Here is a 62,434-nt window from a genome sequence, read left to right on the forward strand (position 1 = left end):
ACACGCATAAAACTTGGTAAAAGGTGGACAAACACACACACATGCAAAGCCGTAATACTGTCACACACACACCAAGACACACAGTCACACACATGGTCACTAATGGAGTTCTGGTTTTTATGGGGTTTTTTGTGTCAGTGTGTGTGTGTGTGTGTGTGTGTGTGTGTGTGCGTGTGTGTGTGTGTGTGTGTGTGTGTGTGTGTGTGTGTGTGTGTGTGTGTGCAAAACACTGTTAGAGCTGTGTGTGACATGATGAGAACTAATGGGCTGACTGATCGGGTCACACACAGTAGGGGGTTGAGTGTTTGGATTGGGATTAACATGGAGGACACCAGGAACAAGTCCAGGACTAATAAATTAGAGTTGACCTGGTGCTGAAATGCTTTTACTGCAATAAAGACAACTTGGAATATCTCGAAAGTAATACGCAAAATGATCACAACTCATTTACAGTATGTTCTGTCTCAACTATTAAGGAAAACCAGGTGTGCTCCTTCAGCTGTTGCATGCTGGTAGCAATACAAAGTCTTTGTGTTTTTCTTAAATAATTGAACTCTAATTTGGACATTTAAGGAAACCACAAAGACAATTTGTGTAACAAATGTGTGAATGCTGAAAATGTGACTAGAAACTGAAATGCTTTATGGAAAATGTGGAATTAGGTGTAAAGTCGGAATTTTTGGAATGTAGGCAATGTGTCCATGTGTTGAGAAATGTAAAAAAGGAAATAGCAATTTTTGTGCGGGTAAATGTAGAATGTACAAAATACAAAACCCAAATCCAGTAAAGTAGGCACGTTGTGTAAATGGTAAATAAAAACACAATACAATGATTTGCAAATCCTTTTCAACCTATATTCAATTGAATAGACTGCAAAGACAAGATATTCAATGTTCGAACTGGTAAACTTTGTTATTTTTTGCGAATATTAGCTCGTTTGGAATTTGATGCCTGCAACATGTTTCAAAAAAGCTGGCACAAGTGGCAAAAAAGACTGACGAAGTTGAGGAATGCTCATTAAACACTTATTTGGAACATCCCACAGGTGAACAGGCTAATTGGGAACAGGTGGGTGCCATGATTGGGTATAAAAGCAGCTTCCATGAAATGCTCAGTCATTCACAAACAAGGATGGGGCGAGGTTCACCACTTTGTGAACAAATGCGTGAGCAAATTGTCCAACAGCATTTCTCAACGAGCTATTGCAAGGAATTTAAGGATTTCACCATCTAAGGTCCGTAATATCATCAAAAGGTTCAGAGAATCTGGAGAAATCACTGCGTGTGTAAAGGACATCACCACATGGGCTCAAGCAAACTTCAGAAAACACTGCCGGCTTCGCTGGACCCGAGCTCATCTAAGATGGACTGATGCAAAGTGGAAAAGTGTTCTGTGGTCTGACAAGTTCACATTTCAAATTGTTTTTGGAAACTGTGGATGTCGTATCCTGCGGATCAAAGGGGAAAAGAACCATCCGGACTGTTCAAGGTGCAAAGTTCAAAAGCCAGCATCTGTGATGGTATGGGGGTGTATTAGTGCCCAAGGCATGGGTAACTTACACATCTGTGAAGGCACCATTAATGCTGAAAGGTACATACAGGTTTTGGAGCAACATATGTTGCCATCCAAGCAACGTCTTTTTTCATGGACACCCCTGCTTATTTCAGCAAGACAATGCAAAGCCACATTCTGCACGTGTTACAACAGCGTGGCTTCATAGTAAAAGACTGCAGGTACTAGACTGGCCTGCCTGTAGTCCAGACCTGTCTCCCATTGAAAATGTGTGGTACATTATGAAGCCTAAAATACCACAACGGACACCCCGGACTGTTGAACAACTTAAGCTGTACATCAAGCAAGAATGGGAAAGGATTCCACCTGAAAAGCTTCAAAAATTGCTCTCCTCAGTTCTCAAACGTTTACTGAGTGTTGTTAAAAGGAAAGGCCATGTAACACAGTGGTAAAAATGCCCCTGTGCCAACTTTTTTTGCAATGTGTTGCTGCCATTAAATTCTAAGTTAATGATTATTTGCAACAACAAAAAAAAAGTTTCTCAGTACGAGCATTAAATATCTTGTCTTTGTAGTTTATTCAATTGAATATAAGTTGAAAAGGATTTGCAAATCATTGTATTCTGTTTGTATTTACGATTTACACAACGCGCCAACTTCACTGGTTTTGGGTTTTGTATAATGATGTATTATATTCGTAACAGTATTATGTTGCCTAATGGAAGCAACAACATCATGTTAAGTTCCCATAGTGTGTCTTCGCAAGAGAGAAAAAGAGCCAATTTTGCTTTTAAAAACTCATCCATTGTATATGTTGCCATATTTACTGACTTAACAGAAAAGATAACATATAACAAAACATGGGGTGTCCCCCAAGTTTTGACACATAATTTATACAAATATGCATACATTATGTATGCATATAATAATAATAAAATAAGTTTAATTTAATTAATTGATTAACAATTAAGCAAAAAATAAATGTTGACTTATTTAAAAAAAATACTATTGTAATAAAAATAAAATATACACATACGGTTATGGTTATAGTATTGGTTTATTTAAAGCATGCATATTAACCCCTCCAAGGTTTCTCATTGTATCCCATTGGGTTGAGTTTTTCCTTGCCCTGATGTGAGATCTGAGCTGAGGATGTCATTTTGGCTTGTGCAGCCCTTTGAAACATTTGTGATTTAGGGCTATATAAATAAACTTTGATTGATTGATTGACTGATTACAATGTCAAACGTCATATATTTATATAGTAATATAAACACAATACCAAAAAAATAATACATTAAATTAAAAAGGGAAAAAAATAATTCATTATATATAAAACATTTAAATTCTTGATTTTTTTTTCAAAGGGGGTCTAACTTGAATGTCCAACTTTTTAGACTTATTCTTTTCATTAAATTACATTTATACATAAATTATACATTATGCACACACTGTATATATGTATATACACTATATTGCCAAAAGTATTTGGCCACCCATCCAAATGATCAGAATCAGGTGTCCTAATCACTTGGTGTATAAAATCAAGCACTTAGGCATGGAGACTGTTTCTACAAACATTTGTGAAAGAATGGGCCGCGCTCAGTGAGCTCAGTGATTTCCAGTGTGGAACTGTCATAGGATGCCACCTGTGCAACAAATCCAGTCGTTAAATGTCCTCGCTCCTAAATATTCCGAAGTCAACTGTCGGCTTTATTATAAGAAAAGTGAAGAGTTTGGGAACAACAGCAACTCAGCCACCAAGTGGTAGGCCACGTAAACTGACAGAGAGGGGTCAGCGGATGCTGAAGTGCATAGTGCAAAGATTTTCTGCACAGTCAGTTGCTACAGAGCTCCAAACTTCATGTGACTTTCCAATTAGCCCACGTACAGTATGCAGAGAGCTTCAGGGAATGGGTTTCCATTGCTGAGCAGCTGCATCTAAGCCATACATTACCAAGTCCAATGCAAAGCGTGGGATGCAGTGGTGTAAAGTACGTCGCCTCTGGACTCTAGAGCTGTGGAGACGCCTTCTCTAGAGTGATGAATCACGCTTTTCCATCTGATGGACGAGTCTGGGTTTGGAGGTTGCCAGGAGAACGGTACATTTTGGACTGCATTGTGCCGAGTGTGAAATTTGGTGGAGCAGAAATTATGGTGTGGGGTTGTTTTTCAGGACTTGGGCTTGGCCCCTCAGTTTCAGTGAAAGGAACTTTGAATGCTCCAGTAGACCAAAACATTTTGGACAATTACATACTCCCAACATTGTGAGAACAGTTTGGAGCGGGCCCCTTCCTCTTCCAACATGACTGTCCACCAGTGCACAAAGCAAGGTCCATAGAGACATGGATGACAGAGTCTAGTGAGGATGAACTTGACTGGCCTGCACAGAGTCCTGACCTGAACCCGATAGAACACCTTTGGGATGAATTAGAACGGAGACTAAGAGCCAGGCCTTCTCAACCAGTGTGATCTCACCAATGCGCTTTTGGAAGAATGGTGGAAAATTCGTATGAACACACTCCGCAACCTTGTGGACAGCCTTCCCAGAAGAGTTGAAGCTGTAATAGTTGCAAAAGGTGGACCAACATCATATTGAACCCTATGGGTTAGGAATGGGATGGCACTTCAAGTTCATATATGAGTCAAGACAGGTGGCCAAATACTTTTGGCAATATAGTGTATTATTACAGTATTTAATTATTAGTATTATTTTTATTTATTATTATATATATATATATATATATATATATATATATATATATATATATATATATATATATATATATATATATATATATGTAAAAATTATCATTACTATACATATAATTATTATTAGTATTATTGTTGTTATTATCATCATTATTATTATTATTATTTGGCCGTGCGCGACCCGAGGGTCCCTGGTTCAATCCCCACCTAGTACCAACCTTGTCATGTCCGTTGTGTCCTGAGCAAGACACTTCACCCTTGCTCCTGATGGGTGCTGGTTAGCGCCTTGCATGGCAGCTCCCTCCATCAGTGTGTGAATGTGTGTGTGAATGGGTAAATGTGGAAGTAGTGTCAAAGCGCTTTGAGTACCTTGAAGGTAGAAAAGCGCTATACAAGTACAACCCATTTATCATTTATCATTTATGTTTGTTTCGGGGGAAGTGACGACACTCCGTGCCATGGAGTGGTGCACATGCGCAGAAACGGTGGCTTGCGACATGCATATTATTACAATGTCAAACATCTTATATTTGTATAATAATACAAACACAAAACCAAAAAAAATAATACGTTAAATTTTAAATAAAATAAAATATTTCATTTTACATAAAACATTTAAATTGTTGATTTTTTTTCCAAATGGGGTCTGACTGGAATGTCCAAATTTTTGGACTTATTAATTTCATTAAATTGCATTTATACATAAATTATACATACACTGTATAGATGTATATATTATTACAGTACATCATTATTAGTATTATATTTATGTATTATTATTTTTATATTTGTATAAAATTATCATTACTATACATATAATAATTATTAGTATTATTATTGTTTTTATCATCATTATCATTTTTGTTACGTTTGTTTCGGGGGAAGTGACTACACTCCGCGCCATGAAGTGGCGCACATGCGCAAAAAAGATGGCTTGCCAACCGCCATTAACAGGCGAAGAAGACAAGGAAGACGGAAAGAGAAGAAGAATACAATAAACGACATGGCAGAAAGCTAAGACAGCGACATCTCAATTGGTCTAAAATGGGGGTAAATATATTAACGATATCTTTATTCGCTTGAAGTTGTGTTTGGTATACAAGTATCTAAACTGTGACATCTATTGCATGGTGTATTGCGTGATAAACCACTTTCTTGATGTTATGTCTGAACTAACTCATTTTCATCACACTGCTTGTTCATTGAAACCCTTTGTTTTTTATCAATACAAACACTTTTTCTTTATATAGATCAACACCTTCGCTTTCTAACCATGTACACAAATAGTCTATTTTGTTTATTATTTATTAGAACTTGTCATACTCGTAATGGATGGTATCAAATAGTAAATGATCGCCGTACACCACACTGACTGAAATATATCCTACTTTAATTTATTCATCAAATCAAATATTCGTTCGTCAACATTGTGCCGTTTATTCAGTGAGAAATAAGTTCAGTTCAGTTTCAGTTTATTTGGAACATGCATACGATAAAATGCAATGCATCACATATTTCCAGTTGTTTCATTACGGCACGTCCGAAAAGGAGAAGGAAGAAGCAGAGCTTTTTTAATCCTACCCCTTTTCATACCATAGCAATTTTATCCCACTTTCTTGTTCTCTGTGACAGAACAGTGAATAAATAAATAATATACCCTAGTAAATAAACAAATATTAAATACATAAATAATCCATTTTCTCCATTTTCTACCGCTTATTCCCTTTGGGGTCGCGGGGGGCGCTGGAGCCTATCTCAGCTACAATCGGGCGGAAGGCGGGGTACACCCTGGACAAGTCGCCACCTCATCGCAGGGCCAACACAGATAGACGGACAACATTCACACTCACATTCACACACTAGGGCCAATTTAGTGTTGCCAATCAACTTATCCCCAGGTGCATGTCTTTGGAAGTGGGAGGAAGCCGGAGTACCCGGAGGGAACCCACGCAGTCACGGGGAGAACATGCAAACTCCACACAGAAAGATCCCGAGCCCGGGATTGAACCCAAGACTACTCAGGACCTTCGTATTGTGAGGCAGATGCACTAACCCCTCTGCCACCGTGAAGCACATAAATAATCATTATCTAAAAAAAACTAATCATACTCGTTCTTCTTTGTACTTTGTGAACAGTTGTAGTTTGAACAGTCTCTTAAAGGCCTACTGAAACCCACTACTACCGACCACACAGTCTGATAGTTTATATATCAATGATGAAATCTTAACATTGCAACACATGCCAATACGGCCGGGTTAGCTTACTAAAGTCCATCCATCCATCCATTTCCTACCGCTTATTCCCTTCGGGGTCACGGGGGGGGGTGCTGGAGCCTATCTCAGCTACAATCGGGCGGAAGGCGGGTACACCCTGGACAAGTCGCCACCTCATCACAGGGCCAACACAGATAGACAGACAACATTCACACTCACATTCACACACTAGGGCCAATTTAGTGTTGCCAATCAGCCTATTCCCAGGTGCATATTTTTGGAGGTGGGAGGAAGCCGGAGTACCCGGAGGGAACCCACGGGGAGAACATGCAAACTCCACACAGAAAGATCCCGATCCCGGGATTGAACCCAGGACTACTCAGGACCTTCGTATTGTGAGGCAGACGCACTAACCCCTCTTCCACCGTGCTGCCCGCTTACTAAAGTGCAATTTTATATTTCGCGCGAAATATCCTGCTGAAAATGTCTCGGTATGATGACGTCAGCACGTGACGTCACGGATTGTGGAGGACATTTTGGGACAGCATGGTGGCCAGCTATCAAGTCGTCTGTTTTCATCGCAAAATTCCACAGTATTCTGGACATCTGTGTTGATGAATCTTTTGCAATTTGTTCAATGAACAATGGAGACAGCAAAGTAGAAAGTTGTAGGTGGGAAGCGGTGTATTGCGGGCGGCTGCAGCAACACAAACACGGCCGGTGTTTCATTGTTTACATTCCCGGAAGATGACAGTCAAGCTTTACTATTGGCCTGTGAAGAACTGGGACAACAGAGACTTTTAACCGGAGGACTTTTAGTTGGATGCGCAGACACGGTACCGTGAGTACTCATGCAGCTGCGGCTTCCAAACATTTGATCGCTTGCCCGTACGTGCGTGCCGCTATGTGCATGTCACGTACGTAACTTTGGGCACTTTGGGGAAATATATGTGCTGTATGAACTTTGGAGAGGTGAACGGTACTTTGGGCTGTGGGATTGAGTGTGTTGTGCAGGTGTTTGAGTTGTATTGGCGGGTTATATGGACGGGAGGGAGGAGGTGTTTGTTATGCGGGATTAATTTGTGGCATATTAAATATAAGCCTGGTTGTGTTGTGGCTAATAGAGTATATATATGTCTTGTGTTTATTTACTGTTTTAGTCATTCCCAGCTGAATATCAGGTCCCACCCGCCTCTCACAGCATCTTCCCTATCTGAATCGCTCCCACTGCCCTCTAGTCCTTCACTCTCACTTTCCTCATACACAAATCTTTCATCCTCGCTCAAATTAATGGGGTAATCGTCACTTTCTCGGTCCCAATCGCTCTCGCTGCTGGTGTAAACAATGGGGAAATGTGAGGAGACTTTCAACTTGTGATGTCACGCTACTTCCGGTAGAGGCAAGGCTTTTTTATCAGCGACCAAAAGTTGCGAACTTTATCATCGATGTTCTCTACTAAATCCTTTCAGCAAAAATATGGCAATATCGCGAAATGATCAAGTATGACACATAGAATGGACCTGCTATCCCCGTTTAAATAAGAAAATCGCATTTCAGTAGGCCTTTAAACTGGATCATATTGGTGCTTTGTTTGATGTCTTTGGTTAATCCATTCCATAATTTAATTCCACTTACTGATATGCTAGTTTTAAGTGTTGTACGAGCATACAAATGTTTTCAATTAGATTTTCCTCTAAGGTTATATTTCTCCTCTTTTGTTGAGAAGAATTGTTGTACATTCTTGGGTAGCAAGTTATAGTTTGCTTTGTACATAATTTTAGTGTTTTTGAACCTTTTTTGAGCCAAGGTAAATTTTTTTCACTGTAAAAATCCGGAGGCACACCACCAGCAGAAAACATAAAAAAATAAATGAAACTCAGCAGTTGATATTGACGGTAAAAAAGTAGTTCTCGTTAGTGCTGGATATAAATTTAAACCATAGCCAATAGGGGTGTAACGGTGCACAAAAATTTCGGTTCGGTACGTACCTCGGTTTGGAGGTCACAGTTCAGTTCATTTTCGGTACAGTAAAAAAACAACAAAATATAAATTTTGGGGTTATTTATCTACCAAATTTGCAAAAATATTTTTCTTACTGGAATATTTTATGTGAAGTAATGGGAACCTTGGATAGGTCAATAATTCATAATAACATTGATTTTGATTCAATATTATGTTTTGAGCAATGACAGTTTGAAAGAAAAAAAAAACAGCTGTTTTATTAGTCAACATTGCAACTTTTTCTAAATTACATTTCACCTTTAAGCTTTTTTATTTCACTTTTGTTATGTTTTTGTTTATTTTAATAGTATTTTTAGAATGTGCCGTGGGCCTTTAAAACATTAGCTGTGGGCCGCAAATGGCCTCCGGGGCACACTTTTGACACCCCTGCTATAGTTAATAAAAAATTTAATCTGATAAATCTATGGATTAAAAAGCAGAGCCTGGCGACGCATGCGCGTTTATCATAACTCTCTCGCTCTCTCTGTCTCTGCCCCTCCCTCGCCTGCAACATCAACGTTCAATAAAATCAATGGGATGAAAGTCATTGTTGCTATATTTTATAATTTTCCATTATTTCACCTTTCAAGGCTTTCTTAAATCTTAACAAAGAACTACATGTCTTCAACTCATCACTGAGCTTGTTCCACCATTTAACTCCTGAAACTGAAATACATTTGTATTTTATATTCGTTCTTACTTTACATATTTCAAAAATCAATACCCCCCGTAAATTATAGTTTTCTCCTCTTAATTTAAATAACCTAAGAATACAAACTGGAAGGCTGTTGTTCTTTACCCGAAACACAATTTCCATTGTTTTTAAAAATACAATATCTGAACATTTTAACACACTAGAACTTATGAATAATGGATTGGTAGGTTCATAGTAGCATGCTTTGTGTATTATTCTAATTACCCTCTTTTGAAGTTTAATTATTGGGTCTATGTTTGTTTTATAAACATTTCCCCAAACTTCAACACAATATGTTAGATATGGAAAAATAAAAGAATAATATAACATATGCAGTAATTTCTTATTCAGCATGTGTCTTACTTTATAAATAATAGCAATGGATTTGGATATTTTTCCCTTTACATATTCAATCTGCGGTTTCCAACATAATTTATGATCAATTATTATTCCCAAGAATTTAGTTTCATATACTCTATCAATTTCCACTTGATTTAATTTTAATGTTGCTTCACAATTTGTCCTTGCACCACTAAACACAATAGATTTAGTTTTCTTATCATTTAATGATAACTTAACATCAAACCATTTTTTTAGCTGAAGCTCAACCTCAACACTTCCTTCAAGTCTTCTCCTGAACAATATACATTTATATCATCTGCAAACATAATACATTTCAATTTATTAGATACTGAACATAAATAATTTAAATAAAATATGAATAACTTAGGTCCCAATACCAAAAGTAATATATTGTATGAATGGATATACAGTCTATAGACTATTATTTATCCACTATTGGACGTAAGTAGTTTCAAAAACATCCTGAATATCATAAAAACGTTCCTCTATGCTTTATTTAAAAAAAACATGCATCTAAATCGCCTGTCAGTATAAGCGCCACAGCTGGTCGCTCACCTAATCTGCCCTAGAACTGTGTTGGCACTCAGCAAAATTATAGTCAGCAGAAAATGTTCAAGAGAGATTTCGCAAGTTAATTCATACATGTATTGTTCAAGCATATGAAAACTACCATAATTTTTTTATTTTGCTAGCAACAATAATGCCCACACGCCTCCCACATTCCTAAACTATACACGATAAGTTTATTGGAGACTCTAAATAGCAGAGGTGTGGACTCGAGTCACATGACTTGGACTCGAGTCACATGACTTGGACTCGAGTCAGACTCGAGTCATGAATTTGATGACTTTAGACTCGACTTGACAAAATGTAAAAAGACTTGCAACTCGACTTAGACTTTAACATCAATGACTTGTGACTTCACTTGGACTTGAGCCTATTGAATTGACATGACTTGACATGACTTGCTACTTTCGCCAAAACTCAAAGATGAAAAAGTTATTCGGGAGCGCTCCGTATTTTTCATTGTGTATTTGTCTATCAACGTTGCGTGTGTCAGCTCGTGTGCTCTCAGTACAATACAGCCAATCAAATTAGATCTACTTTGTTTTCATCACACAGCATTCATCCAATCAAATTGCAGGACAACCAACAAAGAAGACATGTCCAAACCACATGCCAGTGAACAAAAAATGATACCTAAAATAATTTCGTTTGGGTATAAAAATTACGAGGTGGTCAACACAAAACGGTTTGCAGTATGCAACACATGCGGTTCGAAAATTACTGATGGAGAGGCAACAACTTCCAACTTCGTCCGGCATTTGAAGTTGCACAAAGAACGGTAAGTTTTGAATGTAAGATAACGTTTATTGGCTAAGTAACGTGACTTTTATTTGCTGTGTAGTTAAATCAGTGAGGCTGTGAACTCACTGCTAACGTTATAACGTTATTGCAAACACGGGAATCTGTTGCAGTTCACTACCATATTCATACTTTTTGTTCAGTGATTTTTTTAAGCAGGGTTACGTTAGTCAATATATCACACTTAACGTTAGACGGCGGTCAGCAGCACCGCGTATTTTAGCCACCTAAAAAAAGACAAAAATAGTAAAATAAAGGTCAGTTAAAATGTATACTATATTATGAATATGTGTACCGTTTTAGCTAGCTTTCTGACATACTGTTGGTTGTTTACCTCAGTGGTCCCCAACCACCGGGCCACGGCCCGGTACTGGTCCGTGGATCGATTGGTATCGGGCCGCACAAGAAATATTTTTTTTTATTTTATTTTATTTTTTTAATTAAATCAACATAAAAAACACAAGATACACTTACAAGTAGTGCACCAACCCAAAACAACTCTCTCCCCCCTTTTGTTCTGGGCATTGAACATGAAGACTCTTCCTTCACTGTTCCAAGTGGCCATGAGAGTCTTGGCAGTGCCTGCCTCCAGTGCTCCAGTGGAGCGAGTTTTCAGCCATGGTGGCATCATACTACGTCCCCATCGTGCACAAATGACTGACAGACTCTTGGCTAATTTGGTCTTTTGCAAATGCAATGCAGCATAGGGCCCTGACATATAAAAAGTACAACTTTTTTGTTATGTTCACGTATATGTCATGTTTTTTCAATGTTAACACTTTTGTACAAATAAGTACATTTGCACTTTATTTTTCAATGTGTTTGTTCTGTAAAGGAATGAGTTAATGTTTAAAATGACTGGTTAATAGTGCTATTGTAAAGTGCAATGTCAGCACAATTTTCTTTCCTGCAATTTAAAATGCACTTGTTTTAATAAATAAATACAGCGTTTGAAAAGCATACACAATCTGTGTTAATATATTAGTCTGTGGTTAAAAGGACTTGAAAGGACTCAAAACTCAAAATGCAGGACTTAGGACTTGACTTGAGACTTTCCAGTCTTGACTTTGGACTTGACTCGGGGCTTGCCTGTCTTGACTCGGGACTTGACTCGGACTTGAGGGCAAAGACTTGAGACTTACTTGTGACTTGCAAAACAATGACTTGGTCCCACCTCTGCTAAATAGTTCTGCAGGTATGAATGTGAGTGTAAAACATTGTTTTGTCTATTTATGTGCCCTGCGATTGGCCTTGCTAATTTTCATTAGCTTGTCAATGAGCTTCTTCATTATACGTTAGCATTAAGCTAGCAGCATTAGAGCCAACCTTCATCCTGTATAATTGTATTGCTTTTTTCCGTGTATTCCAAACTGTATTATTAATTTAACATGATTCCTACATGTGTGTGCACTTCATGTGTTTATTGATGTACTTGCCTTAGTGTGCTTAGTTTTACAGTGACTTCATTGTGGAGAATATCAATAAACTACCTCAAGTTGTTTTCCATCTCTAATTCAAAGGACTATCTACACATTTGTCAAACTAAATTCCAACATTCAAGGAGGGCAGAGTATAGTGTAGCCTGTGTTACATTTGACAACAAGCTGCAACAATTGAAAAATGGAGCAAAACGATATAAGAGAAAATAACACAGATCTTAATAAAACAGATTTATTTTTAAATATATGTAAAATATTTGTTTAATAATTTTAAAGAAAATCGAGTAAATTAATCATGATGTCATAAATATGATGATGTCCTATTGACCATGCCCCCACCACACCCTAGCCCCGCCCCAAACGCCACATGTATACAGGCAATCTGGGGGAAACCTTTGTAGAGAGGTGATCAAATGGCAGTTGGTTGTTTTTAACAAAGACTTCCTTTGACTTTTCCAGCGGTCCAGTACTCGGAGGCGTTATCATGAGGATGGCATCTCAGATGAGGAGATTGATGGCAAGAGAATGTTTGATCTGGAGGAAAAGGTCAACAGCCAAAGATTCCCCTCTGATCGGATCATTCGCATGCAAGGAAAAGGTAGAAAAGTACATTTATTGACACGTGCATCTGCTAATTATTAAGAATTCAGTAATGGTCAATATGGTTTGGCTCATCTCTTTTTGCCAAGCTCCCATTCTAGAGCCTTTTGGGATAATTATTTCTTTGGCCAAACTACACTATATTGCCAAAAGTATTTGGCCACCTGCCTTGACTCACATGTAAACTTGAAGTGCCATCCCATTCCTAACCCATAGGGTACAATATGATGTGGGTCCACCTTTTGCAGCTATTACAGCATACCTGCCAACTACTGCGGTTTTCCCGTAATTAGTACGGTTTTCATCAACCTATTCCGGGTTACGGTTGCAGTGATAAAAAATACGGTTTTTCATTAATTAAAAAAAAAAATTTTTTTTTAAGTTTTATTCACGAAATCGCGTAACAACAATGACAATCGACACTGCTTCCCATCGAGCCATTCCGAATGCCATGCGCAAGGCTATTTATAGCACAGCTGCCAAGCACGAGGCACCATGCAGTTGCCATTGTTTCCAAACGAGCGAACGATCATGGAATCAGCCGGAGAAAAATCGCAAACAAGTCTTAAACCGAAAAGAAAACTGCAGTCATTCCGTGAAGAATATTCAAAAGCCTATCCGGGAATAATTACCCGTTCCAAAAAGGGTGAAAACTACGCGAATTGCACCTTGTTTTCGATATTTCGATGACGACATTGGAAAAGTATTGTCAGTACTTCTGTCTTTGAGGGAATGCAATACGGCTTCCACAGGCGAAAACATTTACAAAATACTCGCGGAAGAAATAGACTCAAACGAAATTCCTTGGCAGAATTTGGTTTGCTTTGCTGCCGATAATGCTGCAGTGATGATGGGATCTAAAAATGGTGTTGCAGCTTTCATTACGGAAATGTCTCCTTCGGTTTACATCGCCGGTAAGTACAGTTCGTAGCATAAAAAAACTCACAAAACATAACATTTTAAGTAAATCTTTTATTACATAAACAATAAATCAAATCAAAAATTATTTCTGTGTACAGTATATTTTTTTAATTTGTGATAACGATAGCATGTTCAAAACAAGTACGGTAACATATAACTATCATTCTATTCTATTACTTCTTAATTCTATGATGCTATTGAATTACATTTTAATGAAGTAAACTTATCATAAAGTTACCATATCATTTTTGCAGTATGATCAATCTGATAGAATAAATTTGGATTTTAGCCACAAAAAGGTAATGACACCAATGTTATCTATTGGAATTGTTTAATACTGTTATGCTGTTAAAAGTGTTTATACTATTTATGCTTTCAAGTCCAAGTTGAAGAAATCTTGTTAAATGTTGACAGCATAACTACCAAAATACAGAAGTATGTCCTTAATATTTTTGCAGTGCTATTTCTGTTGAAAAGTTAAAATGATTACATTAGAGATGTGATGTGCCACTTTTCAAGTGTCTGATGGCTTAAATTAATTTTCATTAATTTTTCATATTTTGAATTCTTTTGAAAGGCTTATAAAAAAACTACATTTGAATTGTAATTCCATGCTATTGACAGGACTATTAATTTTAATGAAGTTAGCTTACCATGTTTACAGTATGATAATTGTGATAGAAATGTGAATTTTAGGCACAGAATATTTTTTACAATTGAACAAGGCAGTAGATTATACAAGCTTGGACAGAAAGTTAATAATGACACCAATTCTTTTTTTAATGGAATTGTTTAGTACTGTTTTACCATTTGTTTACTGTAAAAAGTGTTTATACTGTTTATACTTTCAATTAACAAATTGAAGTCTTGTGAAAGGTTGACAGGATAACTGGCAATAACTGTCAAAATAATTTCAAACTATTGAAGTTAGCTTACAGAATAAACATGTCAATCAACCCATATGATTTTTGCTTTAATATTTTTGTTTTGAAAAGTCACTGTGACTGATAGAAAAGTGATGGTTTTAGCAACATTTTAACCTGTCTGAATGCTAATAATCATTTTGCGTCGGGGGGCAAAGCCTAAACCCCCCACCAGGACTTTGTCCTGGACCTACCGGGGCCTGCGGCCCCTGGACCCTGGCTACTAGGTTTTTCTGATTTCAAAAGTTGGCAGGTATGTTACAGCTTCAACTCTTCTGGGAAGGCTGTCCACAAGGTTGCAGAGTGTGTTTATGGGAATTTTCGACCATTCTTCCAAAACGAATTGTCCAAAATGTTTTGGTATCCTGGAGCATTCAAAGTTCCTGTCACTGGAACTAAGGGGCCAAGCTCAACTCCTGAAAAATAACCCCACACCATAATTCCTCCTCCACCAAATTTGGAGTACGAAATGTACCGTTCTTCTGGCAACCTCCAAAACCCAGACTCGTCCATCCGATTGCCAGAGGGAAAAGCGTGATTCATCACTCCAGAGAAGGCGTCACCACTGCTCTGGAGTCCAGTGGCGACATGCTTTACACTACTGCATTGGACTTGGTGATGTATGGCTTAGATGCAGCTGCTCGGCCATGGAAACCCATTCCATGAAGCTCTCTGCGTAGTGTACGTGGGCTAATTGGAAGGTCACATGAAGTGTGGAGCTCTGTAGCAGCTGACTGCAGAAAGTCGGCGACCTCTTTGCACTATGCGCTACAGCATCCGCTGACCCCTCTCTGTCAGTTTACGTGACCTACCACTTGGTGGCTGAGTTGCTGTTGTTCCCAAACTCTTCCATTTTCTTATAATAAAGCCGACAGTTGACTTTGGAATATTTAGGAGAAGAAATTTCACGACTGGATTTGTTGCACAGGTGGCATCCTATGACAGTTCCACGCTGGAAATCACTGAGCTCCTGAGAGCGGCCCATTCTTTCACAAATGTTTGTAGAAACAGTCTCCATGCCTAAGTGCTTGATTTTATACACCTGTGGCCGGGCCAAGTGATTAGGACACCTGATTCTGATCATTTGGATGGGTGGCCAAATACTTTGGCAATATAGTGGTATATCCATCTTTAGAATGATGGCGGGTAAGCTTGGGCGATAAATCGATTTTATCAATAAATTCGATTTTTTTGTTACAGATGATTTAAAAAATCAAAAATCAGTTTTCCCTCTTGTCGTCCGCGGCATATTTTTTGCCCCAAGGAACTTCCGTAGCTTCCGCTCTCCCTCTTATTATTATTAAATTTAAATTTTCCTGAGGGAACTCTCCTGAAGGAATCAATAAAGTACTATCTATCTATCTATTACCTTATGGAGATTCTCACACATATAGCACAACATGGCTAATGTTAACAAAAAACGAGAGAGAGACGTTTGTTCCAAAGAAAACAATAGTGTTGTCAGCGGTTTGGTTTTGTGGAACAAATGACTGCACGCTGCAAAGTTTGTGTTACAAAAGGCAGCAGCACAACAACTTTATTACAGCATCTGAAACAGAAACATCCATTCGCAACTCTTTACAAGGCAAACAGAAAAATAACAACAAACAAACTCCCGCGTAAACGCACAGGCCCCAATGTGGCCCCAACGTGGCCTGGACGTCACTTGCATGCGCACTTTCATAAAGTGAAAACAAAGAAAGTTGACCGGGAGGAAGTCGCTACTACTACAAAATAAAATGAAAGTCGCAACATCTTAAAAATTTGTGTTTTTTTTACGTGAAAGTAAATGAAAGTAATATAATGTATGAGTGGATGTACTGTATATAGTGTAATATATTTGAGAGGGTTGTCATTTTTTTATGACTGTTAAGTAGAGGAGACACGGACATCAGCGCGGAGCTACGGGAGCTTTATTTTTCAACTCACATGTAAGCAAATGCGCCACATCATCAATTCCGGCTTGAACGCTGAGTACCGTATTTTTCGGACTATAAGTCGCAGTTTTTTTCATAGTTTGGCCGGGGGTGCGACTTATACTCAGGAGCGACTTATGTGTGAAATTATTAACACATTACCGTAAAATATCATATAATATTATTTAGCTCATTCACGTAAGAGACTAGGCGTATAAGATCTCATCGGATTTAGCGATTAGGAGTGACAGATTGTTTGATAAACGTATAGCATGTTCTATATGTTATAGTTATTTGAATGACTCTTACCATAATATGTTACGTTAACATACCAGGCACGTTCTCAGTTGGTTATTTATGCCTCATAAAACGTAAGCTTATTCAGCCTGTTGTTCACTATTCTTTATTTATTTTAAATTGCCTTTCAAATGTCTATTCTTGGTGTTGGGTTTTATCAAATACATTTCAATCAGTGCGACTTATATATGTTTTTTTCCTTCTTTATTATGCATTTTCGGGTGGTGCGACTTATACTCCGAAAAATACGGTATTTCATTTTGAAAGTCAACAGGATTCATTTATTTTGTTTGTCAATGACGTCCCGTCCAACACAGGCAAATTTTACCTAATATTAAACCGCCATGTTGTGGCGACCTGCAAAAATAGAAGCTCTACGTATATTTAGTGCACGGCTGCCGGATGACACCAGCATGGCGGCGCATGTGGTCCGCCGACGGTGGAAACTGACATGTTGACTCGAATGTAAACAAAAAGAATGCTCCGCTGTTACGCATCCAGTTGGTCATATAAAAGCAACACTTTTACATTATCTCCATTATTTGTATTCATTTTTTTTATTTTCATTAAAAAAATTTAAAGTAGTGAAACAATTAGAAAACATTGTCAATTTAATTTTCTGTGAAAAAAGTATGAGATTTTATTTTTAAGTCATATCGCCCAGGCCTACTGGAGGGGTAAAATGTTCCTGTATATGTTGTTACTTTGCTTGTAAAAGTGACGCAACAAATACAAGCTAAGTAGCTGCTTATATTTTTACGAGCTGTTGCACCAGAATAAGAATAAGTCTATACAGTAAGTGGACATTTTGTACGCAGTATCACCGGTTATTTCTATGAGGGTCGGACTTCCACCTTAAAGGGGAACATTATCACAATTTCAGAATGGTTAAAACCATTAAAAATCAGTTCCCAGTGGCTTATTATATTTTTCGAAGTTTTTTTCAAAATTTTACCCATCACGCAATATCCCTAAAAAAAGCTTCAAAGTGCCTGATTTTAACCATCGTTATAAACACCCGTCCATTTTCCTGTGACGTCACATAGTGAAGCCAACACAAAGTAACATGGCGGAAAGAACAGCAAGCTATAGCGACATTAGCTCGGATTCAGACTCGGATTTCAGCGGCTTAAGCGATTCAACAGATTACGAATGTATTGAAACGGATGGTTGTAGTGTGGAGGCAGGTAGCGAAAACGAAATTGAAGAAGAAACTGAAGCTATTGAACCATATCGGTTTGAACCGTATGCAAGCGAAACCGACGAAAACGACACGAGAGCCAGCGACACGGGAGAAAGCGAGGACAAATTTGGCGATCGCCTTCTAACCAACGATTGGTATGTGTTTGTTTGGCATTAAAGGAAACTAACTACTATGAACTAGGTTTACAGCATATGAAATACATTTGGCAACAACATGCACTTTTAGAGTGCAGACAGCCCAATTTTTATCAATTAATATATTCTGTAGACATACCCTCATCCGCGCTCTTTTCCTGAAAGCTGATCTGTCCAGTTTTGGAGTTGATGTCAGCAGGCCAGGGAAGCTAGGGTCGATAGGGGGTTTAGCTCGCTCGTCTGGGGGAACAAACTGCCGCCATTGCTTGCCGTGCTACCGAGGTCCTTTGTCCCTGAATTGCTCACACACTCCGGCAGATTCAATGGGGTTCTGGCGGCAGATTTCTTTGACTTTATCGTTGGAAATGCATCTGCTTTGAGTGTCGCAGGATATCCACACATTCTTGCCATCTCTGTCGTAGCATAGCTTTCGTCGGTAAAGTGTGCGGAACAAACGTCCAATTTCTTGCCACTTTCGCATCTTTGGGCCACTGGTGCAACTTGAATCCGTCCCTGTTCGTGTTGTTACACCCTCCGACAACACACCGACGAGGCATGATGTCTCCAAGGTACAGAAAACAGTCGAAAAAACGGAAAATAACAGAGCTGATTTGACTCGGTGTTGGCGGATTGCTTCCCAATGTGACGTCACAACGTGACGTCACATTGGGAAGCAATCCGAGAGCGAATACTAGAAAGGCGTTTAATTCGCCAAAATTCACCCATTTAGAGTTCGGAAATCGGTTAAAAAAATATATGGTCTTTTTTCTGCAACATCAAGGTATATATTGACGCTTACATAGGTCTGGTGATAATGTTCCCCTTTAACTAGTCCCATTTTAATGTTTGAATTTCTGTCTTTCAGATTTTACTTATGAGTTCATCCAAAGAGGTGGCATGAAAGATCCACTCCTCTTTGAGGAAACTGATGACCTGGGGATAAAGTACATATTTCTTCCTTCACTTTTCTTCCACTCATAATGGTCGATGAAGATGAACACTTTTGTTTTTTTTATTTTATAGGATGCCTGATCCAGACTTCAGTGTCACTGATGTCAAGATGTTTGTTGGTAAGACTTGTCTTCTTGTAATACTTCACTAATCCACAATGTGCAGCTTTATTTATTCTGACATCACCGATATGCACAGTTAGGAACCAGACAGAGCTAGAGGTTTAAGGATTTTACCTTTATACGCTACTACAATGTATTTGAAATAAAACAAGATGGAATTAAAGTGTAGATTTCACCTTTATATAGGTCATATTATGATTGTTTTTTACATTTAAAACACTTCCTTGTGGTCTACATCATTCTCTATCTGTGGTACGTGTACGCAGGATTCATCTACTTCAGGGGTGTCAAACTCATTTTAGATCGGAGGCCACATGGAGAAAAATCTATTCTCAAGTGGGGACTGCTACAATCACGGCACAATAACTTACAAGTAAAGACAACTTCCGATTGTTGTCTTTGTTTAAAAATAGAACAAGCACATACTGAGATTGTACAAATCATAATGTTGTTGTTTTTTTGTTGCGGTTAATAGTAAATATACTTTATTTGTCGTTATTTATGTTTTTGTCGGTATAGCTCGGTTGGTAGAGCGGCCATGCCAGCAACTGGAGGGTTGCAAGTTCGATCCCCGCTTCCGCCATCCTAGTCACTGCCGTTGTGTCCTTGGGCAAGACACTTTACCCACCTGCCCCCAGTGCCACCCACACTGGTTTAAATGTAACTTAGATATTGGGTTTCACTATGTAAAGCGCTTTGAGTCACTTGAGAAAAAGCGCTATATAAATGTAATTCACTTCACTTCACTTCACTTTATATTTTCTGAATAAATTATGTGATAATGTTCCTCAGTCAACTCATGGGTGTTCATTTTCAATCTATCAAGATAAAACAAATTATATCAAAATCTAATTACAGGATGTTATTTATGTAGTTTGATCATTATTCTCGACTGATGTACTAACATCAAGTGGTTTATTTTGTACATATGTAGCATCATCTACAAAGATACAAATAATTGCTATTGCGACATCCAGTGGACACATTTAGAACAGCTGTTTCTTTCATTCAAAATTTCAGGTTAATTTTATACTTAGCAAACTCATTCCGCGGGCCGGATAAAACTTGTTCGCGGGCCTGATCCGGCCCTCGGGCCGTACGTTTGTCACCCCTTGTCTACTGGTTCGCCAAATAAACACCTGATATAAGTACAGTGTTTTATATTCCGATGTTCTAACAGTGTTACTATTCAAACTGTGTGTAATTACACTTAGACTTCGACTTAGACTTCCTTTTTATTTTCATTCAAATTTGAACTTTACAGTGGCCAAAAATATTAAATATACTTGTTAAATAAAACTTCTGCCTTGTTTTTTTATGAATACATAGGCCTACTACGCTACTGTATTTTATTGTTGGTCAATACAGTAGTACTTGGAGAACCACGTTTTTTCTGAGGTGGTACTTGGTAAAAAACAAAAGTTTGACAACCACTGGTCTACATAACATGTAATGGTTGGGTTTTGGCCCAAAATTATGCGTGGATTATGTTTTTCAGACCATTTTCAAGCCGCTTTCTGACTGTCTCTTAAGGTTTGTGCTGTTTTGTGGGCGGTCTTATTTATGTGGCTCCACTTCAACAGCATTGTATCATTACATTCAGAACTATTTAATGCTCATCCACTAGAGAGCAGAAGGTACATAATTAACCTATGTAATGTATCCAACTGCTTTCTAAACAACACAATAATGGTGCCGTCTTGATGGTGTGCCATGCAATTGTTCTTATGTAAAATATGCACATTGGCTCGGTCAAAGTTGTAAAATACTGACTTAAGCAATTAAGGTGCATCTGGTCGACACATTGGCTTAAAAGGAACCGCTGTTTTTTTAAATTTTGTCTATCATTGACAATCTTTATGTGAGGCCAGCACACATGTTTTTCTTCCTTTAATGCATTTTAACTTGTAAATAGATGCTAGCAAAAGTCAAGCTAACAATGGGGGTAATGGGATTCGATCTATTCCGCCAATAAAGCGCTCTAAAAAAAACATCCATCAATGTTTTCTATGCTATAAGTGTACATGTAATGTAGTAACAGACACATTCTTAATAACATGTAATATTTGCATATTTTTGTTTGTATATGGCATCACATTAATTTCACAGTTGCTTCACAACATTTTTTTCTTTCAACCAACAACTACTGCTAATCATGGCAGAGACTTCACAAGAAACAACGACAACTATTTTGGGACAAATAATAATCTAGAACCTTATATTTTTTAACCTGAATATACAGAAGACGAGCTACAAGTTTTACAAGCTGAGTGATAAGCAGATCCAGCAAGTAGCACTTTTGCTAAGTGCTAAACAATAAATATAATATATGAACATAATAAAACAATCACTTAATGTACAATAACTAGAATGCCGACTGATAGGATGTTTATATCTTCCCCTTTAGTTGAAGAATTAATCATAATCCTCACGCAGGAAAAAAAAAAAAGATGGACGCAAAAGAGTGTCTTTATAGATAAGACTTAGACAAACTTTAATGATCCACAAGCGAAAATGTTCCACACAGTAGCTCAGTTAGAAATGATGGAAAGGATAATGCACACAAGGGCACAAAAAGAGGGCGAAAACAAAAGGTGTAAAGTAGACTAAAAATGTTTGTCTCTAATTACCGGTAACTTTGACCAATTCAGAGGCAATGCAGCAGCTCACTGGCCCAGTATGTCAATAGCTGCATACCTCCCTGTGATCATGGCGTCGCTGAAAGTAGTTCCTCTGTGTTAGCTCTAATAATAAGAATGCCGCTAATACTTGGTTGATATTCACATCAAGTAAATGGAGTATTTTTAGCGGTTTTTGGATGTTTTTTAGAGGCTTTATAAGCACAATATAGGACTCCTATTATCTGCATTGTAAGCCACCTCATACTTGCTGTATATTACAAATTTAAATGTATAAAAAAGAAAGACGTGTGTTCTTGTCTCACATAGGGATTGTGAATGATAGGGAAAATTCTAAAAAATAAGGTGCTTTAAGAACACAAATAGCAAACAAAAGCAGGTTAAAAAGTAAAAATATTGTGGAACAATGCCATTATAAAGGCACTTTAGATCCTATAGTATCATGTAAAATACAATAAATGATTGTTTTTGTATACTGTACATGTTATGTGTAGTGTTCTGTTTGTGGCCATTTCTCCAAAAAAGGTGTTGGTGTGTATTGAATAAAATCTGTCACTTAGACAGCTCTTTATCTTTAATTTCAGCTCGTTTGTATAGTAAACATTACTCAGCTCAGCCACTAAGGGTAGTAATGCAAAAGCTGCATGCAATTGCATTCATAAAATAATGGTCGTACTGTATTTACAGTATATTACAGTACCTTTTCTGTTTCATTAGTGGGTATGTATGACTTAGACATACAACAGAATGTAAAATACATACTATAATATATTTTACTAAATGCATCTTTAAAAAAAAAATAATCCCAAAATGTATAATTTTGAAAACTGTAGAAAATAATGTAATTAATTATATTTTAATAATAATATTTTAAGATGTTATAATTTGTGTCTTTACCTTACCATTCTCCACTTAGGTAGCAGACGTATGATTGATGTCATGGATGTTAGCACTCAGAAGGGAACAGAGATGTCCATGGCCCAGTGGACACGTTACTACGAGAGTTGTCCGTCTCAGAGGGAGAAACTCTACAATGTCATCAGTCTGGAATTCAGCCACACAAAGATGGAAACCTTGGTCAAGAGACCTTCCACGGTATGTTCATTCGTGCACTTATTTTTTATGTCAATGATTAATCAATACATAAATAAAAGGCTTGTATCTGTCAAATGTATATTACATTAAATTCACTTTGTATCATACACTGTACATAATTGTTGTATATTTTAAATTATTGGCAAGCACCTAAGGGCAAGTAAGGTCTTGATACAGTATGTCTGTGTAAAGAACTAATGATCATTTGATGTTTGTTTTCATCAGAGAAATGTATGCAGCTAATAGTTTTGGTTAGTCAGCCTGTAAATTTACTTAACCTTCGTGCAACCTTAAGATTGACTACACACACCTACCCATGGGACCCAACTGTGTCTCGCACATAAAAGAGTCATAAGTCAGCAGAAGATTATGATTAGTTTTTTACTTTCATCGCTTAAAATCTTTTAACAACTTCAGCTTTATCTATTGATATAATGTTTTTATTATTTTTTATGTTTTGTTTTATGGCCCTTTTGTCAACACAGACAATTGCATGCATTTTGGCACAAATGCATGCAATACATCCATCTTTGCACACATACTAAATAACAATAATAATATAAGCATTAAGATAACATTAAAATTTGATTTGAACTTACTGCACCCTTTTGTACACATTTTTTTTTAGCTTTTTCTATGCAAACTTCCCAGACAAAAAATCTCTGAGACTTATAAGATGTGTTTTTGATCATGTTGAAACAAATCTTTTATACATATTCTCACTGTCCAAGAAAATTTTCATTGCATTTCAGTTGTTTAATGTCATACATTTATGCTCACCAAAGCTATGCAAATATTATTCATCATTGTCCTCTAGTGCCATCTAGTGGTCAAGGGGCGCAATTCACCAAAATAATAATTTCTTGTTTTTCATCCATCCAATCATTTTCTACCGATTCTCCCTCTCGGGGTTGATCAGAACTAATTTGATTTTAATGTAAAAAGCATAGTAATATACCAATATTTTAGTCTTTTAAAAATAGCAGTTATAATGCATGTCAATTGGACCGAAAGAGATCTTTAAATTAAGTGTGTATACTATATTTTAATCTCGTTTTCTAACAACAGTGCAATCAAAAACACAATGCAATTTTAAAAATAACTTGTTTAAAAAGTCCACGTTAGATTTTAGTCCGCTAATCTTCAAACTGAACAATCTATTACTTAAGAGATTTAAAAATACAGTTTTGCTCAAGGGTTTCAAAGAAGAAATGCAGGTATAGTTGCCTGGAAAGGCAAAATGAAATAACCGATAAGGCAATAATGCGCCAAGAAAAAGGTTGGGTGGATTGAAGTACTGGAGAAGTAAAACATGGTCCTGGGATTCTACCAAACTGCAAATCCATGATCAGCTTGTACACATGAATGGATACAATCTCTTCCAACTGTATCACTTTCCTGTTGGAAGTTGTAGCGAGTCACAAGCCCCCTCTTGCAACTCCACTCGGGGGACACTGAGGTCTATGAATGCCACTTGTTATTTTTAGAAGCAGGACTAACTGATCAGCAAGAGTTCATCATAATTACAGCTATTGATACAAGTATTTGTACTGTTCTATCAGTATCAAAATGTTACATTGAATCACTTTTTGGCAACCAAGAATACATTGATTTATTGACTACATCCAAACACTTAAACGATATATATTATGTGCATGAACAAATTACAGTTAATATTGTATGTAGCTTTGAAACAAGAAAGAACGTTTTAGCACATCAAAATCGGATCAATAACATTCCTTTATAATCTCATTAATAACATAGAAATGGACAACTCTTTCATTTATCAGACGTGGTAAAGGCTTAAATAATTTCAAACACATATCGTTACGATAACCACAAATATAAGTGTTTGTCTTACATGTAGTAGTCAGTTGTGGGCAGACAAAGCCCAAGCAATGCAGTTTTAAAAAGCGGTGCGCACTCCTGCAGTGGGAATAGATTTTTGGCAGGGAATAAATTTTTGGCACAACAATAGAAGCAGCAAATATAAAATTTAACTTACATATGTGTAGATATCACGATCAATGACTCGTCTGCTGATTGAATCATAGCTGTAAAAATAAAATGTTTCCTCTTCACTTTTGCCAGTTGTACAGATATTATGATGTGAAACATGTTAAATCCATAAATTTTGGTTTTGGCGGTGACCGACTTTCTCATCTCACAAGGAAAAGCATCTGGTTGGCTCTCCTTTGTGACTAACCCGAACCCCTCTTTTTTTAGTACGCAGTTCAAGAGCTGTGATTAGATATAATCCAAACTTGTTCCACACATGTACAAGACAAAATATAATATGATTGGATTTCTGTCAGCATTTTCGTCTCGAAGTTATACAGTCGTGGTCAAAAGTTTACATACACTTGTGAAGAACATAATATCATGGCTATCTTGAGTTTCCAATAATTTCTACAACTCTTATTTTTTTGTGATGGAATGATTGGAGCACATACTTGTTGGTCACAAATAACATTCATGAAGTTTGGTTCTTTTATGAATTTATTATGGGTGTTCTGACCACTGAAGGTTCTTGGCAGCAGTTGGGTGTTCCAACAGCACAATCACCCCAAACACATGTCAAAAGTGGTAAAGGAATGGCTAAATCAGGCTAGAATTAAGTTTTTAGAACGGCCTCCCCAAAGTCCTGACTTAAACGTGTGGACAATGCTGAAGAAACAAGTTCATGTCAGAAAACCAACAAATTTAGCTGAACTGCACCAATGTTGTCAAGAGGAGTGGTCAAAAATTCAAGCAGAAGCTTGTGGATGGCTACTAAAAGCGCTTTATTGCAGTGAAACTTGCCAAGGGACATGTAACCAAATATTAACATTGCTGTATGTATACTTTAGACCCAGCAGATTTGGTCACATTTTCAGTAGACCCATAATAAATTCATAAAAGAACCAAACTTCATGAATGTTTTTTGTGACCAACAAGTATGTGCTCCAATCACTCTATCACAAAAAAACAAGAGTTGTAAAAATGATTGGATACTGAAGACAGCCATGACATTATGTTCTTTACAAGTGTATGTAAACTTTTGACCACGACTGTATGTTAACGAACATGTCAGTTAATTGTGGTATCGTCTTGGTCAATGCTTTTGATCTGTTATCGTTTTATTTTTATCTGCTACAATATTTAAAAACAAAACCCAAATAAAATAAACAGCTTCCAGCCCAGAACAGGCACGGCTGACTCTCAAATAGATTGCAGTTGTGCGGGAAACACTGTTAATCTCATCACAACCCGTCGAGACAGACGGCCGCCCCACATAGTCTGGTTTCTATTAGGGTTTTTTCCTTCGGAGGGAGTTTTTCTTTGCTTCCATCTCCAAGTGCTTGCTTATGTGGGGTTTAGTGGGCCATTTAGTGCCTTGAAACAGCTTCTGTTGTTAATTGGCCCTGTATAAATACAATTGACTTGACTTCAGCAATTTGCAGAAAAGGGAAATGTACTGTTAGGGCCTGACTGTGCACATTTTTACAAACTCACCAAAAATGTCTATTCTCTCTCTCGACCCTCTCAGCTAGATCTTATCGACTGGGTTGACAACATGTGGCCTCGTCACTTGAAAGAGAGGCAGAGGGACTCGACCAACTCAATCAGTGACATGCAGTATCCCAAAGTGCAAAAGTAAAATTTATTCTGTTCAATTAGTCAGACAAACATTTTTATTCTTTGACAATTTTGCTTTTTATTATTTTTTGCACAGATACTGTCTGATGAGTGTGGATGGATGCTATACAGACTTTCACATCGACTTTGGAGGCACATCTGTGTGGTATCATGTTCTGAGAGGCAGCAAGGTGCGTGTGTATGTACAAAACCCAAAACCAGTGAAGTTGGCATGTTGTGTAATTCGTAAATAAAAACAGAATACAATGATTTGCGAATCCTTTTCAACTTATATTCAATTGAATACACTGCAAAGACAAGAAAATTTAATTTTTTTTTGCAAATAATCATTAACTTAGAATTTAATGGCAGCAACACATTGCAAAAAAGTTGGCACAGGGGCATTTTTACCACTGTGTTACATGGCCTTTCCTTTTAACAACACTCAGTAAACGTTTGGGAACTGAGGAGACCAATTTTTTAAGCTTTTCAGGTGGAATTATATCCCATTCTTGCTTGATGTACAGCTTAAGTTGTACAACAGTCGGGGTCTCCGTTTTTTACGCCTCATAATGCGCCACACATTTTCAGTGGGAGACAGGTCTGGACTACAGGCAGGCTAATCTAGTACCCACAGTCTTTTACTACAAAGCAACACTTGCAGAATGTGGCTTGGCATTGTCTTGCTGAAATAAGCAGGGGCATCCGTGAAAAAGACGTTGCTTGGATGGCAACATATGTTGCTCCAAAACCTGTATGTACCTTCCAGCATTAATGGTGCCTTCACAGATGTGTAAGTTACCCATGCCTTGGGCACTAATACACCCCTATACCATCACAGATGCTGGCTTTTGAACTTTGCGCCTATAACAGTCCGATTGGTTCTTTTCCTCTGTTGGTCCTGAGGACACGACATCCACAGTTTCCAAAAACAATTTGAAATGAAAAGAAGACGCCTGCGCTGCTAAAGAAGCTGCCCCAAAACCAGCAGCGAAGAAAACTAACACAAACACAAATTATCATCATGGGGGGAAAAAAGATTGTGCATTTCTGTTTCAAAATAAGAGTCAGCATGGAAAATTGTTCACAGGTAGCGACATATCCATTTATAGCGGTTAAAATTCATTGGTTGCGGGTTACAACAAATAAATAAATGACTGGGAAACACTAACAATGTAGTTTAGTGAAAGCTAAGATGCAGCACATCAACATTTATGCTGGTGTTTTCTCAGGTTTTCTGGTTGATCCCTCCAACTACTCAGAACTTAGAGCTGTATGAAAACTGGGTGCTGTCTGGAAAACAGGGTGATATTTTTCTGGGCGATCGAGCATCTGAATGCCAGCGGATAGAACTTCTGCAAGGGTGTACCTTCATCATACCGTCAGGTGACTATTGACATAAATGTTACAGTTTGTGATGTATGCACATACTAACACGTTCTGTTTCCTAGGTTGGATTCATGCTGTGTACACACCCGTGGATTCGATTGTGTTTGGAGGAAATTTTCTCCACAGCTTTAACATTCCTATGCAATTAAACATCTGCAATATTGAGGACCGCACACGGGTAGGTACAGACACGCTGCCAACATGAAGAAACACATTTTCAACTGGCCCGTGATCCTCTTCCACCTTTCACAGGTTCCAGTGAAGTTTCGTCACCCATTCTTTTATGAAATGTGCTGGTATGTGTTGGAGCGATATGTCTTCAGTCTGACCAAGACGTCTTATCTTACGCCAGATTTCCAGAAATGGTCTATAGGCATCGGTATGAGGACAAAGGCATAACATTGTTTTTTTGTTGTGTATAAAAACATACAAAAAACTCATTTTTATGTCAAATGAACAACTTGTGTCTGGCGCAGATCCAGCTAGTGAACGTATGAAAGAAGAAGATACAAGTGCACCTGAAGAAGATGATTCAGAGCAGCTGTCTGAAAGACCAGTTCTTTTCACTCCGTTGGAACTGGAGGGGTTGTGGACCTTGGTGGGGAAACTTGAGTCACTGCCATCCAACAAGAAGTGTGTCCCTGCAGGGATACACAATTCCCAGGCACTCATCACACATATTAAGGTAACATACAGTATGTGTGTTTGCAGACACCATTTCACCATTATAAATGTTTATTATTTAACAGTACAGTAAACCCTCGTTCATCGCTGTTAATTGCAGGTCCTGATCGTGGTAAACAAATTTCTGCAAAGTAGGAATTATAGATTACCGTATTTTTTGGACCATAAGGCGCACTGTCAATGAGCTGGTCTATTCGGGTCTATTTACAAGGCGCACTGGATTATTAGCTACATTAAATGGGTCATATTATAGTTTTTTTTCTACACTTCCACTTCATTGTGGTCCACATAACATTTAATAGAGGTTCTTTGGCCAAAATGTTGCATAGATTATGTTTTACACATTCAATAGAAGTTCTTTGGCCAAAATGTTGCATAGATTATGTTTTACAGACCATCTGCACGATGCTGTTTGGTGGGCGGGTCTTATTTACATGGCCCTACTTTGATTGCGTCTTCTCCCTGCCATCTTTTGTTGTAGCTGTCAGCGCATCCATATGTAGTCTACTGAAAGATATAAGTTAGAACTAAACACTACTTTGTATTAAAAATGGCAACAGCGGTGGATGAATGCGCCACAATAAGTGGATAGAAGAAAAGAAGGAGCCTATTGACTATGGCGCAGACTACAATGGCGGACGCATGCAAATGTAGCAAATTTTCTGGACCTATGCAGATCCCAAATACACACTAGCAGTAACCACGAGGTAAGAAAAGTGGGTTTTGCATAGTATTGCGAAACAAAACAGCAGATATTGTCTCCTAATAGGTGCTATTTGGGGGTCCTTATACACACACCATAATAATACTTGTAGGTTGAAGCACAATACGTCTGACTACAGTAACCGTAATGTACAGACAATCCATCAAGCGGTGCGGTTTCATAGTTTACCAAAGTCATAATTAAACATTTAGCACAGATTTTTGAGCATGTTGTGTAATGTTCTATATCCTTAATAAAACATCAAAGTTATGGTCTTGCTTGCTTACCTGTACTTGCTAGCGTCATTTATTGAACTGGTGTCAACCTGCAGTCCACAGTTATCTTTTATGTGTGACTGCCATCTGCTGGTCACACTTACCTTTACACCTTGTACCACAAAAAATGGTTTGAGATCAGTAAGCGCAACCAAAATTAATACATACAAAAGGCGCACTGTCAATTTTTTTTTTTTTTTAATCTATTTTAATTATTTTTTTATTTTATTTTTATTAATCAATCCAACAAAACAATACTATAATAATGCAATTCCAATTCCAAAACCAAACCCGACCCAGCAACATTCAGAATAGCAATCAACAGAGCAATTGAGAGGACACACACACATGACACAAAACAATCCAAAAGCAGTCAGACAAAAATTAATATTATCAACAACAGTATCAATATTAATACCAATTTCGACATAGCAGTGATTAAAAATCCCTCATTGACATTATCATTACAGACATTTATAAAAAATTAAAACATAAAAAAATAAAAAAGAATAGTGTCACAGTGGCTTACACTTGCATCACATCTCATAAGCTTGACAACACATTGTGTCTAATATTTTCCACAAATATAAAATAAGTCATATTTTTGGTTCATTTAATAGTTAAAACAAATTTAAATAATGGATCCCATATTCCAATATATGACTCATTATTATCTAAACTAAATGCAGTTTTTTCTACTGATATCATTTCCATAGCTTGTGTATACCAGTCAGTATGAGTTGGACTATCAACATCTATCCATTTTTTTAGTATTACCCTTTTTGTTATGATGCATATTGAAAGAAATGCATTTTTACTCTTTGATGACACATTACTAAATTGATGGAGATCCCCAAGAATACAAGTTTGCAGTGTCATTGGGATGTTTGTATTAAGGAATGTGATTGCTTCTTTCTTTCTCTGACATTCCCACAATGAATGAAGAAGAGTTCCCTCAGCTGCCCGACACTTCATACATAACTTGCTATCTACTGCACCAATTTTATACAGCTGAGAAGATGTAAAATACAATCTATTCAAGATCTTAAATAGACTCGATGTGGAAGCGCTAAAACTACAACATGCTGGCCGGGAGGGGACACAGTCAAAGTGGAGGCACGTAAGCAGGACCGCCCACTAAACGGTGCGTTGCGAAGAGACAGTCAGAAAGGGGTTTGAACACGGTGTGTAAAACGTAGTATTTGCAAAATTTTCACCAAAGAACCTCTATTACATGTTATGTAGACCAGTGTTTTTCAACCTTCTTTGAGCCAAGGCACATTTTATTAATTGAAAAAATTCAGAGGCACACCGCGAGCAGAAATGTTAAAAAAATTAAACTCAGGAGCCGATATTGACAGTAAAAAGTCATTGTCGCAATTGTTGGATATGACTTTAAACCATAACCAACCATGCATTATATAGCTCTTGTCTCAAAGTAGATGTACTGTCACGACCTGTCTTATCATGCCGTGACTTATTTGGAGTTTTTTTGCTGTTTTCTCGTGCGTAGTGTTTTAGTTCTTGTCTTGCGCTCCTATTTTGGTGGCTTTTCCTGTTTTGTTGGTATTTTCCTGAAGCAGTTTCATGTCTTCCTTAAACCCTATTCCCCGCACCTGCTTTGTTTTCGCAATCAAGAATATTTCAGTCGTTTTTAATCTTTCTTAGTGTGGACATTGTTGATCGTCATGTCATGTATGGATGTACTTTGTGGACGCAGTCTTCTCCACGCGCTGTAAGTCTTTGCTGTTGTCCAGCATTCTGTTTTTGTTTACTTTGCAGCCAGTTCAGTTTTAGTTTCGTTTTGCATAGCCATCCCTAAGCCTCAATGACTTTTCTTAGGGGCACTCGCCTTTTGTTATTTTTGGTTTAAGCATTAGACATCTTTTTACCTGCACACTGCCTCCCGCTGTCGTCTGCATATTGTTATCACGACAAACCATGTTCCCGACATCTACAAAGCAATTAGCTACCTGCAACCACCTACTGATATGGAAGAGTATTACACGGTTACCGTGCCGAGCTCGAGACAGCACAGACACTCAACAACGGCACATTATTTGCAGACTATAATTACTGGTTTGCAAAAAATGTATTTAACCCAAATAGGTGAAATTACATAATTTCCCACGGCACACCAGACTGTATCTCACAGCACACTAGTGTGCCGCGGCACAGTGGTTGAAAAACGCTGATGTAGACCACAAAGAGGTGTTTTAAATGTAGAAACAAAACATAATATGACCCCATTTAACACTGGTGTGGAGGAAATGTGTATTTTTGAATTAAAAAAGGCATTCATGTGATTTTGTTTCTGTTTGAAGAGTTCTATTTTCCGACAGTCTCAGAGTCCATGAATGCGTTGTGACTGATGATTGAATGAGTGCAGGGGATTCAGAGGGAGATACTATGGGCGAGAGCCGCTTGTGCGCACGCTGAGCGGCTGTGGATGTTGTTTTGGTAATTTGTTGATTGACTACCTCCTCATAATCATTTTAATATCCGGACAAAAGCTACAGTATTTTATACTGTACACACAAAAACATAAAATTCCGGGAGATTTGTAACTTCAGTCAGAATGTGATAGACAAGGACAATTTAGAGGATTCTGCAGAATCTGGTAGAGTTGGCAAGTGTGAGCATGCGTCTGTGTGGCATGGTTTTCCAGCATGCCTTGTTGTCTTTACTATTATCACTTTTGACTTTATTATCATGCTTTTTTGATGGGTTATTTCGTACAGATATTGTTTAACATTTAAAATAGTGTCGTTTTTAGCCATGTACCATTACCATTGATGGTAATGTGACACCCTTAATTACTAGCCTACTCAGTGGCCTTGTGGTTAGAGTGTCCGCCCTGAGATTGGTAGGTTGTGAGTTCAAACCCCGGCCGAGTCATACCAAAGACTATAAAAATGGGACCCAATACCTCCCTGCTTGGCACTCAGCATCAAGGGTTGGAATTGGGGGTTAAATCACCAAAAATGATTCCCGGGCGCAGCACCGCTGCTGCCCACTGCTCCCCTCACCTCCCAGGGGGTGAACAAGGGGATGGGTCAAATGCAGAGGACAAATTTTGCCACACCTAGTGTGTGTGTGACAATCATTGGTACTTTTAACTTTAATGGTTAGTGCAAGGCATCATATTAATCCCTCTATGACCATAGTTTAATAATTGGCAATGTCTAACTATGCATATTAAGGAGGTAGTATTTGTTGTATGATCTGGAGTCCTTCAATAATTTTATTCGCCTTGACGGCCTGCTGCGTGTTGATTTTCATATGGTCCCGCAGGTTGGATGAATTACCTGAGAGTTTAACACTTATGTTGTAAATAATTCAAGGAACTTTATGTGAAACGTCACCAAAGTTCAGCCATTTGCTATATGGTTTGTTCTCATTAGGGATGGCAAAAACAGTCAAGTTGGCAATGTACCCACCCTGGCTCTGACCTGTTCCACCTGCTGCCCTCTGGGAAGCGCTACAGGTGCATTAAAACCAAAACAAACAGGCTAAAGAACAGCTTCTTCCCCAGGGCCATAACCATCCTGAACGGACTGCCCCATTGTCCCTCATAATTGCCTTCTCTTCGGTGCAATAACCCATTCCACCAACCACCCTGTTTTTTTTTTTGTTTTTTTCATGTATATATTCATTTCACACCATATTCATTGCACTTCTACATTTTTTATATTTTTATATATTTGCACATTGTTTTTCTAGCATGCACACATCGCACTGTATGGAATGGCCTCAATCTCGTTACCTTGCGTAATGACAATAAAGCTGATTCTGATTCTGATTCTGAAGTAGTTGTCAAGGAAGACGCTTATTGATATGTATAAATTAGGTGAATCTGACCCCAGGTTTTGTGCTTGGTTTGGGGATTGCAAATTCCTTGCAGGTTGTTTCTTAATTCTCACACCGTAGCTAAATGTGTGTCATCCCTTTCTGAAATCCATGTTATAGTTAAACTCTCGGCTGGCTATTCATATATCCAGTGTATATCTAATGTACTTGGCAGTTTTTTGTCTTAAAGCTCATCAATGTTTTATTTTCCATGCTTTGATGAGTTTTAAAAATCCAATGATATCACTGTAGTTGGTATTTAATGGTCTCTAACATGACAGTTTTTCAGGCAACATGTTTCCCAGTTTGTGTGTAGAATTTGGAGTCTATCATTTCATCCTAATATTGTATCTTGTCATTAAACTCCTAGGCCTGTTCTAACAGTAACAAGTGTCTTGCAGGCAATACTAAAGGAGCACGCTAACGACAATCCCAAACAAGCTTACACTGGAAAACCTATTGTCAGGTGGCCAAAGAGGGTAAGTGTCAATCTTACACATTATATATTGAGGGAATGCATTGACACAGACACATTTGGTTGTTCATCTTTCTTGATAAATGCATGTATTTAATAATAACAAAAATGCACTGCAATTGCATTTTTGTATAGTATCGATCAAATGTATACGCTACTATTAGTTTACCATTATTTTTACTGAATGTGTTTGTACAAAACAAATGTAGCAGCACTCAAATATGGATCATGAAGCAGAAACAATGTACATACAGTATATTGGCCTCTGCAAATTTAAAAAACGTGTTCATTTGTGTGTTTTTCTTCAGACGATAACTTATCATCCACCTCCCCCACCACAACCTCATCTTCGTTCTAAACCCACCAATGCTCCAATCCAACGCACACAGAAGCCTGCGTCTTCCATGTCTGTTCTGAGAAGGCGTAGGGTCAGGTAATCAATGGACTATAAACATTTTTTGAAGGGACTTTTAGTTACTGGAACATCTAATAGTAATTCTGATGATCAATCCTTTGTCTACCACTTGTCCCTCTCGGAATCACGGGGGGGCTTGAAGCCTATCCCAGCTGTCCGTGGGCGGAAGGCAGGGTACACCCCGTACATACATTTAAAAACAAATATGTGATATTATTAATTTGTATTAGCATATATTTTTTTCTTATATTATATAGTTTTGCTCTATTTTTCAAATGTTTGAGAAACTTCTCTAATCATTTTAGTGACTTTGTATTTACTAAAAACAATTAGCAACAAACATAACATGTTTTTCTAGTGATACTGGAGACTGTGCTCGTGTTTAGAGACTCTTTACTTCCGTCTCTCCATGTCCGCGAAGAACAGTGAGAGCTGCAACAAGCCTGACGCCACACTTGTTTTGCGCTGCTGCTCCAACTGCATTTTCTCTCTTTAAAAGCTGCCATTGACCTCTCTTGCACATTGCACATTTTGTAGATCACTATGCGCGGGTATATCTCGGGTATATTAAAGTACGTCTATATCGTTGACATGCTGCCTCCGCTCCAGACAATCCCGTGCATATTTCTTACGTCATTACAACGTTCGGTTTCGGCTAAGTCTTTTTTTGGCGGCCAAATTTTCGTTGCATCACTAGTCATTGGTGCACAAATAATAGGCTTTATACAGTATAGGCCTGAAGTTTGGACACACCTTCTCATTCAATGTGTTTTCTTTACGTTCATGACTATTTACATTGTAGATTGTCACTGAAGACTTCAAAACTATGAATGAACACATGTGGAGTTATGTACTTAACAAAAAAAGGTAAAATAACTGAAAACATGTTTTATATTCTAGTTTCTTCAAAATACCGTATTTTCCGCACTATAAGGCACACCGGATTATAAGGCGCACCTTCAATGAATGGCCTATTTTAAAACTTTGTTCATATATAAGGCGCACCACATTATAAGGCGCACAGAATAGACGCTACAGTAGAGGCTGGGGTCACGTTATGCATCCCGTAGTTGCGAGACCTGTTGTGGCTCAATATTGGTCCATATATAAGGCGTACAGGATTATAAGGCGCACTGTCAGCTTTTGAGAAAATTGGAGGTTTTTAGGTGCGCCTTATAGTGCAGAAAATATGGTAGTAGGATTAAATAAGCTTTCCTTCTCAGACATGTACAGAGAAATGAATATGTCAAATATGTGATGTATCATATTGAAACATGTTAAAAATAAACTTCAACCTACCAACCAACCAATCAACCAAAATTTCAGGGTTCCTCTAGAGATAACTTTACAATGTATTAAATCCATAAAATGATATACAATTATGTAGATGGTGAGTTATGTTGTAAAAAAAAAAAATCCCATATTTTTACCAATTTTCCAAGGACATTTTCCATATTTTGAAATGCAAATGTTGAGTCTCCTCTCAGACAGATGTAATAAAGGTGTTTGTGATATCCCCTGATGTTGGTGCTAATTTAGCCACAACATTAGCGCCGCATAAAACAGTATGTCGCTACTGGTCTGACGTTAAATTTAAAGGTGTGGTGGCTTTTATTATGTCGTGGCGGGCCGCCACGATCAATTACATGTAGAGGAAACACTGGAGCCACAAACTTTTTTAACTTACAAAGATAATAAGTGATTCAATGAGCATTTGATTTTCTTCTCCTTCTGAACAGATGTAAGCGCTGTGACGCATGTGTCAGAACTGAATGTGGAGACTGCAATTTCTGCAGAGACATGAAGAAGTTTGGAGGACCTGGAAAGCTCAAGCAAACGTGTGTGCTGCGCCAGTGTCTCTCGGTAAGAAACCCTTTTCACATTTTCATTTTGGTTTGGTGAAGGATTTTCAAACATTTTTGAAAATAAAATAGACATTTAGCGTGTTTTCAAGTACCGGTAGGCCCCAAACACCAACCTATCTAGGCACAATCTAATCTATCCATACAAATTTATAACAAGTCTTTTTTTATATTACGTTTATTGTAACAGAAAGAGACAGATACAAATGAGAAAATAGCACCAAATAAAGGTTGTGAATTAATTAGTATATCACCCAACAAGCATTCTGACCGCTACAGACCTGTTCTGTGTCCATGAAACACAAATTAGTCATGTCTCTTTTAAGAGAGTATTGTTAACCTCAACTCATTTTTGAATAAAATAACAATAACATTAACATTATTGCTTAATTATTAATGGGAGGTCCTCTATTACGGCCATAAAACCCAATAAGAAAACATCCAAAAAGCGCCATCAATACTCCATTTAAATTTCGGGATTTTAATAATAATCAAGTTTTAGTGAAATTGTTACAAGCGCTAACGCAGACAAACTATTTATCGCAGCGCTGTAATCACGAGCTTGTGTGCCAATGTTTACATCATCCTCTGATCAGCTGCTTCCTTGCACGTCAAACTTTATTCTAGATCATAAATCATGCATCTCACCTTGATAACGAAGTTATCAAGGTGAACTATAACAACTATAACAGCCAATTTAGACACGAAAAGATGCTTGGTTCCACCCCTTTTTTTTGCGAGGATTATGAGGTATTCTTCATCTAAATGGGAATATATGAACATCCGAGCAGTCGGCGTCCTATTGACAGCAGACCTTGCACAGTAAGTGATGTTTTATTATGGTTGTTGTCTCTCATGAAGTAATAATCAGTGATGTTGTTAAAAAAAAAGCCAACGTTGTGATGCGCTTTTGAAATTATTGTGCCGCGTATGCTTAAAACGAGCAAAATATGTAACTAAATGTGACCATTACTACATTACATATACACTTACATCATGTATATGAAACTTTAATGGAGGTGTTTGGATGTTTTTAGGGGATTTAAATGCAGAATAGACCAGCTCCCATGGGCTCCATTGTAAGCGTACCTTTGATCGCATTTATTTAATATTTAGAATGCATTGGGAAAAAAATACATCCGTCTTCATGTCTTTCATAATGATTGTGAACGATAGGCAAAATCCCCCCCAAAAAAGTGCAGTTGCCCTTTAATACTAATATTAATAGTGTTCTTCTGTTCACTTTCAGTTTTGGAACCATCATCCTATGCAGCAAATGTCTTTGTCAAATCTTCTTGTCAAATGTCACTTTACTATATGCTGTTGTTGTTTTTTTAGCCAGTCACTCCAGGTTGGAATTTGTAAAGTTGTTCTGCTTCAACCTCAAGCGTACGGTAGTTTAGAAAATAAGGTTTTGTAAATGAATATACATGTGATAATAGTCTGGAAACAAAAAAGGCTTATGCAATATCTTAGAGCTTTCAAGGAAAGTAAAAGTTTAATTCATCTTATTTTTCTTTTCCAGCCTGGACTTCCACTGTCGGCAGTTTGTGAAATATGCAAGGAGCCCAATCACGAGGAAACTGGAGATGGCTTCTATTCTCTGATGGAATGTTCCAACTGTGCACAGATCGTCCACCCTGCTTGCCTCACGGTATTAAAACATTTATTTTATAACTGATTTCAAATTAATTATTTTATATTACATCTTACATCTTAACGTATTTTGCGTGAATATGTACATATTTTTTCTTACCTTTAGTAGTGTGTTATAATGCTGTGCTGTTGCATTAGTTGAAATCTGTAGTCTCACCGTGAAAGTCTTCCGATGGAAGACTATGCCCACAATTCTTAAACCTTGTTCTACTGCCCTGAAACCAATCCTGAAAGTCTGAAAGTGCAAACGTAGGCCAAACAAGCGATGACTGATGTTGGCCTTGAATCATTCTAATAATGGGGCCAACACAAGGAGGCATGTGTGGTTATTGTGTCCAGTTTGTTGTTAGTGATTGAAGGATAAAGCCAAGCTTTTGAGCTAAACAAGATTTAGTTTGTAGCCCCATTTCGGTTTTTAATAATACCCTTGTAAAACACTATGGGCTGACTGCAACCTAGTGAGTAATGTAGTTAGAGGTAGGAATCTTTGGGCACCTCACAATTCAATTACGATTACAATTCAGGAGCTACGATTCAATTGAAAATCAATTATTGATGCACCTTTAATTTATATATATATATATATATATATTGATGCAGTTTTACATTTCTTTTTGTTTCACTAAATAAGCGTTTATCACTTGCAACTTTCAAATAATAAACAGTTTAATTAATTCCCACATTTATTAAATTAATGGAAATGTGTGCAAAACTGGAACTTAAGTGCCCTAAAATAAAGAAGCTGGTCGGATCTCTCGGTGAGGTGGCTCGTTGCAGTCAGCTAAATTTTAGATCTGTTTGCATTACTTTAATTACAATAAATAAATCGATTATCGATTATTGACGTTTACTAATCAATTTTATAATCGTCCGTGTACGAATTGCGAGGCATCTAAAAATAGATTATTTTCCCTACCTTTAATTGTAATACAGTCGTCCATCGCCACATCATGCTTCAAAGTGTGCTGCTTGTGACCATATTTAGAAAGTCGTAAATAGGGTTTTTTATGCTCTAGATATAAAAATATTCCATGTATGATTATTAATTTCTACTTTGCAGAAATTCATTTAACATGGTCAGGCCCGGATCCAATTAACAGCGATAAACAACGGTTAACTATATATTACTGTATTAGCAAACAAAAGTTAATTTGACTATTGAGTGTTTGCATAAAAGACACAACCAACACAAATGCAGTCAAAGTACATTTATAATTAGATATTTAACAAATAATGTATTATTAATATGTTACAAGTTATGTAAAGCTTTGTATTTACTATAAGTAATCATATATTAACAATATATAAAAAACTACATTGACAACTACAATTCATTTCAATCTACTATGTCCAATAGTCATGCACTTATATTCCAGATAATGTCCAAAGTTTATATGAAATGTTAGAAAAACAGGTTGATAGGCCCAATGGGGGAAACATTGTTCAGTATCTCCAACCGCAGTGAAGCCAATTCAAAACTGCTGTACCACTTTGGCATTAATTGAAAAAGTACACAAAGCCCAATAAATGGGCAAAAACAATGAAAAGACAAATGTTCTTTCGGCATTATTCCTTTAGGAAAAAGGTGTTTCTACAATATAAACTTAAATAGTACAGTTGTTTCATAAATACGGCCATAAATCTGTCATGATGACAGCGTTCGAAGTGTTGCTAAGTTTGCAATTATCTCTACGGGCTTTTGAATTGACTCGACCAGGAAGCCGCTAAACCAAACTAAAACTATTACAAGGGACAAGTTGACTCAAAGGTTTAGCAGAAACAAAGTAAAATGTTATTTATGAGGTCATTAATTCTATTAAAGTAGAACAAGCTAACACTTTCAGAGCATGACAACAACAATGATGATCAGCTCCTTAAGTGACCATCGGCATGATCATGTATAAGCAACACACTTTTGATGTAATGGAGTGAGATCCTGCAGTATCCACAAGGTCTTAAGAAGACACATGTACAGGCCAGTCTGAAATTTGATAATGAACACCTAAAAGACTCCGACAAGGCTTGAGAATGGGATGTGGTTACATGACACCAACATTTAGCTCTTTGCTATGAAGTGCACTGGTGGTGCATTAAGGCAAATCAATTTAATCAAAATACTTTATTATGCCAACTTAATAATGTTGTCTTTTGTCTGTTATTTGTTGTTCTGTCACAGGTTCAGGGTGAAGGAGTTATCAATAAAGACCTACCGAGTTGTTGGGAATGTCCAAAGTGTATTGAAGGGCTCAATGACTCTGAGGTACGCAACTGAAAACCGTGAACAGCCCAGATTTACTTGACATGCTTACTCCATCACTTTCTTTTTCCTTCTTCTTTCCAGAAACGGAAATCGTCTACTCTGCTGGATGCCCGCATGGCCAAGATCTTCCGACAACAAAGACACAACCGTGATGGAGATTCCAGTGACGACGAGGATGAAGGTTAGTTTATAGGCCCGTGCCAGGCTTTAATTTTTATTTATTTTACATTAATTATATTGATTGTAATCTCTCAAAGAAGAAGTTTAACCAGTTCTTGGTTGTACCAAAATACACATGAAATATTGTCAATACTGTAAAATTTCTTAATGTTGAATACACCAAAGAGGAGTGGTCAAAAATTCAATGAAAAGCTTGCCAGAAGCTTGTGGATGGCTACCAAAAGCGCCTTATTGCAATGAAACTTGCCAAGGGACATGTAACCAAATATTAACATTGCTGTATGTATACTTTTGACCCAGCAGATTTGGTCACATTTTCAGTAGACTCATAATAAATTCATAAAAGAACCAAACTTCATGAATGTTTTTGTGACAAACAAGTATGTGCTCCAATCACTCTATCACAAAAAAATAAGAGTTGTAGAAATTATTGGAAACTCAAGACAGCCATGACATTATGTTCTTTACAAGTGTATGTAAACTTTTGACCACGACTGTACATATGTATATATATATATATATATATATATATATATATATATATATATATATATATAAATACATAATACAATACATATATATTTAAATATCCATCCATCCATTTTCCACCCACCGCTTGTCCATTTTTGGGGTCGCGGAGGGTCGTGTATATGTATATATTTATATTTATATGTATATATTTTTGTGTGCATATGCATATATGCATATACATATGCATGTATGTGTATATATACGCATATGTGTGTGTGTGTATATATATATATATATATATATATATATATATATATATATATTAGGGGGTGTAACGGTACACAAAAATTTCGGTTCGGTACGTACCTCGGTTTAGAGGTCACGGTTCGGTTCATTTTCGGTACAGTAAAAACAACAAAATATAAATTTTTTGGTTATTTATTTACCAAATTTGCAAAATCTTTCACCAAAAATATTTTTCTGAGTGGAATATTTGATGTGAAGTAATCGGAACCTTGGATAGGTCAATAATTCATAATAACATTGATTTTGATTCAATATTATGTTTTGAGCAATGACAGTTTGAAAGAAAAAAAAACAGCTTTGTTTTATTAGTCAACATTGCAACTTTTTCTAAATTACATTTAACCTTTAAGCTTTTTTATTTCACTTTTGTTATGTTCTTGTTTATTTTAATAGTATTTTTAGAATGTGCCGTGGGCCTTCAAAACATTAGCTGTGGGCTGCAAATGGCCTCCGGGGCACACTTTTGACACCCCTGCTATAGATAATAACAAATTAAATCTGATAACTCTGTGGATAAAAAGCGTTTATCATAACTCTCTCGCTCGCGCTCTCTTTGTCTCTCCCCCTCCCTCACGAATGCTGCTGCGCACCTTCACAATTTGTTTTGTTTTTAACCTTCTTTACACTGAACGTACATTGTTAATACACGCAACCATAACTCGAGGTGCCGGACATTTGGGGCGTTTGGGGGGCACCGCCCGGACGGCCCCGCGGGGGAGGACATGTCCGGTGGGGGGAGGACGTGTGGTCAGGACCTAGCCCGGTCGCTGCTAGCATGCTAGGAGCTAAAGGGCTAGGATAGACTGGCCGTGCGTCCTCTTTTCGCCGGGCATGTCCTCAATTGCGTAGCTGTCGGGGCGGAGTTTCTTGGATGCCTCAAATGTCCGACATTTTGAGTATTGTTTACACAACGTGCAGTACGCTACTTAATATGTCCGTGTGGAAACTCGTTCGGTACACCTCCGCACCGAACCGGAACCCACATACTGAAACGGTTCGATTAAATACCCGTACCGTTACACCCCTAAAATATGTATATATATATATATATATATATATATATATATATATATATATATTAGGGCTGCAACTAACAATTAATTTGATAATCGATTAATCTGTTGATTATTACTTCGATCAATCGATTAATAATCGGATAAAAGAGACAAACTACATTTCTATCCTATCCAGTATTTTATTGAATAAAACAGCATACTGGCACCATACTTATTTTGATTATTGTTTCTCAGCTGTTTGTAAATGTTGCAGTTTATAAATAAAGGTTTATTAAAAAATAAATAAATACTTAAATAATTTTTTTTTTTTTATTAAAAATTAAAATAAAAAAAAGTGAAGTGAATTATATTTATATAGCGCTTTTTCTCTAGTGACTCAAAGCGCTTTACATAGTGAAACCCAATATCTAAGTTACATTTAAACCAGTGAAAAAAGCCTCTGTGCATGCGCATAGCATAGATCCAACGAATGGATGACTAAATTAATCGGCAACTATTTTTCTAATCGATTTTAATCGATTTAATCGATTAGTTGTTGCAGCCCTAATATATATATATTATTGTGCTCACGATCAATTATGTGATTAACTGGTAAATTTTAACAGTGGCGTCCTTCAAATGCTTCATCGGTCACACTAATTGATCATTTCAACTATTTACTACGTTGTTGTTGTTTGAAATTAATGATATTTTCACTCTTCTCACACATTTTATGGTGATGGTGTCTGCAGCCACTCAGAGAAAAAGGATGCGGCTTCATCGCGGGGGACACTCTTCTTCCAGGAGAGGGTTTGGTAGCAACCGGCGGGGACTCCTCAAAGGTGGATTGGCCCTGAGAGGAAGCCGGGAAAGTCCTTCCCCCATGAAGATGAAGGCTGGAAGTGGCATGAATGGCAGGCGGAGGAGAGGGGTGAGGTTGAGGGGGGGCTCCAGGATCCAACAAAGAGGACATTCAACTGAGGAGTCCGATTATGAAGATGAAGAGGAGGAAGATGACGGTAGTGAAAACGGAGACCAAGATCAGCCTCCTTATCAGCCTAGTAAGAGGTTCAAGACTGAAGATGAGGAAGATGAGGACAGCGAGAGACAGGAGTTTGACCTTGACGAAGAGGAAATGGACAATTTTGAAGATGAAGATGGGCAGGAAGAGTTCTGGGATTCTGACCCAGAACCTCCAGTGCTGCTGGTGTCTGATCTGAATGATGACATCCTGTGTGGATCCTACCTGACTGTGACTCTGCAAAGTCCCAACAAGACCGACAGACCTGGTAAGTACAAGTCACGTAGTGGAGTTAGTTTTTAGCACAGAATTAGCAAATTAAAAATCCATCCATCCATCCATTTTCTACCGCTTGTCCCTTTTGGGGTTGCGGGGTTTCCGGAGCCTATCTCTGCTGCATTCGGGCCATCTCATCACAGGGCCAACACAGATAGACAGACAACATTCACACTCACATTCACACACTTGGGCCAATTTAGTGTTGCCAAAATAATAATTAGCAAATACATATAATATGACCACTAAAAACTGTAATTTTCTGACCACTGATTGTGATCACAGCGACCGGACAGCTTGCTAATATATTCAACTTCAACTCTGCCCGGCGGGAGGCACAGATTCGCTAATGTAAGCGAATCGAAGGTGCCGAAAAGCCGGGGGCTAACTAGCTAAATGCTAACTCGAAGCCGTTGCCTAGCAACCCAAAGCTGAACAACAAAACCGAAAGGGTATTTTAAACACTTCTGACCACCCAAGTGATCTAATAATAATTATAATAATAATAATAATAGATTTTCTTTGTATTGGACTTAACATTTGTACAACAAAGGCTGACACAGTTTTGGTCGGTGCAAAGTACATGAAAAAAACACCATAGAGCCACCGCTTGCCGCCAAAGCTAACAACACCAACGGTTTCACATTTCTGCCGAGCAACCATGACCACGACAAGAAGTCGACAACGGGGAAATACAGTGTTACCAGAGCTGTTACAAACAGAGAACACGGTAATGGTATACAACTGCTATGATATGAAAAAGGGTAGGATTACATAAGCTCTGTTTCTTCCTATTCCTTTTCGGACGTGCTGTAATGAAACAACTGGAAATATGTGATGCATTACATTGTATCGTATGCATGTTCGATATAAACTGAAACTGAACTGAATATGTCATTTATGCTAATAGCAGGTTGACACTAAGCTCATTACAATACAGTCAACAAAATGTTGTAAACATTTTATAAATTACTGTAAATAAATATAACAAACAAACCCACCACATCGAATTGTGGTCGAAATATAAATGCATATACAGAAAAATAAATATTCGTAATTACATATGCTGTGACTTGCGGAATATTCAAACTTTTTCAGAGGGGGTTACGACTAATGTGGTAATATTTACTTTAGAAAGAAGAAATACAGTAAACCTTTAACGGGAATATATGTTAATAGAGTTGGGATACAGTAGGTATTATATTTACAAATGTGTAAAAAAAAAAAAAAGGATTTAGGTAGTTAGAATTAATCTTTTAAAACAAATTGCAGTTTATTTATTGCACATTTAATTATGTATTTTATTTCCTGGAGGTGCAAATGGCACAGGTTGTGTGCCATTGCCCTCATGTATTTTTTTCAAAAGATGGAAACAAAAACATGTTGACATTATCAGCGTCAATCACATACAGTTGATTTTGTCTGTTCTTGTCTACTCCTATTAACAATTGCAAATGGACTCGTTTTATCTCGCTGTGTTGGATAGTCATCGTCTCCATTCTCCTAATGCAGCACATAACACTGTTTTTATCAACCTATGACATTTCTCATGACTTCAATGTCCTTCAAAACACAGTACAATGCTTCATCTAAGGGGCCACACTTCCAATATATCGACAACCAATACGCGAAAACATTAAAACACATCAAATCAAAGTCTGACTGCAAGTCTTGAAATCTTGGGTTTTAAATATTGTTTCATATTTAGTAAATTGTTTTGTTACTTAGCTGTAGAGCAGGCCTGGGCAATTATTTTGACTCGGGGGCCACATTTAGAGAAAAAAATGTGTCTGGGGGACGGTATATCTATTTTTAGGAACACTAATACAAAACCTCACAATAATGTCTGATTGAATGCTAAAAACGTTATGACAGACCGCCTTAAAAAACGTAATGTAATTTTCTATGAACGATAAAACACTGAATATTGACAAAATATGAATGTCACACCCCCTTTCGATCGACATATTTTACAATCAAGTGAAACGCAACAAAAATGCAACGCGAAGGGTACAAATTAAACCCACCTACAATCTGATACATCTGATATTTGCTGAATTCCCCCCAGGGATCAATAAAGTACTTTCTATTCTATTATATTCTATACATCACTAAGCTTTAGAACTTTGTTGTGAAAATCTTCCACCGCGTCTGTGGAAACGCTTCCCGCCCACACTGCTTGGTGCCTCGTCTGAGCTGCTGTGACGTAGATGACCATAGTAACTAATTAGATGACCATAGTAACTAATTAGATGACCATAGTAACTAATTAGATTACCATAGTAACTAATTAGATTACCATAGTAACTGGTATATCATCCATAAGCGCAGATTCCAACCATTGAAATACTTTGTATAGTTGAAGACTTACGGCCATTAGAAAACATGAGTGCACATCATAATGGCAGCTGCAGTTTCCATCTTAAAAGATCTAAAAAAATTATTTGGGAATGTCCGGCGGGCCAGATTGAAAAGCTCAACGGGCCACATGTGGCCCCCGGGCCTTAATATGCCTAGGTCTGCTGTAGAGGGTGTGGGGAAACAATGCAAGGTTGTCACAGTTGATGTTGTCCAAGTGCTTTTGTTGTACAATTTCTGATGTAGATGTCATATCACATTAGTTTGGTTAACCACTTCACTGTATGCTGAACCTCCAGAGAAACAAATATGCAATATAATGGCTGATGTCCATAAAAATAACCAAACACATCTCTGAGTCCAAACCCACAAACAATTACTGTATTTACATTCACAAAATAAACTTGTCACATTTGATCAAAAGTATATTTGGAGATTGTTGCTTCACTTTTTGCCCTTTTTCTGACTGACACAGGTTCTATAGTTCCCAAACTGGAAGCTGCCATGGGTTTTAAGACACTAAATGCAGCTGGGCATCCGGGCTTGAACAAAAAGTCCACTTTGTCCAAACCTTCACGCTTCAAGAGCAGTGACAACAAACGTGATGGACAAAGTCAACAAGGACCTGGAAGGTTGGACTTTTTATACATTTAATTATATTGTACCACTAAAAAGAGCACACACCTCCACCAAAGTGAAAAAAAGAGCTATTAAACTCAAAGTAGTGTTGTTTATACAGTCACAAGACAATAGCTAATAACCAAGAAATCTCAATGATGTAAGCCTCTTTGATCTTAAGTGAAGTCAAACTTTATTTATACAGCACATTAAAACAACCGAAGTTGACCAAAGTGCTGAATAGGACACATAAACAATTACGGCAATAAAACAGTGAATAATGTAATAAAATAACAGCACATTTTAATTAAAACTATTGAGATAAAACAAGTTAAACCAAGGTGCTAGTTGCAGAATGCTCTTGAAAATAGGTGCGTTTTTTGCAAGGTTTTAAAATGCTCTAGTGTTTGTGCAACCCTAATGTGCAGAGGCGGCTTGTACCCTAATTTGGGGGCAGCCACAGAAAAGGCTCTGTCTACTCTAGTGCTGAGTCTGGAGCGTGGGACAGACAGGAACAGTTTGTTTGCAGACCTCAATGCCCTGTCTGGGGAGTGAGGCCGCGGGAGCTCAGACATGTAGGATGGGGGTCAGTAAGCTTTTATAAACCAAAAGAAGCGTTTGAGTTTTGCTTAAAACTCAAATCTTACATACCGTACATACATTTCTGTAGACTGTGACTGTTTCCATGCTTACAGTATTGTAGTTAAAGGGGTCATGTTTTATTTCTACATTTCTAACACTTCCTTGTGGTTTACAGAAAATGTAATAGTGATTCTTTGGTCAAAATGTTGCATAGATTATGTTTTACAGGCCATCTCTTAAGATGCTTTTTGACCATCTCCTCAGGATGTGCAGTTTAGTGGGCGGTGTTATTTACATGCTTCCACTTCGAGTGTCTTCTACCTGTCAGCCATGTTGTTGTTTTCAGCGCCTCCATGTGGAGTCTACTGATATGGATATATCAGTATCTACAGATATAAGTTAGAACTTTACGCTAATTTGTAATAGAAATGGCAACTGCAGAGGACGCATGTGCATGTAGAAGCCAGTCTGCCCCACAACAAGAGGATGGAGAAAAAAAAAAGGACCTTAGACTACAGTTTCGGACTTCAATGGCGGACTTGCGCAAAGCTTTTAAGGTAAAACTTTACCATATATGGTAATGTCTAGTGACACTTCCGAAAAACGTCACACGAAGTATGAAGGAAGGCAAGGTTGTTTTATAAATATCTCCGCAATGCCTCCATGATTTGATTTCAAATTGTCGAGACGTATGCAGATTCCAAATACACAAAAATAGGTAAGACATTTTGGGTTTGCATAATAATTTTTTAAACAAGATGTTTGCATACACAAGCAATAAGAATACTTCAGTTTACTTGTTGATTGGCATATTCCTAATATTGTTGGTAATCAAATCATGATGTGTAAACAAAACAAACTTATTGTTGTTTACAGTTTTGAGCCATATGCTGATCAAAAGCATTATTTGTATCAACAATTGTACAGACAAAACTGTTGTCCTAAAGTTTTTTCCCATAGTGGGATAAAAATATTACTGTTGATGGATCCGTCACATAATATTGAAGTATTTGAAGATACTTACTACCTATGCCAGGAGGTTATGTGATCGCCGGGGTTTGTCTGTCACGAAGTGTGTTGGTTAGCAACAAAACTGAAAAGTTTATTGACAGATTTTGAGTAAACTGGTCAGGAAATGTCAGAAATGGGATAAGGAACAAGTGATTACATTTAGAGGGGGATCTGGATCACTGTCTGGAAACAAGATTTTTTTAAAGCATCCTTTACTGTTGGGAGATTGCTCTTTGAGTGCTTTTAGATGGATTAGATAGCTTCATTTGTTGTCATTGTGAATAAATTATGGCTGTCAAAGTGAACCAAAAAAAAAAAATCACAAAATATTTTTGCATGTAGTGCGGTTTGGCTCAGGTGGTAAAGCGGCCATAACAGCAACTTGAGGGTTGCAGGTTCGATTCCACCTTCCGCCATCCTAGTCACTGCAGTTGTGTTCTCCATCTTGCACCGAGTGCCACCCACACTGGTTTAAATATTGCTTAAAGATGTAGATTATCGGTTTCAGAATGTAAAGCACTTTGAGTCACTAGAGAAAAAGTGCTATATAAATATAGTTCACTTCCCTTCATTAATCATGTGGAAACGCAGATACATGCGCAATTTACTTTGACCTCACATGCTCCTTTACCTTAACAACAAAGGTTACCTGAAAGGTGCATCAGGTTGTTATACGATCAGTGTTTAGGTCAATGCATACGTCAGTGCAAAGATGAGTAAGAAGAAGACTCCGACTGCATTTGAGTTACTATGGTAACTGCTACTCCAAGCTTGTTAATATACACACATGCTATATAATTCATGTAACTGCATGAACATCAGCGAAAGGCTCAACCAAACCAATTTTAGAAAAACAGAAGACCAGTCAGACCAAAGCACTTACATCTGAAAATATGGAAACCAAGCAAAAAGTCAGAGACCAGCTTATGCAATGAATAATTTTATCAAACAAAACTCCTAACAAACTGGAAAGCTAACACTTAGCCTTTCTGATTTCCAACAGTACAGTATGTCATTCATCTACTGAAAAAACTCACTGACCAAGCAGCTTTATTTGTATCCAGTTGTAAAGATATTGCCATTTACAGTAACCATCAAAATATAATCTTTACTTAAGCCCATCTTTTTAGACGGTATACAGTACAGGCCAAAGGTTTGGACACACCTTCTCATTCAATGCATGTTCTTTATTTTCATGACTATTTACATTGTAGATTGTCACTGAAGGCATCAAAACTATGAATGAACACATGTGGAGTTATGTACTTAACAAAAAAGGTGACATAACTGAAAACATGTTTTGTATTCTATTTTATTCAAAATAGCCACCCTTTGCTCTGATTACTGCTTTGCACACTCTTGGTATTCTCTCGATGAGCTTCAAGAGGTAGTCACCTGAAATGGTTTTCACTTCACAGGTGTCATAGATTTGAAGCCTTCAGTGACAATGTACAAACCCCGTTTCCATATGAGTTGGGAAATTGTGTTAGATGTAAATATAAACGGAATACAATGATTTGCAAATCATTTTCAACCCATATTCAGTTGAATATGATACAAAGACAACATATTTGATGTTCAAACTGATAAACGTTTTTTTTTTGCAAATAATCATTAACTTTAGAATTTGATGCCAGCAACACGTGACAAAGAAGTTGGGAAAGGTGGCAATAAATACTGATAAAGTTGAGGAATGCTCATCATACACTTATTTGGAACATCCCACAGGTGAACAAGCAAATTGGGAACAGGTGGGTGCCATGACTGGGTATAAAAGTAGATTCCATGAAATGCTCAGTCATTCACAAACAAGGATGGGGCGAGGGTCACCATTTTTGTCAACAAATGCGTGAGCAAATTGTTGAACAGTTTAAGAAAAACCTTTCTCAACCAGCTATTTCAAGGAATATAGGGATTTCACCATCAATGGTCCGTAATATCATCAAAGGGTTCAGAGAATCTGGAGAAATCACTCCATGTAAGCAGCTAAGTCCGTGACCTTCGATCCCTCAGGCTGTACTGCATCAACAAGCGACATCAGTGTGTAAAGGATATCACCACATGGGCTCAGGAACACTTCAGAAACCCACTGTCAGTAACTACAGTTGGTCGCGACATCTGTAAGTGCAAGTTAAAACTCTCCTATGTAAGGCGAAAACCGTTTATCAACAACACCCAGAAACGCCGTCGGCTTCGCTGGGCCCGAGCTCATCTAAGATGGACTGATACAAAGTGGAAAAGTGTTCTGTGATCCGACGAGTCCACATTTAAAATTGTTTTTGGAAACTGTGGATGTCGTGTCCTCCGGACCAAAGAGGAAAAGAACCATCCGGATGGTTATAGGCGCAAAGTTGAAATGACAGCATCTGTGATGGTATGGGGGTGTATTAGTGCCCAAGACATGGGTAACTTACAAATGTGTGAAGGATCCATTAATGCTGAAAAGGTACATACAGGTTTTGGAGCAACATATGTTGCCATCCAAGCAATGTCTTTTTCATGGACGCCCCTGCTTATTTCATCCTCGGCTTTGTACCGAGGATGTCGTTGTGGCTTGTGCAGCCCTTTGAGACACTTGTGATTTAGGGCTATATAAATAAAGATTGATTGATTGATTGATTGATTTCAGCAAGACAATGCCAAGCCACGTGTTACATCAACGTGGCTTCATAGTAAAAGAGTGCGGGTACTAGACTGGCCTGCCTGTAGTCCAGACCTGTCTCCCATTAAAAATGTGTGGCACATTATGAAGCCTAAAATACCACAACAGAGACCCCCTGACTGTTGAACAACTTAAGCTGTACATCAAGCAAGAATGGGAAAGAATTCCACCTGAGTAGCTTAAAAAATGTGTCTCCTCAGTTCCCAAACGTTTACTGAGTGTTGTTAAAAGGAAAGGCCATGTAACACAGTGGTGAACATGCCCTTTCCCAACTACTTTGGCACGTGTTGCAGCCATGAAATTCTAAGTTAATTATTTGCCAAAAAAAAATAAAGTTTGAGTTTGAACATCAAATATGTTGTCTTTGTTGTGCATTCAATTGAATATGGGTTGAAAAGGATTTGCAAATCATTGTATTCTGTTTATATTTATATCTAACACAATTTCCCAACTCATATGGAAACGGGGTTAATAGTCATAAAAATATTGAAAACGCATTGAAATAAGAAGGTGTGTCCAAACTTTTGGCCTGTACTGTACATGTTTCTACTAAATGAAAACATGAACAAGAAACTAAAATATAGTCATCTTGCAGGTCAGGTCTCCGCAGTAACTACGTCACTCGGGGCACCGTTGTGTCCTCCGAGGAAGAGGACCTGCCTGTCTCTCCCACACTTCCATCCCTGCCCTTCACTTCCTTTAAGGACGTGGGTGACAGTGGAGGCGAGAAGGACGTGTGGGTGTCTGTGTTTAAGTACTTGAACAGAGCTGAGTTGCTGAAGTGCATGACGGTGTGCAAAGCCTGGTACAAGTGGTACGTCCTCAATCTTGCTTTTATGTTGAACTTCTTGAATCTCACGTTCATGCCTGCTGCAGGACGTTTGATAAGCATCTTTGGAGTCGTATGGATTTGAGTTGCTGCAGCCCTCTGAGTAACAAAGCACTGGCAGGCATCATAAAACACCGGCCCACCTCCTTGGACCTCTCATGGACCCCTCTGGCCAAAAGACAGCTCACTTGTCTTCTCAGCAGACTTCCAGGTACCGCACACACTAACCAGTGCTTCCAGTATTTTGCTGGCTTTCTTTGGGACTGTTGCAGCCTAAAATGCATGCATTTGACAACTTTTTCAGAAAGCTGCTGCAAAAGTTGCTATGTTTTGAGGCTTATGTTTTTAATAACACTGTGTGAATGTGAGTGAGAATGTTTGTCTGTCTATCTGTGTTGGCCCTGCAATGAGGTGGTGACTTGTCCAGGGTTTTTCCCTGCTTTCCGCCCAAGTGCAGCCCCCCAGCAACCCCAAAAGGGACAAGCGGTGGAAAATGGATGAATCAATTTGTTGATTTCATGAATTTGTTTCCATGCTTTAAGTGTTCCTTGTAGCCTTAACCTCAAAAAGCACAGAATGTCAACAAGATTTGGGAAACAAATACTGTATAGCTGGGTTGCATACGACGTCATATCCGTTTTTCTTCTTCGCGGCTTAATTCACATGACGGTTACAAGAGTGTACCGTTAAAATAAGTGAGAGTGAGTGTAGAGTTTGAGCAGAAAATGCCATATTGCTGTTCTGTTCTTGGGCATTCCAGTCGTTCAAATATAGAGATAGGAAAGAGCGTTTATAGAGTCCCGAAAGAAGTGCTTCATAAAAGTAATAAAGTCAGGGTAAAAAGCGAAAGTGTGTGTAAGGAAATGGCTCTTAGAAATATCACTTTCATCATCTTGTGGAATACAATCGGACCATGCTCGTGTCTGCAGCAATCACTTTGTAAAATGTTTGTTTGAACATTTGAGTTGTTTGAGAAACTTTCTGTGATGCAATCAAGTTTATTCTCGACTCTGTTAGCAGTGTTTGATAGCAGAATTGGATGTAAGAAAAGAACAAGAGATCGCGTGGTTAGTGTCCGCCCTGAGATCAGTAGGTCGTGAGTTCAAACCCCGGCCAAGTCATACCAAAGACTATAAAAATGGGACCTATTACCTCCCTGCTTGGCACTCAACATCAAGGGTTGGAATTGGGGGTTAAATCATCAAAAGGATTCCCAAGCGCGGCCACCGCTGCTGCTCACTGCTCCCCTCACCTCCCAGGGGCTGGAACAAGGGGATGGTTCAAATTTAGGGGGTAATTTAACCACACCTAGTGTGTGTGTGACTATCCAATCCAATACACTTTATTTATATAGCACATTTAAACAACAAAAATGTTTCCAAAGTGCTGCACCACAATATTAAAAACAATATTAAAAACAATATTAAAAGCAATGTTCAAATATTATCCTTAGCTCCACCAATGACTGAATAAAAACAAAAACAAAATCAATATAAAAACAATATAAAAATAAATATGATTAAAAATGATTTTAAAGGGTAAAACCAATTAAAACAGTAAATAGAAATCAAAATTTATTTAAAAAAAAACACAGAGGACAACAGAGGACAGAGGACCACACAACTCACGTAGTGTTAAGACCCACTTTTATTCTTTGGCTTTTAACACTCCACTGTGGGAGCAGTTTGAACATGGAGGGGCAGAGTGTTCCAGAGCTTAGGGCCGACCCCAGAGAAGGCCCTGTCTCCCCTGGATTTAAATCTGGTCTTGGGCACCACGAGCTGGAGCTGGCTCTCGGACCTCAGAGCGCGCGCAGGATTGTAAATTTGGATGAGGTCCGAGACATACTGAGGTGCCAGTCCATGTAAAGCTTTAAAAACAAACGGCAAGGTTTTAAAATCAATTCTAAAATGAACAGGGAGCCAGTGCAAACTCTGAAGAATTGGGGTTATATGCTGGCATTTCCTGGCCCCTGTTAAATGTCGTGCTGCCGCGTTCTGGACTAACTGCAACCGGGAGAGAGCTTTTTGGCTAATGCCAGCATAAAGTGCATTGCAGTAGTCCAGGCGACTTGAAATAAATGCATGCACGACTTGTTCAAAAAGGTTAAAAGATAAAAACGGTTTTACTTTTGCTAAAAGACGAAGATGATAAAAACACAATTTTAAAACGCCATTGTCTTGTCAAGTTTAAAATCACTGTCATTAGTGTCACTAAGGCTGGTGCTATTTTTGTTGTTGATTTTCATAACAAAGTTAAAGTATAGTGGTTTTTGTTTTACAGGAAAGCCAAATGCTTTATTCGACACGGGTAACCACATTATAACGTTTTTGGTGATATTCATTAGCAGTGCATCAAGAAAATATCCTAAATAGTATTATTAAACTACCGTATATGAATAAATCTCTCGTAGGCTCAACTGCATATACTGAATCTCGATATTGCAAGCAAAAATTGCTTAACAGGGACATTTACAGCTAAATAATGAGACAAATATGAACTTCACACCATGAAAACAACTACAGACATGAATTGTAGAAGAGACTAATATTTGTAGCAGGAAATCAATTGCAAACAAACTTATAATTTTTCTCATTAGCGTCACGATCACAGCAGCACGGCACTCCTTATGTCAATCAAATATGTTACTTAGCGATGCACGGGTAAGTCCAACTTTGTCTTTCACGGATGAATGCTTAATTTTTGGAACCTTCCAGATGTACACTATATTGCTGAAAGTATTTGGCCACCTGCCTTGACTCACATATGAACTTGAAGTGCCATCCCATTCCTAACCCATAGGATTCAATATGATGTCAGTCCAGGTCTTGCAGCTATTACAGCTTCAACTCTTCTGGGAAGGCTTTCCACAAGGTTGCGGAGTGTGTTAATAGGAATTTTCGACTATTCTTCCAAAAGCGCATTGGTGAGGTCACACACTGATGTTGGTCGAGAAGGCCTGGCTCTCAGTCTCCAATCTAATTCATCCCAAAGGTGTTCTATCAGGTTCAGGTCAGGACTCTGTGCAGGCCAGTCAAGTTTATTCACACCAGACTCTATCATCCATGTCTTTATGGACCTTGCTTTGTGCACTGGTGCAGTCATGTTGGAAGAGGAAGGGGCCCTCTCCAAACTGTTCCCACAAGGTTGGGAGCATGGAATTGTCCAAAATGTTTTGGTATCCTGAAGCATTCAAAGTTCCTTTCACTGGAACTAAGGGGCCAAGCCCAACTCCTGAAAAACAACCCCACACCATAATTCATCCTCCACCAAATTTCACACTCGGCACAATGCAGTCCGAAATGTACTGTTCTCCTGGCAACCTCCAAACCCAGACTGGTCCATCATATTGCCAGATGGAAAAGCGTGATTCATCACTCCAGAGAATGCATCTCTACTGCTCTAGAGTGCAGTGGCGACGTGCTTTACACCACTGCATCCTACGTTTGCATTGGACTTGGTGATGTATGGCTTAGATGCAGCTCTGTAGCAACTGACTGTGCAGAAAGTCCGCGACCTCTTTGCACTATGCGCTCCAGCATCCGCTGACCCCTCTCTGTCAGTTTATGTGGCCTACCACTGGGTGGCTGAGTTGCTGTTGTTCCCAAACTCTTCCATTTTCTCATTATAAAGCCGACAGTTGACTTTGGAATATTTAGGAGCGAGGAAATTTCAAGACTGTTTCTACAAATATTTGTAGAAACAGTCTCCATGCCTAAGTGCATGATTTTTTACACCTGTGGCCAGGCCAAGTGATTAGGACACCTGATTGTCATAATTTGGATGGGTGGCCAAATACTTTTGTTTTAAATCATATTTTTGGTTTAAATCATTAAAACAATATTTTTCTTATGAGTGTATAAATCCACTCTATTGTAAATGTTTTTTTCATGGGGGGGGTGGTATGTTTTTTTTTTGTCATAAAAAAATACAATCGTGTGCTTACGGACTGTATCCCTGCAGACTGTATTGATATATATTGATATATAATGTAGGAACCACAAATATTAATAACAGAAAGAAACAACCCTTTTGTGCGAATGAGTGTGAATGAGTATAAATGGGGGAGGGAGGTATTTTGGGTTGGTGCACTAATTGTAAGTGTATCTTGTGTTTTTATGTAGATTTAATAAAATAATTTTAAAAAATGTATTTATTTATTTATTTATTTTTTTTATTTTATTTCTTGTGCGGCCCGATATCAATTGATCCACGGACCGGTCCGTGGTTGGGGACCACTGGTTTAGGCAATAAAGAGTTGATATATTGTTAAATGTTGTTTGTCCTTTGTCTACACAAGAAACTAAAGTTTGGAATAGACAGTTGACATGTGCCCTTGAGCGCTGCTCAAAGAAAAATTACAATGGCAAAAATGTGTGGGGAAGTTGAGGGCTTTGTACAAAGTTGCGAGGCTTCACATAATTTGCAGGGATAGGTTGAATTTGCGTGAATTGGCGCGATTGTGACATGGTGAAATCCTGGAGGAAGTGACGAACATGCATGTTACAGATCCTGCTGCCTAACCCCTCTGTCTGGTACTCTAGGTCTTCGTGAATTAAGGCTTACTGGATTGTCGTGGTCGTGCCTGTCTGCTCTAGCCTCCCCCACCACGCCCCACCTTCGACTGCTAGACCTGCGCTGGTGTGAAGGAATTAAAGATGCTCAAATTAAAGAGCTCCTCACCCAACATGGTGAGTTACAACAGGAGGTGCTCAAAGGTTTTCTTCTCTTCACACCGTGTTTTGTTTTGTCTCAAGAGTCTCCTCGCTGCAGACTGAAGAACATGCTGACATTGCACCTTTCCGGTCTGGAGATCAGCGAGTCCACCGTGAGGCTGCTACAGCGTCATATGCCACACCTGGAGAAGCTCGACCTGGCTCACTGCAAGGACATAACAGATTCCTCTGTAGCACTGCTGGCTGCGGGGGGCACTCAGACACGCAACCACCTTAGTGAACTCACTCTCGCAGGTGCCTTATTTTTTTTATTGTCCTACTCCGTCACCACTCTACTGAACCAGTTCATTATAAATCTTGATATATTGCAGCCTCTTGCGATAACAATACACATTACATACATTATTTGTTATGTAAATGATAATAGAAGCATTTAAAAAGGGTTGCAAAGGCTCCTAATTTGGCTGCTGACGTACGCAGTAACATATTGCATAATTTCCAGTTGTATAGATGTCTCAAAACTATTATTAATCTACTGTTTAATTTACTGTTAATATCTCATTACTTTCTCTTGTCACATAATTCCATCCACACTTCTGTTAAAATTTCATACGCACTTATTCTTATGTTGTTTTAATACTTTTACATTAGTTTTAGGCCATACTACAAATTTCGGTATGGATCTGTCAAATACCAAGTAGTTACAGGGGCAGTATTGGTCATACCAATGCTGATACTTAAAATGTTTTCAGTATCATTAAATTATTACAATTTTAATCACAACTATAATCCGACAAAAACACTAGATGGCAACATTTATATTAAAGTCAATAGTGCAAAATAACTAAACAAAAACTACCATTAGCTCTTTTTTCCTGAGTTTGTAAATAACAATAAGGACAAAAAAAAAATGTTGTGATCAAAAATATCGGACTGTCAATATTTGTATCTATGCGCCCACCCCGTTTACATTCAAGAGCACTAGCTTAACGGTTAGCTATCCTTTTTTTTTATATCCTCCTACGGTGTGTAGTGTAGCATGTTTATCTATTCCTAGTCCTCCGGTGATAATGCTACTTGTAAGAAACACTGTTTATTTGCTGCTTTGGCAGCGAAGATGAGTGATTTAGAAGTTGCACTGTGGAGGGGCGTTAGCAGCTTGCTAGCGAGAATGCTACAGTGCGTTGAGAACGTGTCTGTGAGCTTGTCGCTGTCAAATTTGATATAGCAATAGCATTAAAAGCTTTTATTGTCTGCCCAATCAATTATATGATCTATATCGCACAACCATAATTTGCACGTCTTTTTAAAAGGCTATGAATCAAATGTTTAACTCGGTTAAGTAGGGCAACCATTCTTTTTCTGCTTTTTTTCCAGCAAAATGCATCCAGCAGAATTTTACTCAACTCCGTCAGCATTTTTAATGGATTGAAAACAAAAGTTTTCATAAACATGTGTACAGTATGCATAGGGATACTTCAGTACACTACCTGGGTGCTCTGACTGTAGTGTGATTGACCTTTTCAGCTAATCATTGGACAATCTCTATAGCAGAACCACAGATCAGTTGTCATGTGACAAGATTAATTAATTGCATAATTTGCATATTTGGCCATGACATGAGGCATGTCCATGTAATTTTTTGGACCCTGCGTGAGACAATAAGTGAGCAAAAAACATGAAATGCAGAACATTTTTCGAATAGGAATAAAAATCCATCAATCCATCTTCGTACGGGGTTGCGGGGGGTGCTGGAGCCTATCTCAGCTGCATTTAAAAAAATATTTTTTCATGCTACACTGACTTAAGTGCTGATACATCCAGATTGGTGGTTGAGAAGATCAATAAGCTCTTTCATGTTAAAGTCACTAAAAAGAGCAGAAAGAGTCACTAGAACACTAGTCACGTTTATGCAATCAACTGCTTTGTCTTTTGATTCTTTGTCAGACCAGGGGCCTCATTTAACAAGCTTGCTTCTGCATTAAAACTTGGTGTATGCCCCTTTTCCACGGCATAGATGCAATGTATCAAGACTGACTTTGCTTTGGAAATGTGCACTGCCTCACGCCAACTTCATGGCTAACATACGCGCATTTCTACAGGCTGTGGATACTTTAGCGACACACAGAGGCGGTCGTTCGAACTTTGCCAAGATTTGACTTAAACAATGTAAGAATGTTTGAGGCATGGACAGAAAATTCACTTTTTAGCCAATGCATTTAATGCTTCATATTCATATTTGTAAGGACATATAGTAAATTATCTAGGCACACTGGCACCGGAGACCAAGGAGGATGTCACATATATAACTGCTACCAACAAGAGTCAAAGTATTTCCTATCCTTTGTGATATGCTGGCTAGGGCTGGGCGATATGGACGAAAAAGTATATCTCCATATATTTTTACTTAAACTCGATATTTGATATATATCTCTATATATTTTCAGGTGAACGTATATTCATTTTTGAGCGAGATTCACTGAAATTGAAGAGAATGACAACTGTACTGTAAACAGTCAGTGGCACTTTTATTAACCCGGTTGGTCAAGATGGGTATTAACAGCACAGAAAAGAAACTGTTTAAGTATCACAGAATTACATAACATAAATAAAATAGTATTTCAACGTAAAATAAATAACATAGCTGTGCAAATAATACAAACGTATCAAACTCAGATAAAAAATACATTTGCAGGCAGGCACTTTTTAATTCCCAGTCGACAATGTAATGGACTGTCACACACGTACGGTAAGTGACTTGACTTAATTGTGCAGCTATGATCTTCCTCACTTCGGCATACCTTTTTGGCAGCATTTCTCGTACAAAATATGCCCGGCTTGGCAACTGGAGAACAGTTTTGATTTGGACTTACATGGTAAACAACTCAAATGAATGTTTTATCCAGACGCATACATTTGTCCAAATGTGGCCAAGTAGACGCATTGTGGGTTTCCTGGACGTCGTCTACATCGCTAAAAGAAAAATCTGAAGAAGATAATCTCTCTGCCAGTTTTTTAATATATAAATCCCCCGCTTGAATATTCCCTCTTCTCTTCTACGACTCTCTCGTCGTCATTTGGGATGTCTGTTGTGATTTCCATGACCTGCCCTATCTTGCCTCTGATTGGCCTGTCCCTAATGTTTTGCTCTAATGTCAACCAATCGTGACTCATCATAGTAAACAACCAACCAATCATGAATGTTCTTATACGTGCGAGCAAGTCTTGGAAAGAGGAAGGGGAGGGGTTTAGTCGACCATGCAGTGTTGAGAGGGTGTGGGAAGCGTGGGAGAATAAGGAACACAACAAATTAGTGGATTTTTGGTCATTTTAACGTGAAATAAATGATAGCGATATTACGATATTTTCTTAATTCATATCTTGTTAAAAATTATATCGATATATCTTACAAACTCGATATATCGCCCAGCCCTAATGCTGGCATGTTTACATTCAAACGACAGCAAGATTACATAAAACGTGCAGCACTTAAGCAATATGAGTTGCGTTTTTAAAAGGGGGTGTGGTCTGGGCGTGCCATGTCAAGCCAACTCCTAAAATCAAATCCACGTTGATTGCGAGGTAAAAAAAAATAAGGCTTGGCTTTGAATACATTTCAATTTTTACTGGCGTTATTAGTTTTCTGGATTTGAACGTATGTCTGTTATTTTAGTAGAAACGCCACGCAACTCTCGTTATATGAGGCCCCAGGTGCAAACCAAGCGTAATCACGATGCCATCTACTCAACGGAGTTGGAGCAACGGGCTACAGACAGTCCCGTCATAATGTGTTTATGGGCAAAATCTTTTCTTTCATGGATTTATTATTACTAACTGCCAACTGAATGAAAAGTGAATGCTATATACTTTAGTTCCATATGGTGGATGTTTGTAGGTCGATTTAAATGTGAGTAATAACCAAAACAATGATTTGTCTGATCAGGTTGCTGTCAGCTGACAGATGGATGTATGTCGTACCTGAAGAGACTGTCCTCTTTGACTCTTCTGGACTTGAGAGGCTGCACGAGCATCAGCATGCAAGCCTGCAACGCCTTCATCTCTGATCTGTCGCACGCTGCCATGTACTGCATGATGGAGGACAGGCTCATCCAGTGTCTCATCTAACACACCACAACATGCGTCCCAGAACTACTGCAAGGTTTGTAGTTCAACATGCACTCCAAGCAACTGAAGTAGAAGACAAATATTGTTGTACCTAGTAATGATAATCAAGCGTATGAAAGACTGAGATGCTTTTAAAGCATCATGGGAAAGGACTGGAACGTCCTTGTCTGTGAACGACACTGACTCGGTCGTTGTGAAAAAAGTTGGGACATTGTCTTGATTGTTATTTGGATGCCATTTTTACAAAATGTAATTAAAGTGGGAATCATTGTGTGCTAAATTATTATGCAAGTGATTTAAAAAACAAATGGGTTTGATTGTTAACACAATGCTGTGTTTGATTTAGAAGATATGGGCAAGGTCTACCAGGGCCTCACGCTGCATGTGACCAGGCTTGATAACCACCCTTGGACCCAGTGCCGCAACACAGTGGTCCAATGCAATGTGTTGAGCGGGTGTCTGGGTGGTCTGGTCAGTGGGCATCCAACCAACAGCACCTCTCTGGCCAGGCAAGAACCTGAGCTTGTGGGTGGGCTTTGGAGGGTCCAACGAGATGTACTGTAGCACCCACAGCAACAACTCCTTGACAGGGTCTGTGAAGTAAAAACTGGAGATCAGAGTATTCTTTGTCCCCCAGAGCAGGGTTGGAGAGCATCCTTGCCCGGGACTTCACCCAAGTGTGTGTTGTTGTTACCTGTGCTTACCACAGTCCATCTCAAACATCATGTCTGAACATATTGAGGTTGTTTAGTGCACCTTAGTCTGTCACCTTGGCCCTGGACACAGCACAGGTTGTAGAACTATCATCTCTGTGGTAGTAGTTCTGTAACTTCTGGACTACGGACCACCAAAATATTATCCGCGCCCACTAAAGCGCCTGTGTAAATGTTTTATGTTTCAACGTGTACATCTAAAAATGTGTCCAAAAATTGTGTTCTTTCACAAATTGACCAAAAGACGCTGCATGTAACACGGCATACAGTAAGTAGCGTACTGGAGAAGTCATTGGACGCTATTTTCATCCTCCTTCTGCACACTAAAACTGCTGAAGTCGTCATTGTCTGAGTTACAAAAAACAAGGCTCAAAAAATTGCTTTGTCCGATATTTTCTCAGCCTCGTTTTCTCTTTCGCTTTAAGTCTCAGCGCAAATTTGCCTCTAAGCTTGCGCTGTTTTCTTCAACACGCAGCAGGAATTTAGGGATTTCACCATCTACGTTCCGTAATATCATCAAAAGGTTCAGAGAATGTTTAGAAATCACTGCACGTAAGTGATGATATTACGGACCTTCAATCCCTCAGGCGGTACTGCATCAAAAAGCGACATCAGTGTGTAAAGGATATCACCACATGGGCTCAGGAGCACTTCAGAAAACCCCTGTCAGTAACTACAGTTTGTCACTACATCTGTAAGTGCAAGTTAAAACTCTACTATGCAAAGCAAAAGCCATTTATCAACAACACCCAGAAACGCTGCCGGCTTCGCTCGGCCCGAGCTCATTTAAGATGGACTGATGCAAAGTGGAAAAGTGTTCTGTGGTCTGACGAGTCCACATTTCAAATTGTTTTTGGAAACTGTGAACATCGTGTCCTCCGGAACAAAGAGGAAAAGAACCATCCGGATTGTTACAGGCGCAAAGTTCAAAAGCCAGCATCTTTGATGGTATGGGGGTGTATTAGTGCCCAAGGAAGGGGTAACTGTGAAAGCACCATTATTGCTGAACGGTACATACAGGTTTTGGAGCAATATATGTTGCCATCCAAGCAACGTATTTTTCATGGACGCCCCTGCTTATTTCAGCAAGACAATGCCAAGCCACGTGTCACAACAGTGTGGCTTCATTGTGAAAGATGGTGGGTACTAGACTGGCCTGCCTGTAGTCCAGACCTGTCTCCCATTGAAAATGTGTGGTGCATTATGAAGCCTAAAATACCACAACGGAGAACCCGGACAGTTGAACAACTTAAGCTGTACATCAAGCAAGAATGGGAAATAATTCCACCTGAAAAGCTTCAAAAATTGCTCTCCTCAGTTCCCA

At 38.2% G+C, this 62,434-nt stretch overlaps 1 protein-coding gene across 1 annotated transcript; it reads left to right on the forward strand.

Annotated features, from left to right (window-relative positions):
* Nucleotides 1-5,146: 5,146 nt before the first annotated feature.
* On the forward strand, nucleotides 5,147-60,677 carry kdm2aa (lysine (K)-specific demethylase 2Aa). Its single transcript, XM_061988360.1, is given in 24 exon segments — nucleotides 5,147-5,273; nucleotides 12,759-12,897; nucleotides 19,160-19,238; nucleotides 19,318-19,364; nucleotides 22,923-23,101; nucleotides 26,631-26,737; nucleotides 26,817-26,910; nucleotides 27,952-28,105; nucleotides 28,171-28,286; nucleotides 28,361-28,527; nucleotides 28,529-28,793; nucleotides 34,021-34,098; nucleotides 34,403-34,527; nucleotides 36,249-36,372; nucleotides 37,897-38,025; nucleotides 40,204-40,287; nucleotides 40,369-40,468; nucleotides 42,992-43,528; nucleotides 46,370-46,526; nucleotides 51,363-51,581; nucleotides 51,644-51,807; nucleotides 56,141-56,287; nucleotides 56,354-56,566; nucleotides 60,216-60,677. Coding segments are annotated over 24 exon segments (3,612 nt in total). The 5' UTR covers nucleotides 5,147-5,267; the 3' UTR covers nucleotides 60,398-60,677.
* The last annotated feature ends 1,757 nt before the right edge of the window (nucleotides 60,678-62,434 follow it).

Source organism: Nerophis lumbriciformis, linkage group LG27 (assembly GCF_033978685.3).
Source record: "Nerophis lumbriciformis linkage group LG27, RoL_Nlum_v2.1, whole genome shotgun sequence".
Lineage (NCBI taxonomy): Eukaryota > Metazoa > Chordata > Actinopteri > Syngnathiformes > Syngnathidae > Nerophis > Nerophis lumbriciformis.